Genomic DNA, 72,089 nt, shown 5'->3' with positions numbered 1-72,089 from the left:
CCCGACGCAGGCGCCGACGACGACGAGGACGCCTAGGGCAGCCAGTCGTCTAGTTTTTAGTTTTTTATGTTAATTAATGTAATGTGGACTTTCGCCGGCCTTCGTGGCCGGCTTTTATATTTAATTAAATGCATGTATTTATTTTTAAAATGCTTTTAAACTTCTTTTTTTTGGCGCGCCAACAAAATGGGTCGGACCAGTGTTGGGCGCTCGCGCCGACCCAAACACAGTTCCGGACGTTTGTGTCCGCTAGGCCGACCCAAACGGACAAAAAGCGGACAAAAGCACCGTCCATTTGGATCGGCCCGTTGGAGTTGCTCTAAGTGACTCAACTTTATACTAACTTTACGATGCTGTTGAGTACTTTCTGCGTGTGAGTAAAAACGAGCCTCTCCTCTTGGCAATGCCGTCGTGCCGTTGTGCGGAAGGATGTGTGTTTTTGTTGTAGATTGCTTGGATTATGGACCGAGGAAGCACATCCACCGGCAAAGAAGCTTGGTGTCCGAAAGGAGGCAGCCTTCTCGGAGTCAGTTTTGCTTGCTTGCAGGTCACTCAAGGCCCATGCACCTTATCTTACTCACACGCAGAGAGGACGTGGGAGCACGCACCTAGTACGTTCTCTGCTGAAAACGTATGATGCGCCCAACTGGCAGCAGTAGCAAGCACCAATTAGCCGAACCAAGTGGCAGGTGTGGCTGTCGTTTCTATGTAAGTATGTATGCATGTGCATGGCTGCCTGCCTGCTGAGGTGCTCTAGACAAGGAGAGCTGCTGACCAGAGGAAGAAGATGGATGGTGTGTCTAGGTGGAATCGAGGAGGAAGGCGGTGCGGTGCTATTGGCCGGCCGCAAGAATTACTGTACTGGTGGCAGCAAGAAAGGTGCAACACTGCGCACTTTAAACGCAGGAGGGAGGAACCGACGCAAAGCTATTGGACGGGGTGGCAGGCTCTTGAATCAGAAAGTCGATTTTTGGACGATTTGGAGACGACGATCAAATCCAGCGTAGGAATCTGGTCCACAAAGGAGCAGCGGCCGTTTGATTCTTTTGTCGTGCACAGATCGGCCAGAGCAATTTCGTATGTAGCGGTTCATCCGCTACCACACATTTGGTTTTATGATTCGTTCTTTTTTTAGCAAGAAAGCTAGGTCTTTATTGATTAATACCAACGTTTACATGTGCTAGCTATGGCGCACACACACATGTATATTCTTTGTATTGGATTTTTCAGTTTTTGGTATTCTTATTTAGTCAAATCAACTGTCAGTCCGATGGGCCCCACAATACGACAATCCAAAGACTTTATTTTATCTTAGACAATTTAAATAAGTCATATCTTTTGCTTCCTCCATTCCTAAATATAAGTCTTTTTAGATATTTCAATATGAACTACATTTGAAGTAAAATATAAGTTCATTTGTAAAATAATTAATATATTTGAACTCTTGGCGCCAAGACCTTTAGAACTAGACCAATCTTGGATACATTTCAAGCATGTTTAACATTTGGCGTTTCACATTCCATATGTATTCCATATGTATTCCGTCCTGATTTATTGGTCCCCTTAGTATTTTGTGCCAAATTTTGACCATCGATTGAATTAACAAAATGTTAATGCATGTCACCAAAAATAGTATCATTGAAAACTATGTTTAAATATGAATCTAACGATATAATTTTTTATGACATGCATTAACATTTTGTTAATTCAATCGATGGTCAAAATTTGGCACAAAATACAAAGAGCACCAATAAACCAGGATGAAGGCAGTAATTGTGTAACGATTAAAAAATGTGCAGTTGAAATAGATGTTATTTTTTGAAACAAGCTAGTGAAATGTGAAATGTGGGTTTTGAAATTTGTTATTTATGATTTTTTTATAGAATATGCTATTACGAAACCTTTTTTGAAATGAGTGAAATTTGTTATATAAAATGACTGAAATATTTTTAAAAGTGTGTGAAATATGGTTAAAATTGTGTGAAATATGTTATTTATGAAATCCTTTCTGAAATGAGTGTAATATGTAATATAATTGTTTTTGGAAATGATTGAAATAAGGAAATATGTTAAGTGAAATGAGTGAAATCTGTTCTAAAATATGTGAAATTTGATTTAAATTGAGTGAAATTTTTATTAGAAAATATTTTTAAAAACTGAGTGGAACATGTTATCATAAAATATGTGAAACCATTATTTTTAAACTTGTTCAAAATATATTCAAGACCGGTCTTGTTTTAAAGTTATATTCGACATGAATTCAAATATGTAAAAAGTTTCAAAAACTAATTTTTGTTTAGCCATTCAAAATGATATAAGAAAAATAAATGCAAGTATGTAGTTGGAGAGGGAATCTCATGCATGCATGCAGCATTTCTCTCTTTCTCACTTTGTTACATGACACAAAAACCTGCCGGTGTGGACCCCTCTCTACCTGTGTTGATATGTACTCTCTCTGTCCGAAATTACTTATCGAAGAAATGGATGTATCTAGACGTATTTTAGTCCTAGATACATCCATTTCTGCGACAAGTAATTCCGGACGAAGGGAGTGTTCATTTGAGAGAAAAAATGTCATCTTATACAAAGAAAAGTACTGCGCCTCCGTCCTGGTTTATTGGTCTCCTTTATAATTTGTGCCAAATTTGACCAAATATTTAACTTACAAAATGTTAATGCATGTCAAGAAAAAATATATCATTGGATTCGTATTTGAACATAGTTTCTAATGATATAATTTTTTGTGACGTGCATGAACATTTTGTTAGTTAAATCTATGGTCAAAATTTGGCAAAAAAAAAATACAATGGGGACCTATAAACCAGGACGGAGGTAGTACCGCGCAATTTTTCACTTCACTCTTGAATTGAATGCTGCATTTTCTCCTCCCTCCCTCCCTTTCGGTGGGCACTGTTGCTCGCGGGAACGGGCGACCCTCGCCGTAGCCACCGGCACTCCTGTCCTGCACAACACTCCTGTCCTCAGCTCTGCCTGTGAAGCATGTTCAGCACATTTCCATGGATTTATTTATTTGCCATTTGGCACGCGCGCGCGTGTTGTCACTTACTCCATCTACCTAAGCAAAAATAAGAGAAAACAGTGAAGTGGGGAATTTATTCAGGGGGGTAACAAATTAATACACGTACTAATAAAGTATTACTCCAGTTGTTGGAACATGGCAGGAGTATGCGTGCAGCATATGTGTGCGTCCATCCCATTCCCATCCCTCCTTAATTTGTGAGCTACTAGTCCATACAAAAATACTGCTACTCTATCTACTGCTGACTGCTGTACGTGTGACGTACGAGACCGCACCGCTGTGTGCTTCCGCTCCACGACTGACCGCACCGTCTGACTGACGTACATGTCAAGCCAACTCCAGCTCCAAATCCACCTTTGGATTATTCACCAGAACATCACTCAGCGTGTACTACTGCTCGTCACCAAAGCCGGAGCTGCCTCGTTCTCAACTTTGCACTTCGGTTTAGTCCATTTTTTTTCCATCGTTCTTTTTTTTTACCAACAGAACGATGACTTTGAATTCAGTTGAATAAATGGTAAAATGATTATTAAAACTGTTGCTGTTGTTGTCGCTGCCGCCTTCGGTTCACTCTCTTTTCTTTTGCGGCGTTGCATGATCGCATCCTTATCAACGCTGGATGCCCGTACCTAGTTTGCCCCAAACTAGGTGAGTTTTTCAGTTGCTTCTCTCCCCCGTTACTTCATGCTCCCTCCGATCATGAATAAATGTACATATACAGAAATTTTTGGATAGATTATTGAGTGGAGTAAAATTTCATTTGGAAGGTGCAAGTCATCACCCCATCTCCTCTTTAATTACCCCACGATCAATGAGCTAAGTAGAAAGTGAGAAGACCATGTGTCTGAATGTTATTGGTCTTGATTACTGTGTGATGAGAGACAAGTATTTTTTCAATTTTAAAGTACATTGGTAAGATAGAAGTACACCTTTTGTGACAAATTTTGAATGCCGACAAATGAACACTTATTCGTGGACAGAGGGACTACACTTCTTCCTTCTCCCGCTCTACCACGAACTATCCCTTTGGGACCGTAGTAACATAGCCCCACTGAAATCGCGCCGCCCCCGCGTTGTCTCCCTTGGAGGCGACTCGGGCGGACCTCTGCCCCCGCCGCCGAAGCACCCCCTCCTCCCCCTTCCCCCTCGCCACCGCCGGCACACGTCGTTGGGCGAAGCCCGCTGGCGGCTGGCGGCGGCGAGACTTGCTCTCTTTCTGCACGGGGAGCTTCCTGTTGCGCGTGGATCCCGTGTTGGTGCTCACACGGCGGTCCCGCTCGGTGGGCTCTCAAGCTGCTGCCGTCGGAAGATACAAAGTTAAAAAGAGGTGCACTTTTTAATCTTTTCTTTGTGTTAATTAACATGAGAGGGTGGCCAATGTTGAAACACATAGTTGATAATAATTGGTGAGCATTTACAAGTTGTGGATTTTGTTCAGTTTGCCTATGAACAAATCAGACAAAAACATAATTATCAGCCTGGTTTCAGGAGGCAGTTTGACAATAATTCAGTTTCCGCAGGTCAGAATCTATGCATGTTGTCTGATATGCTTGGAACTAGGGATGAAAACGGAGCGAAAACAGACGAAACTGAGTGCTATCATATTTGTTTTCACATTTTTTTGCAGAAGCGGAAACGAATACAGAAAACCCCGGAAATGAATACGAAAACAGGTACTACCGGAAACAGACACGGAGCGAATACAAAGCGAATACGAAAACATAAATAGGCATTGATCGGAACTTAAAAACCCCTTGAATCATAGAGACATACACACAAAAACAAACAAATTTAATGAGTTTTTAACATGGCTACAAAATAATATCATTATGTTAACAACTTAGCGTAGTATTGTAGTAGTACCGGACAATTGTGTATAGAGTCAAGCTGAGTAAATGTGCGGTAGTAGAAGTTGGGCCTTAGATCCATTCTACTAATTGTGTCATTGTGTTCTCTTTGGTGGTGGGGCTACAAAGCAGCTATAGGTCTATAGTAAAAACAGAAATTCCATATCCACGGAAACAGAAAGTTCCATTTTCATGCATGTTCCACCGGAAAACACCGTTCCATTTTTGTTTCCGTTTCCGCATAAAAAATTCCATTTCCACTTCCGTTTTGCAAATTTCCGTTTCCGTTTTCATATTTCCTCTCCGTTTCCATTTTTCCTCCGGAAAAACGGAAAGTTTTCACTCCATTTTCATCCCTACTTGAGTAGGAACCTTAACTGGTGCGTGCATGCATTATCGTGTGACAAAGCATCATGAGAAGAGCCTTCTTTTGTTTATTTATTATAATCATCACCTCACCTTCCTCTCCCATTAACTAGCTACCACCAGCTCCTACTTTACAAAAGCATCGCGTCATCAAAAAGGCCACCGGCATAGCATCTACTTGCTTCCTGGATCATTGCTAAGTACCATGCTTTTGTCCTCTAAACCACTTTCTGCTTGTGCAATCTAATCAAGTAATCATGCTTAGCAGAGGCTAACAGGTGTTGGGATCATGGTTGCCTCAGCCTATGCAGTTAGTTAATGCTGAAACTATTAGTACATTATTTTGAGGAGAAGAAGGATAAGATGTTGCTCATGGCTGCTGTTGACACGGATGGGCCCACCTGCTGATGGTGATTTTGCCCAAGAGAATTAAAAGGTGGTGAGGGCATCTCCAACGGTAACCCGTAAAATCCTCGTCCGTCCACGGATAGGGGGATCAGTCCACAGACACGGATGCGAGAGGACGTCATCCAACGCTAGCCGCATACATTTCAACCCACATTTGAAGATATCAGACGAAATTCATGCAAACCGGTCGATATTCATCAAAATTCGGATAGAAAATAGCACAAATCATCCGCATAGCATGCAAATTAAGTCTAGTACAACAAGGTCTCAAATTCGACTAGATCCTAAATGTCCAACAAGTTTTTCATGAACGCATCATGTCGTCCCACACATACTTCCCCTTCAGCTTCATCCAACAGCGTGTGCACGTAAATGGCCGTCCCTCTGACCTGTGATACACCACGGCGGCGCGTGCGGGCTACATATAGTGTGTAGACCAACATTGAGTAAATGAATCAATCAACAAGTTGAGCAAGAGGAAGTAAAACTTACCATCTCCTCTATGTCCGCGTGCAATGGCCACCTTACCGAGTTGACTAACCAAGTTGCAAAACTTGATGACGCTGACCTGGATAGCGTGCCAGCGATACGACAACGACCTCATGTTGCGTGGTTGAATGATGTACACATCGTAGGGCGCAATGTGCTTTCCCATGTGAAACTTATCATGCACTTGCTCCCATAAGGGCGGCCTCTCCTGCCTTTGAAATCCGCGGATACGGCCAGCCACGCATCGCACAACAACTCATCCTCCATGGTCGAATAGCTCACCATCCTTCATACTAAAAAACGACATATCATTTGAAAATAAACTCAATTGCATTTGACCGAACACCTGCCGGGCGTGGTGTCCGCCATTGAGGTTGTCGACAGGAGGCGGAGTGTACCTGGGTACAAACGGCTCCAGGGTGAAAACTTCCGTTGGAATAGCGAGCGGGCGCGTCGGTGTTGGTTGTGGACGTCCGACAATGCCACTGTGGCAGCCGGAGACGAACAGCAGCGGAGGTGGAGGGTGTGGATGCAAAGCCAGGGGACAAGGGGAGGAGTGGAAGGAAATGAGACCGAGAGGGGGGGCGGGGGTGTCGGAAAGCGACGTTTCGGGTGTCCGGATTCCCGCAAACCTCCCACATTTTTGTCTCCAATTTGCGGGAGAAATCGCGTCCGGACCGTCTCACGGACCGATACAGGTCGACGTTGGATGGTTTCCGCGGTCCGGACAGCGGGGTCCGAGCGGTCACGGAAGGTTTGCGGGTCCGCCTTGAACATCAAGGAGAGAAAGATGGAGGAGACCAGAAAGGCCTGGCCCCAAGTGGGCACATGCACTGCCTTGAATCCTTGAAGACCTGCTTGCTTGTGGCATGAGTGCTACCATTGATCACAACTCGTTCTTTTTTCTTGTTTCTTTTTGTGTGCTGATGATTAGTATTGGTACCACTGAGATAGATGTTTAGTTGGTGTGGTGTACCATCATCCTCTGCTCCGCCAGAAGAGAAGAGAAGAATGTACTACAACATATTTTCTTTGGATAAAATGGTAGTCTCATCAGTTGAAGAAAAAGTAAGTAGGATCTGTGACATGACTTGGTAAGTAGTACTTGCTGCCCTGTTTTCAGCTAGCTGGGGGCACGTACGTGACGTACTATGGCCACTCAGATCGATCTTTAGTTGGTGTGCCATCAACATCTTCTAACAGGCACAAGGACCATCTTACTCCTTCCAAGAAACTAGACATTTCTTCCTACTGCTGAAAGAAAGAAAGGGAAGATGAAGATGAAGATGAGGCTCTGGTTTGTTTTGCCATCCAAAGGAAACAAGCACATACTCGATCTCTTGGCAGAAAGGAAAGGAAGGATGCATGTGTTTTGGGGAGGTTGCTTGGACCTTGGATTGTGGATGCAGGAAGGAAGAGAGATGGTAGCTTGGCACTCACTGCAGTGGATGGCAAATGTCACCTACACTACATTTCCATACATGGCCAATGATCACAAGGATATGCGTTTTTCCTGCGTCCTAAACTATGAAAGCACATTCACCGGCAAAAGTGTGGTGTGGTGTGGTGTGCTGTGCTGTGCCCCCACAAAACTGAACAAGCACTAGTACTCCTACCCCTCTGCCCAAGAACAAATTTATTTGAAATTTCTGCAGCAGGGAAGCAAAATTAAAATGAGCCTATCCTCTCCTCTGTCGATGCAAGAAAACTCGCCGCCCTTGCGTAGAACTGATGTGTGTTCATCTGCTTGGGGTTGCTTGGGTTGTGGATTCAGGATGCCTGTGTTTTCCTGTCCTGTGTCGTAGGCACATTCGCCGGCAAAGAAGCTTGTTGTGAGAAAGGAGTCAGTTTTTTTTGCTTGCTTGCATATAACTCAAGGCCCATGCACCGTCCCGTCACAATAGAGGGCTGCACGGCACGTACGTTCCGATCGGGGCGAATGATCATGGGCATCTCCCTGCTGCAGATGTATGACGCACCCAAGTAGTATTAGCACCCACCAAGGCCTCCTTTGATTTGTAGGAACTTTATAGGTTTAGATTTTCAAAGGAAAAAGTTTTCTTTGAAGCCATTTGGTTTAGAGGAATGAATTTCTATTTCTATGTAGGATAGGAACCAATTCTTCACATTTCAAAAGAAAAAAGAAACATTAGCCTAGAGCAGACGAAAATATTTCTGTCCCGTGAACCAAGTGATAGCTCCCTTTTTTCTATAGAAATTGAGATACCTGCCGCCTCACTCCTTGTAATTTTCACATTTCTATCATATATGAACCCAAGGAGTCCTGAGTGAATTCTGGAGAGGAATAAGTGCTGACGAGAGGTGGAATCGAGGAAGGCGCTGCGGTGCGGACGCGGAGTTTCTGCACCCGAGCTCAAATGAGCTCGGGTGAACAGTAAAATCAAAACTAAATCGAAAAAAATTCAAAAAAATGCAAATTTTTTTTTGAGAGAAACATTGACAAAAGTTTTAAGTGCTTGCAAAAATTCGTCATGAAATCATATTTCTAGAAGACGTGGCAAAAAAAAAACAAAATCAGTACTCTGAAAAAGCTACTTTCAAAAGCATTTTGGAGCACTAATTTTTTTTTATTGCCACGCCTTACAGAAATGTGATTTCATGATGAATTTGTGCAAGCACTTAAAACTTTTGTCAATGTTTCTCCAAAAAAAAATTAGAATTTTTTGAATTTTTTTCGATTTTTAGAGAAATGTTCACCGAGCTCAAATGAGCTCGGGAGTAGAAAGGCACTTTCGCTGCCGGCAAAAAATGGTGCGGCGCAGCAGTTTAAATGCAGGTGCCCGGAATCGAAACAAATGCACGAGCGGCAGCTATTTCAATTTGCACGGCGCGGGCATTGGATAGAATGCTGCATTTTCTCGTCCCCTTTCGGTGGGTACTGTTGCGCGCGGCGGGTGCCAACGGCACTCATGCCGAGCTTTGACCTCGTGAGCAGAATCGGGAGCTTCGACCTTGTCCTCAGCTCTGCTTCTGCTACCCTACCCCCTGTGATGAACACATTTTCATATGTTAATTTGCCATTTGCTAATTGGTACGCTACTCGTATTGCTACTACATCTTCTGTCTACGCGTAAAAGAAACCTAAATGATAATTGCCATGCGTATGGCATGAAGCACTTCGCTCGTGACGTTTTTTACAACTAAAAGTTGCCATTCGAAAAGAAAAAGAAAAAAACTCTGGAAAAACTGAAACTTGTTATCCGAAAAAAAAGGTTGACACACTTACAACTGAAGTTGCCATATTCGCGTCACTAAACTTGCTATAAAAAACGTTCGAAGCTGCCATGTGTTCGTGCCACATGTGTGACACTTACCAGGGTCCAAAAGAAAAAGAAAAAGAAAAACAGCCATATCCATATCCATTTCGAGGACAAGTATTTTCGGACTCCCCATTTTGAGGACAAGTATTTTCGGTCGAGGATAAGTATTTCCGGACGGAGGGAGACAAGGAGTATTATGCAAAGTAGAAAACATTGAGCAAGGTCTTGGAACATGGCAGGAGTATGGGTGCAGCATGTGTGTGCGCGCGCGTGTGTATCCGTCCATCCCATCGTGGGAAGTTTGCGGCCGCATGCAGCAGGTGGATACAACCTGGACCCCCTTAACTTAATTTGCAAGCCACCGTACAAAATACTGCCGCTGTACTGCTGTACTGTACGTACGTGTGACGTGCGAGACCGCACCGCTGACTGGCGTAGTACATGTCAAGCCAACTCCAGCTCCCAAGTCCAAAAATGAAGTTTATCTAGCTATATGATACCATCCGAATTTGAATTATCCACCAAAGCCGGAGGTTCCTCCTTCTGAACCGTACGTCTCGTTTTAGTTCATTTTTTCTTCATCTTTTTCCCTTTTACCAATCGAGCGGCGTCTTTGATTTCGATTGGATAAAACATAAAATGATTACTAAAACAATTGTTGTTGTTTCTTCATCGTCGTCTTGGGTCCACTCTCTTCTCTTTTGCGGTGTTGCATGATCCCGTCCTTATTGTTGCCCGTACCTAGTTTGCCACACACCATGTGAGTTTCAGATACTTCTTTTGAAAATGTAATGGCTGTGCTTCGGTTTATATGAAAATCATTCGATTTGCACGAAATTTATGTGCCTATGGTTGGATGGTCGGCTCCCGCGTCAGTGTTCACAAAGTGGTCCCCACCAGTCTGCAGATGGATGCGGTGTCTGGTTTAGTCAGCATTGGAGATGCTCAGATGCCCTTAGAGCATCTCTAGTCGATCGCCTAAAACCGGTTAGAGGAGTAACAATCCGGTTTTACTTCTTTAACTGGGACCTAGCCGATCCCGTAAAAGCTAAAGCGGTGCATACATTTTACTCCTCGCCGCTTCATGCGAGTAAACTTACTTGACCGCTCGGGCTCAGAGTAAAGGCAAAAGCACGCCTCTCCGCCTCCCCCACCCCCACCCCCCAAATCCCCCATCGTCCTCCATCTGGCTAGCGACCCTCCCTCCCGCACCCTCACCCGTGCTGCCTTGGCCAGATCCGGCGGCCGCTGCTCCCTGCCGCCCATCCGCAGCGCGGATCCGTGTCACCACGAGCGCAACGTTGGCGCATCTTCCTCACACCTCTGCTGCGGCGCATCCTCGAGCGCATTCCCATCTTCCTCTTGCGGCAGCCTCCCGGCTTCCCTGAGCTCCCCACGCCGCCCTCGCCACAGAGGTCGTACATCGGCGTGCGACAACGGGCATGGAGGCGTGGGTAGCATAGATCATAGATCGACATACCCACAAGAAATTGTGGCTCAGATCCTTCCACTCCGCTGAGCAGGCTGCTAAAGAGTACGACATTTGATTGGTCCGGCTGCACGACGCCGAGGGCTGCTTGAACTTTGAGAGGGGGGGGGGGGGGAGGGAGGCCTTCGTTGAGGCGTACATGGTGGAGCTCCACCGCCTCCATCCAGAGCGAGTGGAGGCGGAGTGTCGCCTGTAATAGCAGTTGGCGGCCGGGGGGAGGTCATCGTTCTGTCAAGCAACGACGAGGATAACGGCGGCAACAGAGGCAGCGAAAGTGCAAGCGGCAGAGGAGGCAACGTAAGTGGAGAACTTCGGTTAAGTATAAGTTTATTTCAATCGAATTTGTGTTCATCATATCCAAAAACGTTTTTTTTACTCCACTAAGTTTTGGAGATCGGCTAGGTTCGGCCAAAAAATAGTGGAGTAAAAGTAGTCGACTAAGCTTTACTCGACGGTATACTCCGCTATTTTTAGGGGATCGGCTAGAGATGCTCCTACATCTCATCCATATAAACGCGGGCACACGCACCTAATTACTAATTACCATGAGCACCTTCAAAAGCCTGACCCACCATGGTTCCCTAGTGTTTGATCCCTCTCAAACCGCAACATGCAAAAAGAAAGATGAAACTTAAGGACCACACCACATGGACCAGAGGGAACAGTCAAAATGTAACCACACCTCCCCCCCCCCCCTCTCTCTCTCTCTCTCTCTCTGAAGAAGAAGATTCAAGGAGACAGGAGTCTGCACACACATTTAAACTAGTGCTCAACAAATTTAAACTAGTGAGTGCCAACAAGACCAGTGGGCAGTAGCACACAGGGCAAGCAGTCTTAACAAATTACTAAGATACTCTTCCTCCCTAATCCACTTGTCACTAGTTTTTCTTTTGACTAATTAGTACAAAAATTAACAGCAGAGTTAGTGGGCGCAATAACTAATCCGCCACCCTCCGCTCCCCCTGCCATCGCCATTTATTTCCTCCTCCTCCTTCACTAGATCACCACAACATTCTCTCCCCCTCTGGATCCTCCCCCCTCCCTCCTCGTCCCCCACACTACACCGCTCTTTACTCAACTGCTCCACTCCCCACCGCCGCGGCCAACCACCCCCCACCGCCCCCGGCCCCACGCCCACGCCGCGCTGCTCACCGGGAAGCAGCAGCAACAACAGCGGCCGGAGCATGGCGCGCTGATCCCTTCCCTGCTGCTCGCGCGGAGTGGCTTAGCTTGGAACATGGGGCGGCATTGGGCCGGCGTCCTGCTCCTCGCCCTGCACTGCGGGGTGGCGGCGCTGCTCCCCCCCTGCTCCGCGGCCTCGGCTCCGCCCCTGCCCCCTCCCATCGGCGGCGACGGTGAGCGCCGGCGCGTCCTTTGTTTTTACCTCGCCTTGCTTAAATGCTGTTCTTTTCTGACAAATTCGCGCCGCCTGTCGCTTCCCTTGCCCGGGATCACGCCTCCGCTCCGCTCCTTTCCTTTTCCTCCCCACCCCGTTTCAAACCGCCGTCCTAAATTTGGCCCTCGTATCCTCTGTCCTAATTCTTTTTCTTTCCGCGAAATTAGTGCTCAAGATTCGATTGTTTTTCCCCAGCCGCATTTTTCCAGCCGACGAGCTTCGAATTTGTGCGAATTTGCAGTTTTTTTTTTTGCTCTGACATGACATGGTTGGCTCGATTGATTTGCGGCAGCGTCGGCGCTGCTGGCCTTCAAGCGGGCGGTGATCGAGGACCCGCACGCGGCGCTGGCCGACTGGACGGACGCCGACGGGGACGCCTGCGACTGGCGCGGCGTCGTCTGCTCCTCGCCCCACGGCTCCGTCGTCTCCCTGTAAGCAACTCTTCCAGATCTCACTCAAGCTCTGCTCTGCTCATCACTGCCACCACCTACCTGTCACACCAGCTCAACGCGCTTAAGTTGGGGTTCGGTGACTACGATTTGTACTTTAATCTCCTCTCCAGCAAGAGAACAAAGCGGATTCGGTCAGCTGTGATGTGGATAGATGCTTGGTGTGCAGATGGCTTGTGAGAGTGGACCGATGTTGCCAGTTAGATCAGCAGTCAGTCAGTCATTCAGTAGTCGGTTTGGGGCTACAGGGAAAGGCCAACCGAAATTTGTACTTGCATAATCTAATCGGTCGAAATCACGCCGAGATGAGACCGCTGATTACGACGACTGGATGATGAATTTGGCTTTGCGTCTTGCAGGAGGCTGTCGAACGCGTCGCTCAAGGGGTTCATCGCGCCGGAGCTCGGGCAGCTCATCTTCTTGCAAGAGCTGTATGTGCTCTCTCATTGTGTTATCTACCTGTTGTTTGAGGCACTTTAGCAGCTACTTGGTTTCACTGAATGTCTGTGTTTTGGGCAGGTATTTGGATCACAACCTGCTTTTCGGCACGATCCCGAAGCAGCTGGGATCGCTGAGGAACCTCAGGGTCTTGGATTTGGGCGCTAACCGGCTCGCTGGCCCTATACCTCCTGAGCTGAGTGGGCTGAACAGCGTGAGCGTAATGTAAGATACCGGTTGCTTTGTCTGTACATTTCGAATTCTAAAATTTGGCTGCTTATTTGCTCCTCAAACTAAAAGCCTGCTTCACTCGTCTCTTGTAGAAACCTGCATTCCAACGGGCTAACCGGGAACATACCACCGCAGCTGGGCAAGCTACCAAATCTTGTTCAGCTTAGGTTGGACAGGAACAGGCTGAAAGGGTCAATTCCTGGTGGCAATGCTACTGGTTTTTCTCCTATGGCAGATACCGGGTCGGTGACTTGTCCTAACTCCTTTTCTTTTCTGTATATGGTGCTACTGATGGAAAATTGGATATGATGTAAGAAGGTCATGAAAATTTAATTTGCGACATCAAAAGGTTCATGATTCATAAAAAAGAATAGACTGAACTGAACTTCAGAGTAGGACAAAAAGGACAAGTATCAGCGGTAATACTTGCTAAATTTGTCCAGAGTAATGCTTTTGTTACCATTTTCTGTTGATAACATGTTCATTAAATACACTTAACAAAACCAATATGTGAGTGTGTGACCATGTTCCAGTAAATTATTACTATATCTGAATACTTTATGTTTGCTTCGTCAGGTCCACACCTCACAGTGGACTATGCCCGTCTCCTCGATTAAGCGTTGCAGATTTCTCCTTCAACTTCCTTGTTGGAAAAATCCCAATTTGTTTGAAGTATCTTCCAAGGTACTAGTATTACACAAGGCACTTCCCACTGTTAATATCAGTTAGAAGTCCATCCATTCACGTGGCTAGTTTGCAGGTCAAGTTTTCAGGGGAACTGCTTCCAGGATGAGTACTCTATACGACAACGTGCTCATCAAATTTGTGCAAGTATGTGACTTAGCCTCTACAAGTTATCACAATTATTTCAGTGTTAACTACAAAGCTTATCTATTTCTCTAATTAATACTAAAAAATCATGCTATAAAATTATATAGGAGTGCCTGTTGTTCTTATAAAATTTCTCTGTAGAGTTTACCATCACTGCTCATGACAGACAACACATTTTTCCTTTTATTTGCAAACGAATTTTTTTGTGGGTATGTGCAAAACGAAGTTGTCCGTTAAATTACACTACTTATGCGACATGGCATTCATTTCTTCAAGGGGTGTGCTTCAGTACCCCATCTTAAGAGTTTGTTTTTGTCATCTGGCCACAATCGCCATCTCTGTTAAACTAAGCCCTGCATAGCCCATTCAATCTGTTTGGGGTGGATTGGGTAGAAGCAAAATCCTACTAAGGAGGTTTTTTATCGCAAAAATATTAGGCGTTGGATCAGTGGGCTCGGATTTGAAAACAGTTCGGGCCTATTGGCATGTTACCAAAGATACAGGATTTACCTGATAGATCTTAAATATCGACGAAGTTACCCATATAAGCTACAGAGGGTAGTATTGATACTTATGCAAAACCTTATGTTGAAGCTCGTGCACCACCATTATGGGTTATAGCTATTTACGCAATTTGCAGTGACCTAATGTCATCTTCAACTTCCATCGACTGAATCTACTCATTTGTTTTAGGTGCGTCTACAGCTGCTAATTTAAAGGGATTCAAACGCCCTGCTTCTGAGCATAAGCATGATAAAGTGCAGCAACCGACTTGGCTTATTGTTTTGGAAATCGCAACCGGTGCTCTCCTGCTTGTTTTCCTGATCACTGGTGCAATTACTGCCTCCAGAAGCTGCAATCTAAAGCCTTCTATAAGAATATCATCATGGAGTAGATCAAAAAGTTGGAGCGACGAGATAACAGTACTGATTGGTTGGTATTAACATTATCTTACAAATTGATTATTTTGTCTTAAGATATATTGTTGCTAATGTGTTCATGCTTTTCTCAGATTCTGATATGCTGAAAAGTTTGCCAAAGTTGAGTCGTCAGGAACTTGAAGTAGCATGTGAGGATTTTAGCAACATTATTGGCTCAACTCCGGAGACAGTAGTCTACAAAGGAACAATGAAGGATGGACCTGAGGTTTCTGTCATATCATTGTGCGCCTTTGAAGGTCATTGGACTAGCCAGCATGAACTCTTTTACCAAAACAAGGTAGTTCATTTGTCTAAAATTGCGACTCGGAAACACCTTTTTTTAAACTCAAATAAATAAATAAATAAAATGGGATGAACATTGTAGGTTATTGATCTGGCAAGGCTGAATCATGAGAACATAGCCAAGTTTCTGGGCTACTGCAGAGAGAGTGACCCGTTCTCGAGGATGTTAGTCTTTGAGTACGCGTCAAATGGGACCCTGTACGAGCACCTACACTGTAAGTCTATCTCTTCAATTTCGTTACGACAGGCTAAATATTTGCATTTTCTGTGTGTCGTAGATTTGATCTCATTTGTTTTTCTTCCTTTAGATGGGGAAGCAGCCCAATTTTCTTGGCTCAGACGGATGAAAATAGCCATCGGCATCGCCCAAGGTTTAAGGTATCTGCACACCGAGTCGCAGCCTCCTTTCGCTATATCAGAGCTGAACTCCAATTCAGTTTACGTCACAGAAGATTTTACCCCCAAGGTACTGCATGCTTTGCTTTTACCTGTAGACTAGTACTCTATCTCTTTGGAGCTTACCTTTCAGATGAATACAGTGTCTAACATTGTGGAATGAACAACAGCTGGTCGACTTTGAGTGCTGGAAAATGCTGTTTTCGAGACACGAGAAGGCGCTCGGCCACTTCAACAGCAAAGCCTCTTTCCCTAGCCGGGACTCTTCGGAGGACAAGTACATGGACATCCAAGGCAACACGTTTGCCTTTGGAGTGATCTTGCTCGAGATCATCAGCGGGCGGCTTCCCTACTGCAAGGACAAAGGCTACTTGGTGGACTGGGTGAGCAGAATTGTTTCTCAACCTCATTGTAACAACAGTGCATGTCTTACTCAAAGATCGCGTAAAAGTAAAATGAAATGCTGGAAAATTCTATCATTTCACCAACTGAAGAAGTCATTTGCAGCGAAAGTTCAAATAACTGCTCATTCTGAATTTCTGATCCTCTACATTTCTGCAGGCCATCAAGTACCTCCAGCAGCCGGAGGAGATCGGGAAGCTGGTCGACCCGGAGCTGACCAACGTGCGGACGGAGGACCTGGCGGTGATCTGCAGCGTGGTGAGCCGGTGCGTCGACCCCGACCCGTCCAAGCGGCCGTCGATGCAGATCATCGCGGGGGCCCTGGAGACCGGCATCGACCTCTCGGCGGCCGGCATCCTCAAGGAGTCCTCCCTGGCGTGGGCGGAGCTCGCCCTGTCGTTGTAGCAGCACACGCCTCACCTCACCTCGTCACACTGTAGATTTTCGTCAATGCTAACACTGATTTGTTGCGTGCCATCATCTTCTCCGCCTTGTTGGCTCCACGTATGTATACAACGCTTGCTAAAGCGGGTGAGTGGGCGGGCTGGGTGCTCGCCCAGCAGTTGGGCCGCCATGTAATTCCGTGTGCCTTAGTTGTAGTTTCAGTGTGGGGGTTCAGAAATGCAATGCTGCTCCTTATCTGAAATGATGTTGCACCTTGTGTGAACCTTTGTTTTTCAGCTAAGAGAGTTGAGGATAGATGGATGCTTTTTCTCTAGATCTTCTCCGAGGGTCTGCATCGACGGTCTCTTGGAACGGTCCGGTTCGACGCAACCGCTCACCACCCTGCAGGTCAACTTCAGGTTCTGGCTCCGGACATTGGTCAGCTTCCGGTCGAGTAGCTTACCGATCTCCTCAGGCAGCAGCTCAGGATAGCTAAAGTAGTGATCTGAACGCTCTTATTTTTGTTTGCCGAGGGAGTACATTTTCATCATCAGGTAAATGGTCGTCATCATCATTCGCACCGATTGATTGGCACGCACTTACCATGATAAGTGCCCCCATCCCATGTCCTCTGCGTGAAAAACGCATGGGCCTTGAGTCATCTGCAAGCAAGCAAAACTGTCTCCAAGATGCAAGCTGCCCCCTTTCTTTCTTTTCTCTTTTCTTTTTTTCTTTCTGCCAAGAGAGTGTGCTTGTTTTATTGGGCTGGCAGGGGAGAACCCATGCATCTTCCTGTTTCGGCAGTAGAAAATGTGTAGGTAGTTTCTTGGAGGGGGCAAGTAAAGTGGTGGTCCTTGTCCCTGTTAATTACAAGTTGATGGCACACCAACTAGAGATCTCAGTGCAAGTGTTTCCAGCTGAATCAGGCCAGCACTTGCTAGTCATATCACAAATCCTACTTACTTCTTTTTTCTACCACTGGCAGAGGAGATTATTGCCAAAGCCTATTTTATTCTTAGCTTGAAGATGATGGCACACCGACTAGAGATCTCAATGGCCGTGGTACGTGTCTCCAGCTGAGAACAGGGCAGTGCTACTTACCAGTCATGTCACAGATCCTACTTACTATTTTTCCTTCAACTTCCAGAGTAGATTATTGGTATCATTTTATCCAAAAAAATATAGATTGTAGTACATCCTTCTTCTTGGCAAAACCTGTTTTATTCTTGCCAAAGCCTATATTTTTATCCTTGGCTAGAAGATGATGACAGGCACCCCACACCAACTAAACATCTCAGTGATAGTACTAGTCAGGAAAAAAAAGAAGTTGTGATCAATGGTAGCACTCATGCCACAAGCAAGCAGGTCTTGGATATTCAAGGCATGCATGTGCTCACTCTGGGGCCAGGGCTTTCTGGTCTGCCTGTTGCCTCCTCCGCCCACCTTTCCATCTCTGATGTTGCCACCTTTTAATTCTCTTCAGCAGAATCATCATCCGCAGGTGGGCCCATGGCTACAGCAGCCATGGCCAACCTCTTATCCTTCTTCTCCTCCAAATAACGTGCAGTACTAACAAATTTCAGCGTTAAAAAGATGTGATTGTTTCAGGCTGAGGCAGCCATGATCCCAACACCTGTTGCTTCTGCTAAGCATGATTACTTGATTAGATTGCACTATCATTAGCAGAAAGTGTTCCTATTAGAGGACAAAAGCACGGTACTTAGCAATGATCTATCCAGGAAGCAAGAAGATGCTATACATGCTGGTGGCCTTTTTGTAAAGTAGGAGGAGCTGGTAGGTAGTTAATGGGAAAGGAAGGTGAGATGATATGATGCATGCACGCACCAGGTAAGGTTCCAAGCATAACAGACAACATGCATAGATTCTAGGGGGGAACTGTATTATTGTCAGTTAACAGTCTCCTGGAAACGGGCAAATATATAATTCAGTTTTTGTCTGGTTTGTTCATAGGCAAACCGAACAAAATCCACAACTTAGAAATGCTATTATTTTTGGCCCTTAACATTGGCAACTCTCTCGTGTTAATTAATATAAAGAGCAGATTAAAGAAAGTGTACCTTTTAAACTTTGTATCTTCTGACAATGTGTGTGAGCTGTGAAGCAGCAGCAGCAGCAGTAGTGTAGAGTACTGGTGTGAGGTTGAAGCAGGTACAGCTTCTTTCCTTTGAGGAGATCCTAAGCAACACCACCAGTGTCTTCTACTCAGTACTCAGTACTCACTTGCACCATACCACAAAACCCACAATGGGGAGCTCTAACAACTGGCACTGAGCACTGGTTGCTCTGGCTTGCGAGTGAAGCCTATCAAATCCAGACAAACATACAGCGCAAAAAACAGCAGAAAATCTCAAGGATCTCCTGCAACTTTTCCCTCCTTGCAGTTTTTGTCCAGCTCTTAGTAGCTAGGAAGGGAAAAGAAATGCTGGAAGAACAGTGGATGGAATACCGGGGTCAGAATCAATCAGACGCCTTGGCCTGATGTGTTGTACTAGTTGCTAGACCTAGATGTCCTGATGTAATGACAAGAGTACTGTGCTCTAGACTACACTTTTGGCCTGATGTGTTGTCGACTAGTACCACTGGTCACTTGCTGGGGTGGTGAGGTGAGTTTGGTGTGGAGTATTATGTGAGAGGCAGGGCCATCAGCCACTCCCAACTTAATGATAGTAGCTACTTACAGCATTGCTCATGGACATCACATATAAGTGTCTATTAATGTCTGCACATTTTTGTGTCATTTCTGTTCAGTCCGTCCCTGCACAGGCAATTCTGCACGTTGCTGTTCTTCAGCAATCAGAAGATGTGGAGGAAGCAAAATACTAGTAGTATGCTAAAACTAAAACAAGATTTCTTTTTGGCAGCACTACAAGCTAATGCAAGATGGTTTTAACAAACCGCGCCAGTTTTCGCGGCGAGGTTTGGCAGCAAGTCCTCTGAACCATTGCGTGTTCTTGGATGTATAGTGCTAACTGTTAGAATAAATCCGAGGCATACCGTTGATCATCCGAGGACCAAGCAATCTTGTTTCTGGTCCAAGGGGAGGTCCTATTGGACGCATTCTGCGTCAAGTAGTCGGGCGTTCGCACAGGGGGTTTCGTTTCTGGGCTTACTGGGCCGGGATGCGCTGGTTTCTCTCTTTCGTTGTTTCCCGCGCGTTTCTCTGGTTTACTCGTTCTTTGAAAACTGTTTCTGCTGTTTCACGCGATGTACTGCTTCTGTTGTTTCTCTCTGTTTTTACTGTTTGTTAAAGGAAGAACAGTTCCAATAAAAGAGAAAACTCATGACAATCTTGTTTCTATTTGTGAAACTTGACAAACAGTAGTAAAAGAAGAGTTCCAAAAGTCCAAGAAAGTATCAGTATAGGAGCAGAAAAAAAATACAAAAAACTATATGGAAATAAGAATATAAATATTTGAGCTTCTTTACAAACTTATTCTGCAGATTTAAACCTTCTTTACAATTGAACGTAATGCAAGAATGTTAAACAAACAACAGATTAGTTTCCTCATGGTACTGTTCCTTTGAGTTAAAAAAAATTCGAGCACGACACTGAGATTTGTTAACGAGGTTCACCGATATGGCTACATCCCGGGGCCTGACTACGGGCGCTCCTCCCCGTGACACCGTCACAATACCGCACACCGGCCACCCAGGCGCCGGCACACGCCGCCGGCTCCCCCTTGCGTGCCTGTGCTATTATGTTGGCATAGGTTACATCGTGTGTCTAGCCCCGCTATATATGAGAAGCCTAGGATACAAGTGTCCTACTTGGACACGACTCCATATCCTATCTAAACACAATACAACTACAAGTCCAACTATAACCTACCTTGTACATAATATTCGACACAACTCTAACACTAACAATAGTGTGCTTGCAATAGGTCCACAAAGAAGCTACTGTAAGCTTGATAAATTCTGATGTGATATGCAAACAGACATATTGAGATAATTCAAAGTGGTGAGACATAGGATTCAATAGGTTCTCCCATTTGGACTTGGACAGTTAGGAATCCCCCAATTCAGTTGTAAATCTAGGGACAAAGCAGGGGAGTTTGAATTGTCGCCCGACATCCCGCACCCAGGGTAGCGCTGCGCGCCTGCGCCGAGAAGCGTAAGCAGTGTCAGGCAATATGGTCGCTTGTCGAAGATGACTGGACACGCAGGTTTACTTCAGCGAGACAATCGTGTCCCATATATATTCATTAAAAACAGTAAAGAAAATCACTCCCAGCAACCATCTACTGCAAATCATCCAACATATCTCTCGGGAGTTGAGACAGACAGAACATGCAGCCATTACATCGTGCCCAAACGACCAGCAGAATCTTACCAAATTCAGGCATGCTCACATCATCTATTTTTACCTTTTTGTGAATCAGGCTTGCTCACAGCATAACTGGAAATTACCACAAACTTCAGGAAATGTATAAATTCAGCGTTCATCATTCCACACTATTACAAACCAAAGGGAACTAGTCAATTCAGGGTTCATCACTCCAAGATATTACAATACAGCAAACTATTGTTCATCGTCCCATAATTTTAAAATCCATGGGGAATACATTAATGCAGCAGTTAACATTCAACGATTTCGCAAACAATACGAAACGGGTAGTTTCGGTGTTCATCGACTCCGGACATGGCATTCTGCACCGTTCTTGCTGTATGACAGGATTGGTTGATAGCACCATTCAGTCCCAGATAAGGCGGTATAAAAAAACCAAGCACATGCGCCTAGACGACCCATGGTGTGTTCAGATGCTGGAAACATTGTGATCAAACTGTACACCTGGTTTTTTGGCAGGTTAAGCCAAGGAATTTAAGATACATAAGCAGAACTAGTAATGGCTCGTACTTATGGAACCCACATAGCGAAATTTTACAGAATACACACTAGGAAAAGTAAGCATCATGGGGATCTATATGGTGTACCTCTCAATCACTCATGCAGTTACTAGGTCTAATTTTTTTCTTCTGAATGTGATGAATCTTTTGCCAGTTTGGATCTCCATTGTTTCACATAATCTCGTGAGCACCTCATTGCAGTGCTTGAGTTCAAAATTCAAACTCCTCAAGGGACCGGAGCAGTTCTGGAGGCGACTGGATATTCTGGCAATCAACAGTGGACAGTTTCGTGAGGGCCTGGGGCAGCACTGGAAGAGACTGAATATTCGGGCAATAATCGATGGACAACTCCTCAAGGGACTGGGGCAGTACTGGAAGAGACCGAATATTCTTACAATATTTGATGGACAGTTTCTTGAGTGACTGGGGCAGGACTGGAAGAGACCGGATATTCTGACATAATTCAATGGACAGTTCCTTGAGAGATAGGACACGAAGCAGAGTGAAGACCTAAAAAACGGGAGCAGGCCCTAAGCTGCATTTCCAGAGCTTAAGTACTTGCAGGCACTTTAAGCCCCACCGTTCTGCCTACCAACCATCCAATTAGGGTATCTCGCTCCATTGTACCCGCCGAGTTCCAGTTTTTCAAGATCCTTCGGAGGGCATAGACCCTCAAGTACCTCTACTTCAACTTCTGGATTGCAGCTCTCCTGAGTCCTGATCACAATCCCAGCATAGTTCTAGCTCTGTAAGTCGCTCCTTATCAGCTAGAGCTTCCTCATTGCTTTTAACATTTTCAACACCTCTAATGCGCAGACGGCCACGAAGCTTGTATAGATCCGTCAGATGTCTTGTGTTGTAACCTCCTTCCTTACTTACTGTGAAGTATGGTCCTAACTCTTGGAGTGATGTCGACCTGGCAATGTTCACCAACTTCAGAATGCTGGCATTCCCTACATGCCGCAAGCTAACCAAATTAATCCCGACTTCACCTTTGGAGAGCGAAAGACGTTTGCAATTACCAAAATCAAGTGTCTGAATGTGGTGAAGTTTTTTTAAAGGTCCTTGGTAAAATTAGACCGTGCGATTTGCCGATCCTGTAAGTAAGGTGACGTATATGCTTGACACCAATAGGTTCTAAGAAATTGACATGCCAAGTCAAACCAAAAGTCACGTCCAGTACCCGCAATTTTTGCAGCCTCATGATTATATTCTTGAAAACTTCTTCATCACGTGGTGTCCATAATTTGATAACTTTAATGATGAGAGTGCGTAAATTTTCCAGTTGAAAAGTCTTCATGGCAAGCTTCTCTCCGTTATAAGTATCAATGAAAAGATGGCGAACACCTGGAGGAATTTCTCCTGTCCATCCATCCTCAATTCTAAAGCAATCGTGTCCAGCGATCCTCTCTGCTAAATCATACATCAGATCATGCATTAAATAGTAGTCCTCACCGCAGGACTCCTTTCCCCCAAATTGCAGAAATGAGATCGACACAAGTTCATCAAAGTAATCCTGACCAACATCTTCCATTTCCTTCCCAGCATTAATACTTCTTATAAACCCTTCTGCCACCCACAACTTAAGTAACAAATTACGACTGAAATGATGTCTTCTGGGGAACATACTACAGTAAGCAAAGCATTGTCTAATCTGCTCATTAAGATGCTGGTAGCTCCATGATAGAGCTCCCATCGTCTCGTTCAATAAGTCCTGATCTCTAGCTCTTCTCCAAAACTCAACATTTTTTCTTTTACGTAGTTGTCCTCCCACTGTACTGGCTGCTAGAGGTTGTTGGATAAACAACAACTGAACTTTGGGCCAAAGGCCATTACATATACATGTGTGTCAAAGTGCAGGAAACCCCTTACACAATGGGGATATTCCGTAAAGAGACTATACACATCTAACACCCCCCCCCCCCACAAACTCATGGTGGATCAACAACACTGAGTTTGGAGAGGAAAAAGGTATGCTGCGCTCGAGTCTGTGCCTTCGTGAAGAAGTCAGCCAACTATAACTCAGAGGGCACATAGTGAAGAGCGAGAGTCTGATCCTGCATAGCAGCACGCACAAAGTGGGCATCCACACCGATGTGCTTGGTGAGCTCATGCTTCACCGGGTCACGCGCAATACTGATAACACCAGTACTGTCTGACAATAAGGGAGTCGAGGTAGTAGCAGACACACCAAAATCCTCAAGTAACCACCGTAACCAGATCACCTCAGCCGTCAACATAGCCATGGCCAGCAATTCAGCCTCTGTACTCGAGCGAGAAACTGGAGTCTATTTCTTTGTCTTCCAGGCAATAAGAGAGCCGCCAAGAAAGACACAGTAAGCAGACAGTGAGCGTCGATCAGAGGGATCACTAGCCCAGGTAGCATCAGAGTAGGCCTGGAGCTCAAGAGAGCTGGAGCGGGGAAAGAAAAGGCGCTGAGAGATCGTGCCACGAAGGTATCGTAGAACACGGAGGAGATGACTATAGTGGACAGAGGTGGGGGCTGAAACAAACTGACCCAGGATGTGAACCGGATAGGAGATGTCAGGACGCGTAACAACAAGATAGACAAGACTACCAACGAGGTGATGATAGCGAGTGGGATTAGAAAGAGGGTCACCATCAGAGGCACGAAGCTGAACGTTGAGCTCCATAGGAGTCACAACTGCGCGGTCATCACCGAGAGCAGCTCGAGCAAGAAGATCCTGAATATATTTCTCTTGAGAGATGTAGAAGCCATCAGGGGTCGAGGAGATCTCAATCCCAAGAAAGTAGCGAAGAGGACCAAGATCAGTCATGAGGAACTGGTCGTGAAGGCGGGCCTTAACAAAGGCATGTAGTCAGAGTCGTCACCAGTGATGATCATGTCATCAACATAGAGAAGGAGAAGAGTCCGACCATGAGGAGACGTGTGGACAAATAACACGGGATCATGATCACTGGGCAAGAAACCAGCGGCAGTCACCACAGAGGCGAAGCGCTCAAACCAGGCGCGAGGGGCCTGTTTAATACCATAGAGAGAGCGGCGAAGACGACAGACCATACCATCAGGGGCATAGTACCCCGGTGGTGGCTGCATGTAAACCTCCTCACGCAACTCGCCATTGGGAAAGGCGTTCTGGACATCAAGTTGAGAGATAGACCATTGACGAACAGAAGCCACAGCAAGGAGAGTGCGGACAGTGGTCATGTGAGCCACATGAGCGAATGTCTCATCATAATCGCATCCCTGCTCTTGCTGGAAACCACGGGCCACAAGAAGAGCTTTGTAGCGCTCAAGAGAACCATCGAGTGAGTCTTAATCTTGTAGACCCACTTGCAGGTGATGGGACGAATACCGGAAGGGAGGGAAACCAGCTCCCATGTGCCAGAGCGCTCAAGGGCAACAAGCTCTTCGGCCATTGCAAGCTGCCATTCAGGTTGAGTCATGGCAGTCCGATAGGAAGTGGGCTCATCAATAACAGAGAGACCATACCGATCGGGAGAGTAGCGATCAGGCGGAGGACGAGGCCGAGCACGTAGGTTGTGAACCGGGGGAGGCGTGAGGGGAGGTGCACCAGAGGTGGAAGGTGCGTCAGGGGAGACATCCTCAGGATGAGGGCGACGAGTATAGTGGAGAGGGAACGGTGAGAGAGGGCGACGGACTGGAGATGATGGTGGAGAGGTGGAGGAGGAGGATGGAGAAGATGGGATCAGTGGTGAATGAGAAGGAATGAGAGGTGCCGGAGGAAGGGGTGACACAGGAGGCACATAGCAGGGTGTATCGGGAAGGAGAAGGAAAGAAAGATCGTCCACAGAGAAACTCAAGGAAGAAGGAAGTGAGTAATAGGAACGAGACTCGTCAAAAGTCACATCACGCGAGATGCGTAAGCGACGACCTACATGATCCCAACATCGATAACTGATGTCTACTACGCAACCTTCTTCTTGTAGACGTTGTTGGGCCTCCAAGTGCAGAGGTTTGTAGGACAGTAGCAAATTTCCCTCAAGTGGATGACCTAAGGTTTATCAATCCGTGGGAGGTGTAGCATGAAAATGGTCTCTCTCAAGCAACCCTGCAACCAAATAACAAAGATTCTCTTGTGTCCCCAACACACCCAATACAATGGTAAATTGTATAGGTGCACTAGTTCGGCGAAGAGATGGTGATACAAGTGCAATATGGATGATAGATATGAGTATTTGTAATCTGAAAATATAAAAACAGCAAGGTAACTAGTGATAAAAGTGAGCGTAAACGGTATTGTAATGCTAGGAAATAAGGCCTAAGGTTCATACTTTCACTAGTGCAAGTTCTCTCAACAATAATAACATAATTGGATCATATAACTATCCCTCAACATGCAACAAAGAGTCACTCCAAAGTCACTAATAGCGGAGAACAAACGAAGAGATTATTGTAGGGTACGAAACCACCTCAAAGTTATTCTTTCTGATCGATCTATTCAAGAGTCCGTAGTAAAATAACACGAAGCTATTCTTTCCGTTCGATCTATCATAGAGTTCGTACTAGAATAACACCTTAAGACACAAATCAACCAAAACCCTAATGTCACCTAGATACTCCAATGTCACCTCAAGTATCCATGGGTATGATTATACGATATGCATCACACAATCTCAGATTCATCTATTCAACCAACACATAGAACTTCAAAGAGTGCCCCAAAGTTTCTACCGGAGAGCCAAGACGAAAAGGTGTGCCAACCCCTATGCATAAGTTCACAAACGGAACCCGCAAGTTGATCACCAAAACATACATCAAGTGAATCAATAGAATACCCCATTGTCACCACGGGCATCCCACGCAAGACATACATCAAGTGTTCTCAGATCCTTAAAGACTCAATCCGATAAAATAACTTCAAAGGGAAAACTCAATCCATTACAAGAGAGTAGGGGGGGGGGGGGGAACATCATAAGATCCAACTATAATAGCAAAGCTCGCGATACATCAAGATCGTACCACCTCAAGAACACGAGAGAGAGAGAGAGAGAGAGAGATCAAACACATAGCTACTGGTACATACCCTCAGCCCCGAGGGTGAACTACTCCCTCCTCGTCATGGAGAGCGCTGGGATGATGAAGATGGCCACCGGTGAGGGATCCCCCCTCCGGCAGGGTGCCGGAACAAGGTCCCGATTGGTTTTTGGTGGCTACAGAGGCTTGCGGCAGCGGAACTCCCGATCTATTGTGCTCCTCGATGTTTTTAGGGTATATGTATATATATAGGCGAAAGAAGTCGGTCAGGGGAGCCACGAGGGGCCCACGAGGGTGGGGGCGAGCCCAGGGGGTAGGGCGCGCCTCCCTGCCTCATGGCTTTCTCGAAGCTTCCCTGACGTCTACTCCAAGTCTCCTGGATTGCTTCTGTTCGAAAAATAACTCTCCCGAAGGTTTCATTCCGTTTGGACTCCGTTTGATATTCCTTTTCTTCGAAACACTGAAATAGGCAAGAAAACAACAATTTGGGCTGGGCCTCCGGTTAATAGGTTAGTCCCAAAAATAATATAAAAGTGTTTAATAAAGCCCATAAACATCCAAAACAGATAATATAATAGCATGAATACTTCATAAATTATAGATACGTTGGAGACGTATCAGCATCCCCAAGCTTAATTCCTGCTCATCCTCGAGTAGGTAAATGATAAAAGAAATAATTTATGAAGTGCGAATGCTAGCAGGTGCACAAGTTTGATCAATGATAATTTCAATCACCTTTTCTAGCATCATTATATGTCATAACAGTAGCTCATATCATAAAGCTTCTCATGATCAAGTAACAAGCTATTCACATGTTAAAGTATAGATCATAAACTTTCTTGAAAACTAACAAACATTTCACAGTCATCAAACGATTGCAATTCATCTTATTTTCAGGAAGTGTCTATGTAAGAGCTTTGATTTAGCAAATCCCACATACTCAACTATCATATAGTCTTCCATGATTGCTACCACTCAAAGCATATTTTTAGAACAAATAGCATCAACATACACAATAGGGGCTTAATGTTTCGCCTCCCAACTTATTTATCATATAGATAATTGTCAACAATAATAATTCATGATCAAATATATTTGAATGGCCATATATGCTTAGATCTTTCTCCACCACATGATGCTTGCCAACTAAAAGTAGGTTGGGATGAGAAGGAATACTACTGACTCTTGCATAAAAGTAAAAGATAGACCCTTCGCAGAGGGAAGCAGGGATTTGCAGAGGTGCCAGAGCTCGAAGCTTTTAAAACGAAGATGAAAATAATTTTGAGAGGTATGCTTTCATTGTCAACATAACGACCAAGAGTTCCCAATATCTTCCATACTAGATACATTATAGGCAGTTCCCAAACAGAAAGGTAAAGATTTTACTCCCCCTCCACCAACAATCACACTCCACGGCTTGTCCGCAACAACGGGTGCCGTCCAACTATCAACAATCCTGGGGGAGATTGTTTAAATTATTTGAGATTTTGTTTTTGATCTTTGATCATAGGACTGGGCATCCCAGTTACCAGCCATTTTCTCGTGAATGATGAGCAGAGTCCACTCATCGTGAGAATAACCCACCTAGCATGGAAGATACTGACAGCCCCTAGTCGCTACATGAGTGATTCGGGCATACAAAACAGATTATTATTTGAAGGTTTAGAGTTTGGCACATGCAAATTTACTTGGAACGGCAGGTAAATACCGCATATAGGTAGATATGGTGGACACTCATGGAAGAAACTTGGTTCAAGGAATTTGGATGCACAAGAAGTATTCCCGCTTAGTACAGATATTTTGGCTAGCAAAGGATTCTAAATAGCAAGCACCACATGTTGGAGGATCTATAACAATATAACTTCTATACAAATATACCCAACCATAACTCATTATGTTGTCTTCCTTGTCCAACTTCAACTAATTTGCTCAGGTTTGAAAATAATTAATGGGGCTCACAATCATAGAAGATGTCCAAGATAGCATATTTATATGTGAAATCTCTCTTCCTTCAATATTCTTTCATGAATTGTTTAAGTGACCAATACAATGTTTGCTAACTTTCAAAAAATTTACCACCTCTACTTCTTCTATGTGAAGGCATTACCCCCCATGGGAAAGGCATACAAAACACATATAATTTCAGATTTATGACATTCAAATCATTCAACCATTTACTCATAGGATATAAGTGAAGCACACGAGTAAATGACAAACTACTCCAAAAAGATATAAGTGAAGATCAATGAGTAGTTAAATAATTATGTAGCTATGTGAAGACTCTCTCTCATTTAAGAATTTCAGATCTTGGGATATTATTCAAACAGCAAGAAAAATAAAATAAAATGACATTTCAAGGATAGCACTCATCATGTGAAGAAGCAAAAACTTAGGGTCAACCGATACTAATCGATAATTGTTGAAGAAGAAAGGTGGGATGCGTACCGGGGCATCCCCAAGCTTAGATGCTTGAGACTTCTTGAAATATTATCTTGGGGTGCCTTGGGCATCCCCAAGCTTGAGCTTTTGTGTCTCCTTAATTCCTCTCATATCACGGTTTTCTAAATCTCGAAAGCTTCATCCACACCAAACTCAACAAGAACTCGTGAGATAAGTTAGTATAAACCAATGCAAAAACCTTATCATTTTCTACTGTAACAAATCACTAAAATTATTATTCAATATTGCATACTAAATGCCTCTGCATATTTAATACTCCTATCCTCAGATAGAATCATTAAACAAGCAAACATATGCAAACAATGCAAACATAACAGCAATCTGCCAAAACAGTACAGTCTGTAAAGAATGCAAGATTCATCATACTTCCCTAACTCCAAACATTATGGAATTCTACCACACAATAGAAAATTTATCAGAGATCAATATGCAAAAAGTTTCAACATTTTATCATATTCTGACTTTTCTAGGGAATTTTTGCAACAGCGGTAAACTTTCTGTTTTGAAACAACAACATGTATACTTGCAAAATAAGCATGGTAAAGGCTATCCTTGACATTTTTATTGAAAATAGAGATGCAAAACATTATTCCAATTAACAGCAAGCAAATTCTAACAAAATAACATGACGCTCCAAGCAAAACACATATCATGTGGTGAATAAAAATATAGCTCCAAGTAAAGTTACCGATGAACGAAGACGCAAGAGGGGATGCCATCCGGGGCATCCCCAAGCTTAGGCTTTTGGTTGTCCTTTAATATTACATTGGGGTCCCTTGGGCATACCCAAGCTTAGGCTCTTTCCACTACCTATTCCATAGTCCATCGAATCTTTACCCAAAACGTGAAAACTTCACAACACAAAACTTAACAGAAAACTCGTAAGCTCCGTTAGTATAAGAAAATAGCTCACCACTTAGGTACTGTTGTGAACTCATTATAAATTAATATTGGTGTAATATCTACTGTATTCCAACTTATCTATGGTTCATACCCGCCGATACTACTCATAGATTCATCAAAATAAGCAAACAACACATAGAAAACAGAATCTGTCAAAAACAGAACAGTCTGTAGTAATCTGTACCAAATGCAAACTTCTCGAACTCAGAAAAGTCTGCCAAAATAGGAAGACCTAGATAATTTCATTATTGATCTGCTGCAATTGGAATCAGTATTTTATCGCTTTCTGGTGATTTTGAACAATTGCTTTCATGAGCAGAAAGTTTCTGTCTTTTTCAGCAAGATCAAATAATTATCATCCAAGAAGAGCCTATAGGTCTTACTTGGCACAAACACTAATTAAAACATAAAACCACATCTAACCAGAGGCTGGATGATTTATTTATTACTAAACAAGAGCAAAAAGCAAAAAACAAAAATAAAAATTGGGTTGCCTCCCAACAAGCGCTAACGTTTAACGCCCCTAGCTAGGCATGATGATTTCAATGATGCTCACATAAAAGATAAGATTTGAAACATAAAGAGAGCATCATGAAGAATATGACTAGCACATTTAAGTCTAAGCCACTTCCTATGCATAGGGATTTTGTGAGCAAACAACTTATGGGAACAATAATCAACTAGCATAGGAAGGCAAAGCAAGCATAACTTTATAACTTTAAGCACATAGAGAGGAAACTTGATATTATTGCAATTCCTACAAGCATATGTTCCTCCCTCATAATAATTTTCAGTAGCATCATGAATGAATTCAACCATATAACCAGCACATAAAACATTCTTTTCATGATCTACTTGCATAGAAATTTTACTACTCTCCACATAAGCAAAATTCTCATTCGGAATAGTGGGAGCAAATTCAAGAAAATAACTATCATGGGATTGAAAATTGAAATCAAGATGACAAGTTTCATGGTTATCATTATTCTTTAGAGCATACGTGTCATCACAATAATCATGATAGATAGGAAGCATGCTTTCATCATAATATATTTGCTCATCAAAACTTGGGGGACTAAACATGTCATCTTCATCAAACATAGCATTCCCAAGCTTGTGGCTTTGCATATCATTAGCATCATGAGTATTCAAAGAATTCATACTAACAACATTGCAATCATGCTCATCATTCACATATTTTATGCCAAGCATTCTATGTAATTCTTCTTCTAGTACTTGAGCACAATTTTCCTTTCCATCATTTTCACGAAAGATATTAAAAAGATGAAGCATATGAGGCACCCTCAATTCCATTTTTTTGTAGTTTTCTTTTATAACCTAAACTAGTGATAAAACACGAAACTAAAAGATTCGATTGAAAGATCTAAAGATATACCTTCAAGCACTAACCTCCCCGGCAACGGCGCCAGAAAAGAGCTTGATGTCTACTACGCAACCTTCTTCTTGTAGACGTTGTTGGGCCTCCAAGTGCAGAGGTTTGTAGGACAGTAGCAAATTTCCCTCAAGTGGATGACCTAAGGTTTATCAATCCGTGGGAGGCGTAGGATGAAGATGGTCTCTCTCAAGCAACCCTGCAACCAAATAACAAAGAGTCTCTTGTGTCCCCAACACACCCAATTCAATGGAAAATTGTATAGGTGCACTAGTTCGGCGAAGAGATGGTGATACAAGTGCAATATGGATGATAGATATGAGTATTTGTAATCTGAAAATATAAAAATAGCAAGGTAACTAATGATAAAAGTGAGCGTAAACGGTATTGCAATGCTAGGAACTAAGGCTTAAGGTTCATACTTTCACTAGTGCAAGTTCTCTCAACAATAATAACATAATTGGATCATATAACTATCCCTCAACATGCAACAAAGAGTCACTCCAAAGTCACTAATAGCGGAGAACAAACGAAGAGATTATTGTAGGGTACGAAACCACCTCAAAGTTATTCTTTCTGATCGATCTATTCAAGAGTCCGTAGTAAAATAACACGAAGCTATTCTTTCCGTTCGATCTATCATAGAGTTCGTACTAGAATAACACCTTAAGACACAAATCAACCAAAACCCTAATGTCACCTAGATACTCCAATGTCACCTCAAGTATCCATGGGTATGATTATACGATATGCATCACACAATCTCAGATTCATCTATTCAACCAACACATAGAACTTCAAAGAGTGCCCCAAAGTTTCTACCGGAGAGCCAAGACGAAAACGTGTGCCAAGCCCTATGCATAAGTTCACAAACGGAACCCGCAAGTTGATCACCAAAACACACATCAAGTGAATCAATAGAATACCCCATTGTCACCACGGGCATCCCACGCAAGACATACATAGTTCTCAAATCCTTAAAGACTCAATCCGATAAGATAACTTCAAAGGGAAAACTCAATCCATTACAAGAGAGTAGAGGGGGGGGGGGACATCATAAGATCCAACTATAATAGCAAAGCTCGCGATACATCAAGATCGTACCACCTCAAGAACACGAGAGAGAGAGAGATCAAACACATAGCTACTGGTACATAGCCTCAGCCCCGAGGGTGAACTACTCCCTCCTCGTCATGGAGATCGCCGGGAGGATGAAGATGGCCACCAGTGAGGGATCCCCCCTCCGACAGGGTGCCGGAACAGGGTCCCGATTGGTTTTTGGTGGATACAGAGGCTTGCGGCGGCGGAACTCCCGATCTATTGTGCTCCTTGATGTTTTGAGGGTATATGGATATATATAGGCGAAAGAAGTCGGTCAGGGGAGCCACGAGGGGCCCACGAGGGTGGGGGGCGCGCCTCCCTGCCTCGTGGCTTCCTCGAAGCTTCCCTAACGTCTACTCCAAGTCTCCTGGATTGCTTCCGTTCCAAAAATAAGTCTCCCCAAGGTTTCATTCCGTTTGGACTCCGTTTGATATTCCTTTTCTTTGAAACACTGAAATAGGAAAGAAAACAACAATTTGGGCTGGGCCTCCGGTTAGTAGGTTAGTCCCAAAAATAATATAAAAGTGTTTAGTAAAGCCCATAAACATCCAAAACAGATAATATATAATAGCTTGAATACTTCATAAATTATAGATACGTTGGAGACGTATCAGCATCCCCAAGGTTAATTCCTGCTCGTCCTCGAGTAGGTAAATGATAAAAGAAATAATTTATGAAGTGTGAATGCTAGCAGGTGCACAAGTTTGATCAATGATAATTTCAATCACCTTTTAGCATCATTATATGTCATAATAGTAGCTCATATCATAAAGCTTCTCATGATCAAGTAACAAGCTATTCACATGTTAAAGTATAGATCATAAACTTTCTTGAAAACTAACAAACATTTCTTAGTCATCAAACAATTGCAATTCATCTTATTTTCAGGAAGGGTCTATGTAAGAGCTTTGATTTAGAAAATCCCACATACTCAACTATCATATAGTCTTCCATGATTGCTACCACTCAAAGCATATTTTTAGAACAAATAGCATCCATCAAACACAGAGAAAGATAGGGGCTTAATGTTTCGCCTCCCAACTTATTTATCATATAGATAATTGTGAACAATAATAATTCATGATCAAATATATTTGAATGGCCATATATGCTTAGATCTTTCTCCACCACATGATGCTTGCCAACTAAAGAGTAGGTTGGGATGAGAAGGAATACTACTGACTCTTGCATAAAAGTAAAAGATAGACCCTTCGCAGAGGGAAGCAGGGATTTGCAGAGGTGCCAGAGCTCGAAGCTTTAAAACGGAGATGAAAATAATTTTGAGAGGTATGCTTTCATTGCCAACATAACGACCAAGAGTTCCCAATATCTTCCATACTAGATACATTATAGGCAGTTCCCAAACAGAAAGGTAAAGATTTTACTCCCCCTCCACCAACAATCACACTCCACGGCTTGTCCGAAACAACGGGTGCTGTCCAACTATCAACAATCCTGGGGGAGTTTGTTTAAATTATTTGCGATTTTGTTTTTGATCTTTTGATCATAGGACTGGGCATCCCAGTTACCAGCCATTTTATCGTGAATGATGAGCGGAGTCCACTCATCGTGAGAATAACCCACCTAGCATGGAAGATACTGACAGCCCCTAGTCGCTACATGAGCAATTCGGGCATACAAAACAGATTATTATTTGAAGGTTTAGAGTTTGGCACATGCAAATTTACTTGGAACGGCAGGTAAATACCGCATATAGGTAGATATGGTGGACACTCATGAAAGAAACTTGGTTCAAGGAATTTGGATGCACAAGCAGTATTCCCGCTTAGTACAGATATTTTGGCTAGCAAAGGATTCTAAATAGCAAGCACCACATGTTGGAGGATCTATAACAATATAACTTCTATACAAATATACCCAAGCATAACTCATTATGTTGTCTTCCTTGTCCAACTTCAACTAATTTGCTCAGGTTTGAAAATAATTAATGGGGCTCACAATCATAGAAGATGTCCAAGATAGCATATTTATATGTGAAATCTCTCTTCCTTCAATATTCTTTCATGAATTGTTCAAGTGACCAATACAATGTTTGCTAACTTTCAAAAAATTTACCACCTCTACTTCTTCTATGTGAAGGCATTACTCCCCATGGGAAAGTCATATGAAACATATATAATTTCAGATTTATGACGTTCAAATCATTCAACCATTTACTCATAGGATATAAGTGAAGCACACGAGTAAATGACAAACTACTCCAAAAAGATATAAGTATAGATCAATGAGTAGTTAAATAATTATGTAGCTATGTGAAGACTCTCTCTCATTTAAGAATTTCAGATCTTGGGATATTATTCAAACAGCAAGAAAAACAAAATAAAACGACATTTCAAGGATAGCACTCATCATGTGAAGAAGCAAAAACTTAGGCTCAACCGATACTAACCGATAATTGTTGAAGAAGAAAGGTGGGATGCGTACCGGGGCATCCCCAAGCTTAGATTCTTGAGACTTCTTGAAATATTATCTTGGGGTGCCTTGGGCACCCCCAAGCTTGAGCTTTTGTGTCTCCTTAATTCCTCTCATATCACGGTTTTCTAAATCTCGAAAGCTTCATCCACACCAAACTCAACAAGAACTCGTGAGATAAGTTAGTATAAACCAATGCAAAAACCTTATCATTTTCTACTGTAACAAATCACTAAAATTATTATTCAAAATTGCATACTAAATGCCTCTGCATATTTAATACTCCTATCCTCAAATATAATCATTAAACAAGCAAACATATGCAAACATAACAGCAATCTGCCAAAACAGTACAGTCTGTAAAGAATGCAAGATTCATCATACTTCCCTAACTACAAACATTATGAAATTCTACCACACTGTAGAAAATTTATCAGAGCTCAATATGCAATAAGTTTCAACATTTTATCATATTCTGACTTTTCTAGGGAATTTTTGCAACAGCGGTAAACTTTCTGTTTTGAAACAGCAACATGTATACTTGCAAAATAAGCATGGTAAAGGCTATCCTTGACATTTTTATTGAAAATAGAGATGCAAAACATTATTCTAATTCACAGCAAGCAAATGATAACAAAAGAAAATGAGACTCCAAGCAAAACAAATATCATGTGGTGAATAAAAATATAGCTCCAAGTAAAGTTACCGATGAACGAAGACGCAAGAGGGGATGCCATCCGGGGCATCCCCAAGCTTAGGCTTTTGGTTGTCCTTGAATATTACCTTGGGGTTCCTTGAGCATCCCCAAGCTTAGGATCTTTCCACTCCCTATTCCATAGTCCATCGAATCTTTAGCCAAAACTTGAAAATTTCACAACACAAAACTTAACAGAAAACTCGTACGCTCCATTAGTATAAGAAAATAACTCACCACTTAGGTACTGTTGTGAACTCATTATAAATTAATATTGGTGTAATATCTACTGTATTCCAACTTATCTATGGTTCATACCCTCCGATACTACTCATAGATTCATCAAAATAACCAAACAACACATAGAAAACAGAATCTGTCAAAAACAGAAGAGTCTGTAGTAATCTGTACCAAATGCAAACTTCTCGAACTCAGAAAAGTCTGCCAAAATAGGAAGACCTAGATAATTTCATTATTGATCTGCTGCAATTGGAATCAGTATTTTATCGCTTTCTGGTGATTTTGAACAATTGCTTTCATGAGCAGAAAGTTTCTGTCTTTTTCAGCAAGATCAAATAATTATCATCCAAGAAGAGCCTATAGGTCTTACTTGGCACAAACACTAATTAAAATATAAAACCACATCTAACCAGAGGCTAGATGATTTATTTATTACTAAACAGGAGCAAAAAGCAAAAAACAAAAATAAAAATTGGGTTGCCTCCCAACAAGCGCTAACGTTTAACGCCCCTAGCTAGGCATGATGATTTCAATGATACTCACATAAAAGATAAGATTTGAAACATAAAGAGAGCATCATGAAGAATATGACTAGCACATTTAAGTCTAAGGCACTTCCCATGCATAGGTTTTTTGTGAGCAAACAACTTATGGGAACAATAATCAACTAGCATAGGAAGGCAAAACAAGCATAACTTTATAACTTTAAGCACATAGAGAGGAAACTTGATATTATTGCAATTCCTACAAGCATATGTTCCTCCCTCATAATAATTTTCAGTAGCATCATGAATGAATTCAACCATATAACCAGCACATAAAGCATTCTTTTCATGATCTATTTGCATAGAAATTTTATTACTCTCCACATAAGCAAAATTCTCATTCGGAATAGTGGGAGCAAATTCAAGAAAATAACTGTCATGGGATTGAAAATTGAAATCAAGATGACAAGTTTCATGGTTATCATTATTCTTTAGAGCATACGTGTCATCACAATAATCATCATAGATGGAAAGCATGCTTTCATCATAATAAATTTGCTCATCAAAACTTGGGGGACTAAACATGTCATCTTCATCAAACATAGCATCCCCAAGCTTGTGGCTTTGCATATCATTAGCATCATGAGTATTCAAAGAATTCATACTAACAACATTGCAATCATGCTCATCATTCACATATTTTATGCCAAGCATTCTATGTAATTCTTCTTCTAGTACTTGAGCACAATTTTCCTTTCCATCATTTTCACGAAAGATATTAAAAAGATGAAGCATATGAGGCACCCTCAATTCCATTTTTTGTAGTTTTCTTTTATAACCAAAACTAGTGATAAAACAAGAAACTAAAAGATTTGATTGCAATATCTAAAGATATACCTTCAAGCACTAACCTCCCCGGCAACGGCGCCAGAAAAGAGCTTGATGTCTACTACGCAACCTTCTTCTTGTAGACGTTGTTGGGCCTCCAAGTGCAGAGGTTTGTAGGACAGTAGCAAATTTCCCTCAAGTGTATGACCTAATGTTTATCAATCCATGGGAGGTGCAGGATGAAGATGGTCTCTCTCAAGCAACCCTGCAACCAAATAACAAAGAGTCTCTTGTGTCCCCAACACACCCAATACAATGGTAAATTGTATAGGTGCACTAGTTCGGCGAAGAGATGGTGATACAAGTGCATATGGATGATAGATATGAGTATTTGTAATCTGAAAATATAAAAATAGCAAGGTAACTAATGATAAAAATGAGCGTAAACGGTATTGCAATGCTAGGAAATAAGGCCTAAGGTTCATACTTTCACTAGTGCAAGTTCTCTCAACAATAATAACATAATTGGATCATATAACTATCCCTCAACATGCAACAAAGAGTCACTCCAAAGTCACTAATAGCGAAGAACAAACGAAGAGATTATTGTAGGGTATGAAACCACCTCAAAGTTATTCTTTCTGATCGATCTATTCAAGAGTCCGTAGTAAAATAACACGAAGCTATTCTTTCCGTTCGATCTATCATAGAGTTCGTACTAGAATAACACCTTAAGACACAAATCAACCAAAACCCTAATGTCACTTCAAGTATCCATGGGTATGATTATACGATATGCATCACACAATCTCAGATTCATCTATTCAACCAACACATAGAACTTCAAAGACTGCCCCAAAGTTTCTACCGGAGAGCCAAGACGAAAACGTGTGCCAACCCCGATGCATAAGTTCACAAACGGAACCCGCAAATTGATCACCAAAACATACATCAAGTGAATCAATAGAATACCCCATTGTCACCATGGGCATCCCATGCAAGACATACATAGTGTTCGCAAATCCTTAAAGACTCAATCCGATAAGATAACTTCAAAGGGAAAACTCAATCAATTAGAAGAGAGTAGAGGGGGGGGGGAAACATCATAAGATCCAACTATTATTGCAAAGCTCGCGATACATCAAGATCGTACCACCTCAAGAACACGAGAGAGAGAGATCAAACACATAGCTACTGGCACATACCCTCAGCCCCGAGGGTGAACTACTCCCTCCTCGTCATGGAGAGCGCCGGGATGATGAAGATGGCCATCGGTGAGGGATCCCCCCTCCGGCAGGGTGTCGGAACAGGGTCCCGATTTGTTTTTGGTGGCTACAAAGGCTTGCGGCAGCGGAACTCCCGATCTATTGTGCTCCTCGATGTTTTTAGGGTATATATATATATAGGCGAAAGAAGTCGGTCAGGGGAGTCATGAGGGGCCCACAAGGGTGGGGGGCGCGCCTCCCTGCCTCGTGGCTTCCTCGAAGCTTCCCTGACGTCTACACCAAGTCTCCTGGATTGCTTCCGTTCCAAAAATAACTCTCCCGAAGGTTTCTTTCCATTCGGACTCCGTTTGATATTCCTTTTCTTCGAAACACTAAAATAGGCAAGAAAATAACAATTTGGGCTGGGCCTCCGGTTAATAGGTTAGTCCCAAAAATAATATAAAAGTGTTTAGTAAAGCCCATAAACATCCAAAACAGATAATATAATAGCATGAATACTTCATTAATTATAGATACGTTGAAGACGTATCAATAGCCCTTGTGCTCATCACTATAACCAAGGAAAACACACTCAACCGACTGAGCAGTCAGTTTGGTGCGTTCTCGGGGGGCAAGAAGAACATAGCACACACATCCAAACATACGGAGAGCGGAGTAGTCAGGAGAGCGACCAGTGAGACACTCCAGATAATACCACCCTGCAGAGCAGTCGATGGCTAATTGTTGATGAGATAGGTGGATGCAGAAACAGCCTCAGCCCAAAAATGGGGTGGAAGGGAAGCTGCAATCATCAGCGCATGAGCCGTCTCAAGTAAATGACGATGCTTACGTTCGGCAACGCCATTCTGAGCATGAGCACCAGGACATGAGAACTGGGCAAGAGTACCATGTTCCGCGAGAAAACCACGCAAGAGCTGAGAGATATACTCTCCAGCAGAGTCAGCACGAAAGGTGCGAATGGGCGTGGAAAACTGGGTGTGAACCATGGCAGCAAAACGTTTGTATATAGAGAGAACCTCGCTACGAGATTTCATGAAGTAGAGCCAAGTGTAGCGAGAGAAATCATCAATAAACAAAACATAGTAGCGATGGCCACCTTTCGAATCAAAGGGAGCAGGACCCCAGACATCAGAATGAACTAAGTCAAAAGGACGCTGAGATACAAAATCACTAGTAGGATAAGGTAACTGAGTCTGCTTGCCAAGTCTGCAACCATTACAATGTAAGGAGACATCTCCAGATACAGACCCTAAGAAGCCCTGACGAACTAACAAAGACAAGCGAGAGCCACAGATGTTACCAAGACGATGATGCCACTGCTGGAATGACGCAGACGAAGAGGCAGCAAGAGCATGGGAGTTGGCAGAAGTGGTGGCAGCGGAAGGAACACAAAGCCAGTCAACCTCCCAAAGGCCCTCTGACTCACGGCGCCGGGGGCCAGCACCAACCAAAGCCTTGGTGCAACGATCCTGAATGGAGCAAGAGTCGATATCAAGAATGACACGACAACCAGAATCAGTGAGTTGGGCAGCAGAAAAAAGATTCATGGTAAGGCGAGGAACATGGGAAACACTAGGAACAGAAAAGGATGGAGTGGAAAGAAGACCACGACTAGCAACAGGAAGAGGTGTGCCATCAGCGGTAAGAACATTAACAGGTGAATCAAGAGGTCGGAGAGAAGACAACACAGAAGAATCAGAAGACATATGAAAGGAGGCTCCAGAATCCAGAACCCACGAGGATATACCTGACTGTGTAGAGGCCTGCGGTGGTGTGGAAGAGGATGCTGTCATAGCAGCAACTGAACCAGTCGACGAGGAGCCGGAGGAGGCAAGCAGACGCTTGAGGCGTACAATGTCCTGGTCAGTGAGTGACGGAGTCGAGGAAGACGCAGGAGGACCACTGGAAGAGGAGCGTCTCTGGTCTCGCTTCTTCTGGCGACAATCAGACTCTGGGTGACCTGACCGGGAGCAGTAACCATAGAAAGTGTCACGGCGCGACGTACTCTTCTCAGCATAAAGAGGACGGCTCACCCCCCCTGAAGGAGTGGGCAGGAGTGGTGGAGCAGTGAGGCGAGCAGCTAACTTAGGAGCCCGGGTGGCCATCACTGAAGGAACCACAAGTAACCCAGCAGAGCGAAGGCGGGTCTCCTCAGCACGAAGCTCAGCAAGTACCTCTGAGATAGGAACACGACCACGAGCAAGCAGGTGAGCACGTCGAGGCTTGATCAGAGCGGAGACGAGTTAAGAACTCATGAACCCGCTGAAACTCCAAGTCAGAACGCGTAGTCTGACAGCAACGACAAGTGCCACAAACAACTGTCCGTAGTGAGTCAAGCTGACGCCAGATGGCAGAACACTGAGAAAAGAACTCATCAACAGACGAGTCACCCTGCTGAAGATCATGCTCCTGATGCACCACAGAAAGATATAGAGCATCACCAGAGGGCTGATAGCGCTGACAAAGGTAGGACCACATCGCTGCAACAGTGCCGAGGCCCATGAACTCCGAAGCAAACTGAGGGAGAACACTCGCAGTGAGAATAGCAGCAGCACGAGCATCATGATTACACCACTGCGTGTAAGCAGACAGATCATCTCGGTAGACAGAAAGAGCATCAGAGTAGGCAGATACCTGCTGATCATAAGCATAAACTGCAGCATCATCAATAGCCTTGGCTGCATCCCGATCAGTCTGAGAAGCATCAGCAGCAAGCACCGGCGGAACAGGCGGAACAGGAGCCACTGGAGCAACAGGGCATGGCGGACAGGGTTGAGGGAGTCCTGGATTAGGGGGTCCTCGGACAGCCGGACTATATACCTTGGCCGGACTGTTGGACTATGAAGATGCAAGATTGAAGACTTCGTCCCGTGTCCGGGTGGGACTCTCCTTTGCATGGAAGGTAAGCTTGGCAATTCGGATATGTAGATCTCCTCCCTTGTAACCGAATCTGTGTAACCCTAGCCCCCTCCGGTGTCTATATAAACCGGAGGGTTTAGTCCGTAGGACAACAACAATCATAATCATAGGCTAGCTTCTAGGGTTTAGCCTCTACGATCTCGTGGTAGATCAACTCTTGTAATACTCATATCATCAAGATCAATCAAGCAGGAAGTAGGGTATTACCTCCATCGAGAGGGCCCGAACCTGGGTAAACATTGTGTCCCCCGCCTCCTGTTACCATCCGCCTTAGACGCACAGTTCGGGACCCCCTACCCGAGATCCGCCGGTTTTGACATCGACATTGGTGCTTTCATTGAAAGTTCCACTGTGCCGTCACGATAAAGGCTTGATGGCTCCTTCGATCATCGGCAACGATGCGATCCAGGGTGAGGTTTTTCTCCCTGAACAGATCTTCGTATTCGGCGGCTTCGTACTGCGGGCCAACTCGCTTCGCCATCTGGAGCAGATCGAGAGCTACGCCCCTGGCCGTCAGGTCAGGTTTGGAAACTTAAACTATACTGCCGACATCCGTGGAGACTTGATCTTCGACGGATTCGAGCCCATGTCAGGTGCGCCGCACAGTCACGACGAGCATGACTTAGCTCTGCCGTCGGACGGTGTTCGGGAGATCACACCTGTGGCCACTCCGGCCCTCAATCCGGAGCAGATCGCGCCGTCCGAGGACGGGTGGATGGACCCCGCCATGGAGGCCGCACACTCAGCGGCGATAGAGCTGAATACTGACTTCACCTCCTATGAGACCTGTGTTGCCGGACCCTTGGATTCGTCCCCAGCCACGGGCTCCGAACCGCCTGCGTCCATGCCTATCGAATCTATTTGGGCACCGATCATGGAGTTTTCCTCCGCGGATATCTTTCAGCACTCGCCCCTGGGCGACATGCTAAATTCATTAAGGTCTCTCTCCTTGTCAGGAGGCCCTTGGCCGAACTATGTCCGGCTTGAGTGGGAAGCGGACGACGAAGAAATTCGTTCCCCACCCACCACCCACTTAATAGCCACTGTCGACGACTTAACCGACATGCTCGATTTCGGCTCCGAAGACATCGACGGTATGGACGACGATGCAGGAGAAGAACAGGAACCACCGCCCATAGGGCGCTGGACTGCCACCTCATCATATGATATATACATGGTGGACACCCCCAAAGAAAGCGATGGCAATAAGGCAACGGAGGATAATCCCCCCGAGAAGCAATCTAAGCACCGGCATCATCGACGCCACTCTAAGCCCCGCCATAGCAAAAGCAGCGATACCGGCACAAGAGACAATAACGCTGCGGATAGTGCCGAAGACGAAGACAATCCCCTCCAGCCAGGTTTCGAGTGGGAGGATGGGCAAGCTTGCCCTAAGGAACAGGCAGCAGACGGAGAATCAGAGGATGACAATTACATGCCCCTCTCCGAAGACGAGGTGAGCCTCGACGACGAAGAATTTATCGTGCCCGAGGATCCCGTCGAGCAGGAGCGCTTCAAGCGCCGGCTTATAGCCACAGCAAAAATCCTGAAGAAAAAGCAACAACAGCTTCAAGCTGACCAAGATCTGCTAGCGGATAGATGGACCGAGGTCCTAGTGGCCGAGGAATACGAACTCGAGCGCCCAACCAAAAGTTACCCAAAGCGCAGGTTGCTACCCCAACTCGAGGAGGAGGCATTAAAGCCTACACTTCCAGCGTATGATGCGGCTGACCAGCCACCTCGTGGCCGAGACAAAGCGGCATATCAGCCCGAAGTCCAGCCCGCACCCCGCCGCCAGTCAAGCAAAAACACCAAGGCCCGGGGCAACACGCAGGACCTGCGAGACATATTGGAAAACAAAGCAGGACATACAAGATCGATCTACGGATCACGGGGGAGCGCCCCAACGCGTGACGATGACCGTCACGCCGGATATACTAAAGGCAAATCCGGCCGGGCCGAATACAGCAGACAAGACTCGTATGAACTGCGTCGTGACATAGCCCGGCACAGAGGCGCCGCACACCCCCTATGCTTCACTGACGAAGTAATGGATCACGAATTCCCAGAAGGTTTTAAACCCGTGAACATTGAATCATATGATGGTACAACAGACCCCGCGGTATGGATTGAAGATCTCCTCCTCCACATCCACATGGCCTGCGGTGACGATCTACATGCCATCAAGTACCTCCCACTAAAACTCAAAGGGCCGGCTCGGCATTGGCTGAATAGCCTGCCGGCAAACTCCATTGGTAGTTGGGAGAATTTGGAAGACACATTCCTTGACAACTTCCAGGGCACTTATGTGCGACCACCGGATGCCGATGACTTGAGTCACATAACCCAACAGCCAGGAGAATCAGCCAGGAAATTCTGGACTCGGTTCCTAACTAAAAACAACCAAATTGTCGACTGTCTGGATGCCGAGGCCTTAGCGGCATTTAAGCATAACATCTGCGACGAGTGGTCACCCGACAGCTCGGCCAAGAAAAGCCGAAGTCCATGGCATCCCTCATGACACTCATGACCTGCTTTTGTGCAGGCGAGGACAGCTGGCTGGCTCGCAGCAACAAGACATCAAGAAATCCTGGCAATTCAGATGCCAAAGATAGCAACGGCAGGCCACGTCGCAACAGACACAAGCGCCGCAACAACGGCGACAACACCGAAGACACGGCAGTCAATGCCGAATTCAGTGGCTCTAAATCCGGTCAGCGGAAAAAGGCGTTCAAAAGAAGCAATCCGGGCCCGTCCAGTTTGGACCGCATACTCGATTGCTCGTGTCAAATTCATGGCACCCCCGATAAACCAGCCAACCACACCAACAGAGAATGCTGGGTGTTCAAACAGGCCGGCAAGTTGAATGCCGAAAACAAGGAAAAGGGGCTGCATAGCAACGACGAGGAGGAGCCCCGGCTGCCGAACACAGGAGGACAGAAGAAATTTCCTCCCCAAGTGAAAATGGTGAACATGATATACGCAACCCATATTCCCAAGCGGGAACGGAAGCGTGCACTAAGGGACGTCTATGCGATGGAGCCAGTCGCCCCAATGTTCAATCCATGGTCTTCTTGTCTGATCACTTTCGATCATAGGGACCACCCCACCAGTATCCGTCATGGCGGTTCTGCCGCATTGGTCCTTGACCCCATCATTGACAGATTTCACCTCACTCGAATCCTTATGGATGGTGGCAGCAGCCTGAACCTGCTCTATCAGGATACAGTGCGCAAAATGGGTATAGACCCCTCAAGGATCAAACCCACAAAAACCACCTTTAAAGGTGTCATACCAGGTGTAGAGGCCTATTGCACGGGCTCAATCACACTAGAAGTGGTCTTCGGATCTCCGGACAACTTCCGAAGCGAGGAGTTAATCTTCGATATAGTCCCCTTCCGCAGTGGCTATCATGCACTGCTCGGACGAACCGCATTCGCCAGATTCAATGCGGTACCACATTATGCATACCTCAAGCTCAAAATGCCAGGACCTCGCGGGGTTATAACAGTTAATGGAAACACAGAACGCTCGCTCCGTACGGAGGAGCACACTGCGGCCCTCGCAGCAGAAGTGAAAAGCAGCCTTCTGAGACAAACCGCCAATTCGGCGAAAAAGCCCCCGGACACCTTCAAGCGAGTCCTGAGTACCCTGCAACAGGATCACCCGGCACGTTCAGAGCTCGCCTAGCAATTCGGCCTCCGTCCTATTCCCAGTCAAGCGGCGAAATTTGCGCCGCGCGTACATAATTACGCACTCAAGATACCATGGACATAGGCGGAGGCACGGCTATGGCACGTCCCACAATGCGGCTCAACCACCTCAGGACCCGTATATCTTTAAAATTTTCTTCCTTTCAGGCCCCTATTCTCTGAAGGCCCTCTCCGATCGCTTGATTATCGGACCCGTCACGGGAAGGAAACACCAAGGAAGCAAGAAGCTTTGACGTACAAGGGAATCCCCAGGTGGTTTCTGATAACGATCGATATACCTATTTTACATACCCACACGCAGCTTGCCCTTGGATAGGACATGTCAAATAGTCCTATTTTTACTTATTGCACTACTTATATACATACGCTTTGACGTATCAATGTACAACATTAGCTCATTATTGCATTCCTTCATATTTTCTCCTTGTTTGCTTATTTACGACAAATTGCACCCGTACATTCTGATACGTCCAGTGCGCCAGGGGCTTCAGTGTACCCCATAACACGACATGAAAAGTCCGAACACTTTCGACAGTGCGGCACCCCGAACTTATAGCATTATATGCATCAGCTCCGAATCATGTCTTGGGTCAATAGTTGGGTTTGCCCGGCTACCATGTTTTGGTACCTTACGTTCCGCTATATCGGCTAAGGTAGCACTGGGAGAACTACTGCGATTGTGTCCCGGTTGTTCCGGACGAGCACCTCAGTAGAGAAAGCCGAAAACTGACTATCATGATGCGCCGAGAGCTGGTCGTTGTTCAAGAGGTCTCAAATCCTTAAAGATTTTTTCTGCTTCGGGCGAGGAGTCGGCCTTGTCCGATTTAGGCGTACATACCGCCCCAAGTCCGGCCTTACGAATACTAGGGGCTTCACCAAAATTTAAAATTGTAGACTTCTATGGCTAAGTGAGAGTGATAAAGCTTTATAGTTCGATTGCCTGGTTCGTTGTGCTGAACACCTCCTTCGAAGGACCCAAAACTGGGATAAAGAGTGATCAGGTTTATCCCGAACACCTCAGTACTAGTTACATGGGGGCAGAAGCCGATGACTAGCCACTCTCAGATTTTATAAACGGCCGCACAGAAGGTAATATTTTAACTCGACAAGCGTTATATAGCGCACATGAAATCGTTTTCACATTACAGGATCACATGAGTACATTCATTCAAATATTACATCCTTAGCACATTCCTCCATCACAAGGCGAGCACCCTTCAGGACACTGTCATAATACTTCTCGGGGTGGCGATGCTCCTTGCCCTCCGGCGACCCCTCCTTCACTAGCTTTTCGGCGTCCATCTTCGCCCAGTGCACTTTCGCACGGGCAAAGGCCCTGCGCACCTTCAATGCAGACGAACCGCTTTATGACTTCAAACCGTGGGCAGGCATTCACAAGCCGCTTTACCAGGCTGAAGTAGCTGCCAGGCAGGGGCTCGCCAGGCCACATCCGGACTATGAGACCCTTCATGGCCAGTTCGGCCGCCTTGTGAAGCTCGACCAGTTGCTTCAACTGGTCGCTCAAGGGCATCAGATGTTCGGTCCCAGTATACTGAGACCAGAACAACTTCTCCGTCGAGCTCCCTTCCTCGGCCCGGTAGAACTGCGCGGCATCCGATACGCTGCTGGGTAGATCTGCGAACGCTCCTCGAGAGCTCTGAATTCGGGTAAGTAAGAGGAAAGTTTCCTTCATATGCTTGCTTTGCATAATGAATGCCTTACCCGCCGCTATCTTCTTGACCGCCTGAATTTCCTGGAGGGCCTTTTGGGCTTCGGCCTTGGCATTTTGTGCGTTCTCGAGGGCCTTCGCAAGCTCCGACCCTTGCATCTTAGAGTCACGCTCCAAGGACTCGTATTTCTTGACAAAATCCTGGAGCTCTTGCTGAACCTCGCCGACTCGGGCCTCTTGCTTCTCGCCCTCGGTGCGCTCCTTGGCCGCTTTGTCTTCGGCCTCGGACAGCGCCTTCTTCAAGGCCGCCACTTTGGTCGTGGCCCCTAGCAAAATTCATGACGATCCTATGATCTAACAACCACCTTCTTTTTTCTTTATCAATATACAGACGGGGTATCACTTACCTTTGTTCTCTTCGAGCTGCCTCTTGGTAAGGCCGAGCTCTTCCTCGGAACGCTCAAGGTCCCGCTTCAGTGCGGAGACCTCCGCCGTACGAGCGGCAGTGGCCAGCAGCGAAGCCTGCTTATTCGCATAGACATATTCTGATTAGACTCCTGTGATTATTATTTGATCCTCTGTTCGGCCTTTCTTTGCGAACACCAAACAGAGCATCAGGGGCTACTGTCTATGCTATAACATTTTCTCATAATTTGATTACTTACCTCAAAGCCTGTTAGGAGGCTGGCACAGGCTTTAGTCAGTCCGCTTTTGGCGGACCGAACCTTCTCAACCACCGCACTCATGATAGTGCGGTGCTCTTCGTCAATGGAAGCGCCGCGAAGCGCTTCCAGCAAATTGTCCGATGCCTCTGGATGGACAAAGGCCATCGGCACAGACGGCTCGCCCCCCTTAGCGAGGGGTCGCCTGACAGAATCCAGAACCACTGGAGGTTCCGGCGCAGTATTTGGCTGGGGGCCAAACTTGTTGCCCCCGTCATTAGAGCCCATGGGAGTCTTGCCCCCCATGCGCCCAGCGTCTGGGATGTCGCCTTGGGGCGCCTCCAGAACTATCTCCCCTTGGTTCAGTGCCCTTTGAGACAACACCTCAACGTCGTCTGTAGGGCGGGGGGAGGTGGCGGTCGGGAGTGAATCGCTGTTCATCGCCGACTGGCCCAAAGACTCATCCGAAGAGGATACGTCGTTATGGGCTTTGGATGGACTGCATGATCATGTTTGGCATGATAAGAAGCAATAAAACAAAACATACCAGAACTATTATGGTATCCGGATACTTACGACTTCGCCAGGGGCTTGTCCCTGGGCAACCACTCCTCGTCGCTGTAAGCGGCTGTTATGGAGTAGTCCGGAAGGAGGGTCCTTCCCTTCTTGGACCCTTCGGCCTCCCCAGATGGGGCGGCCTTCCTTTTCTTGTCTCCCTCGGCTGGGGGGTGGGGGAGAACGTTCCTCTTCCTCCTCCTCGTTTTCGTGGGAGGAGGGCGCCTTGGTGTTATCGGACGATGAGTCTGATACAACCTTGCGCCGGAGACCTTTCCTGGTCCCCGCGACCTTCTTCTTCACCTTCTTCTCCGGCGCCTCATAGGGCGCCGGAACCAGCATCTCCCCTTAAGAGAGCCCTTGCTGGATCTTTGGGCAGTGGGGCCAGACAATCGATCCACTCCGCTGTCGCTACCCAGTCCTGTTAAAATGGCGTGGAGGCTCAGATCCCTCACATGATTATACTGGGGAAAGGAACATCTTATGAGATATAAAGAGCTTACCGGATTGGCAGGGTGCTTTGCGTTGAGTCCGCGATCCTCGGTAAGCGGAGGAGGTACCTCGGCAACCTTGAACAGCAGCTTCCAGACGTCTTGGTGCGTCGTGTCGAAAAGCTCTCACAGCGTCTGGTGCTTGGCCGGGTCGAACTCCCACATATTGAATGCCCGTCTTTGGCACGGGAGGATCCGGCCGAAGAGCATGACCTGGACCACGTTGACAAGCTTGATTTTCTTGCTTATCATGTTTTTAACACAGTTCTGGAGTCCGGTCAGCTCCGCCGATGAACCCCAGGATAGGCCCTTCTCTTTCCAGGAGGTGAGCCGCATGGGGATGCCGGATTGAAATTCGGGGGCCGCCACCCAGTTGGTGTCGCGCGGCTCGGTGATGTAGAACCACCCCGATTGCCACCCCTTCACGGTCTCCACATAGGAGCCTTCGAGCCATGTGACGTTGGGCATTTTTCCCACCATGGCGCCTCTGCACTCCACTTGCTGGCCGACCACCACCTTCGGTTTCACGTTGAAGGTCTTCAGCCACAGGCCGAAGTGGGGCTTGATGCGGAGGAAGGCCTCGCACACGATGATAAATGCCGAGATGTTGAGGATGAAATTAGGGGCCAGATCATGGAAGTCCAGCCCGTAGTAGAACATGAGCTCGCGGACAAATGGGTGGAGGGGAAATCCCAGCCCGCAGATGAAGTGGGTAACGAGTACAACCCTCTCGTGGGGTTCTGGAGTAGGGACGATCTGTCCCGCCGTCGGGAGACGGTGGCTGATTTTCTTGGCCAGATACCCGGCCTCCCGAAGCATTTTGATATCCTTCTCCCGGACGGTAGAGGCCATCCACTTGCCTCCTACTCCGGATCCGGACATTTTCGGAAGACCTTTGTGGGCAGAGAAGACGAATGCTCGGGCGCTGGAGCTCGAGCGAAGGGGAATGGATGAGGAAGAAGAAAGCGTGGGTGCAAAAGGGAGTTCTTATCCCCTTATAAAGGCAGCATGGATTCTGTGCCTCCCCACTTGCCTAGTAAACTCGCTTATTCCCCAAGCGCCGTGATTGATGGCGTGGTTGGGTTACCCACACCCGTATTGATGAGAATCCCGTGATAAGGGGACACGATCTCTGCTTCGACAAGACATGCCAAGAAAACCGCCTCGCAATATGTGCAGTAGCTGGTTGAGGAAAACGGTTTGAATAATGACCGGGCCATGGCATGATGTCACGCTATGAAATTTGTCAGCAGATTAGATTTGTGGGATATTGTACTCTCTACGGTGGTATGTGGAATTTGTTTTGCAGAGCCGGACACGATCCTTGTGTTCAAAATCTTCTATGGAGTATTCGGAGGAAGAACCCGCGTTGCAATGCCGAAGATAATCTGCGCGCCGGACTCATCGTCATTGAAGCCTGGTTCAGGGGCTACTGAGGGAGTCCTGGATTAGGGGGTCCTCAGACAGCCGGACTATATACCTTGGCCGGACTGTTGGACTATGAAGATACAAGATTGAAGACTTCGTCCCGTGTCCGGGTGGGACTCTCCTTTGCGTGGAAGCCAAGCTTGGCAATTCGGATATGTAGATCTCCTCCCTTGTAATCGACTCTGTGTAACCCTAGCCCCCTCCGGTGTCTATATACACCGGAGGGTTTAGTCCGTAGGACAACAACAATCATAATCATAGGCTAGCTTCTAGGGTTTAGCCTCTATGATCTCGTGGTAGATCAACTCTTGTAATACTCATATCATCAAGATCAATCAAGCAGGAAGTAGGGTATTACCTCCATCGAGAGGGCCTGAACCTGGGTAAACATTGTGTCCGCCGCCTCCTGTTACCATCGGCCTTAGACGCACAGTTCGGGACCCCCTACCCGAGATCCGCCGGTTTTGACACCGACAAGGGTAACTCGCCAGAGAGAACGCCCCACAGCAGAAGGCCGCGCATATGAATACGCATGAAGCCCACAAACTCAGCATAGTTGCTGCCATCAAAGATCACTGAGCAGCGAGGAACAACCACATAGCCTGAAGATGACATACTGAGATATCCCGATTTTGTTTGGACCCGAACTGAATGCGGATCAAGAAGCCCGAACTGAGTCCGGAGCGAGAGGCCCGGACTGAGTCCGGAGTGAGAGGGCCAAATTGAAAACAGATCGAGCAGAGCTCTCGTCTCCTGGAGTCAACGGGCCGGCCGGACTGAGACCGGACCGAGCCGAGGCGCTCGCTCATGCCCGCGCGCGTGCACACGAGGTGGGCAGAGCCAGCGGCTCGAGCAACAGGCCAGCGGCCGAACGAGCGCTCGCGCACGCCCTGCGCGTAGGGAAGCAGCAGCTTCCACAGCGGAAGCAGCAGACGGCGGCCGAGCGGAGAGAGCTAGCGGTCAAGCGAGGGCCGGCCCCCGGCGAATCCGCCAAGCGAAGCAGGGGAGGGCGATGGTGGCCCGCCGGCAGGAGGCGGCGGCAGCTGGTCCGAGCCGGGCAGCGGAGCAGGCCGGGGTGGCCGGAGCCGTAGTGAGGAGGACCTGGGCGTCCGGATCCGCGGCGAGGAGAGCTGATACGGCCGGATCCGCTGCGAGAAGATCCGGACCTGGCAGTGGGCGGATTGGGGGAGGAACTAGCACAGAGTTGCAGCGTGCGGGAGAGAGGGAAACCTAACATCTGATACCATGTTGGATAAACTGCAGCTGAACTTTACTAAGGGCCAAAGGCGATTACATATACATGTGTGTCAAAGTGCAGGAAACCCCTTATACAATGGGGACATTCCGTAAAGAGACTATACACATCTAACAGAGGTGACCTCTTCAGCTTTTCTGCAATGTGGGCCCCAATATTCCAGAGTGTGCTCCCAGCTCCATTGTTTGCATTCCCATCTCCAAGTGCATAATACATGAATAGCTCAAGGAACATATTATCATCCAAGTCACTAATTGGAAAATTAGCACATCTCACATCAGGACCAAGATCCGAGAAGGCATCTACATTTCAACTTGTCACTAGGATCTTGCTTCCTCTCTTTCCAATCTTGAATGGACAAAGTAATTGTGGCAGATTCTGCTCACCAACATGCTTGTTGCACCAGACATCATCTAGTACCAAGAAAAACCTTTTGCCACTCAGGATATCCTTCAGTTCTCTTTGTAGCCTACCAAGACTATTAAGTTCACAATCATATCCTTGAATTGCCTGAAACATTCGCCTATAAATGGCCTCGATGCTAGATTTTTGAGAGACATGAACCCATAATAGAATGTCAAAATGGCCATCTTTTTCAGCTAGCTTGTCCTTTTCTTCCTGGGCATAAACAAACTATCCAAGGGTTGATTTCCCAGACCCACCTATGCCATGAATTCCAACAACAGAATAACATAGACTGCTATTCATGTTTGTCTGACCATGACTGGCATTCTCATGAAGCATTTCTATGATCTTGTCACGATCCTCATCTCGACCAATTACCTTTACTGGGGAAGTTGCAGTGGTACAGGCATTGGCTGCAATAGGTTGTCTCTCGTCGCCCTTATTTACGGTGGGGAAGTTCAGCCATTCCAAAATATGGTGTGCTTCATTTATAACCTTTTCTATTTTCTCTAGGCTATGCTTTAATTGACTTTTGGACATACCAGTCTCCTGCAAAACAAAATCACATGCAAGGATCCACGTTTAATAAAGGAAATAGGTAGCATATTATAGGGGAAATTTTTGACATCCCGCCAAAATATCTGCAAGCTAAAAGCTCAGTGCCACTTGCCTCAGTCAGCTGTGCCAATGCTTATTTTATCCATTTTGTCCTTCCTTGTATTCCTTAAGCCCTCGACTCAACATAGTCTGACCAAGGTTTATGAGTAGACGAGTCGTTCCGAGGTTGAGACTCATAGACTTGTGCGACTTGCGGTAAACGTCTTGCCTATCCTGGCCGACGTGCTACGTGTTAAATAGATGGGTTGCGAGCCCTAATACGCGTACAGGTTGTTGGAGAGGTTACATCTTGGGAGAGAAGAATACAAGAGATAAAACAAGATAAAGAGTACCTGAATATCCTGTATAACTACTCCTCCTTCGGTGTTGGTAATCCTCCTTGCCGTACACGCCACCATCATGTCACTCACATTATTATGTTTAACACCCTCCCTTAATCACAACTTCATCAAGTTGAGATTATACTTGAAGTCTTCAAAACTTTGTGTGGGAAGAGCTTTAGTGAAACCATCCGCAACTTGGTCTTGGGAGTGAATAAACCGAATGTCTAAGAGTTTATTTGCAACTCTTTCACGGACAAAGTGAAAATCTATCTCAATATGTTTATTTCTAGCATGAAAGACTGGATTTGCTGATAGATAGGTGGCACCTAGATTATCACACCATAGACATGGAGCTTTAGTGCTTTTCATACCTAGTTCCTTCAAAACTTGACTGCACCCATATGATCTCTGCAGTTGCATTTGGCAATGCTTTGTATTCTGCTTCTGTGTTAGACCTAGAAACAGGGGCTTCCTTCCTTGCATTCCAAGATATCAAATTAGGTCCAAAGAACACTGCAAAACCACCAGTTGAGCGTCTATCATCTAAACATCCTGCCCAGTCTGAGCCAGAGAAAGCATTGATAAGAGTGGAAGATGACTTGCTAAAGTTCAGGCCAATGCTCAATGTATTTTTCACATATCTCACTATGCGTTTTGCAGCAGTCAAGTGAACTGTAGTAGGTGCATGAAGAAATTGACATACTTTGTTAACAGCAAATGAGATATTTGGTCGTGTCAATGTCAAGTATTGAAGGGCACCTACTAAGCTTCTATACTTTGTACTATTTTCTAAGTCCAGGAGTTCCCCTTCAGCAAGAGATAATTTTTTTGTGCTAGATAAAGGAGTGGGTGCAGGCTTACAACTTTGCAAACCAGCCTTTTTCACTAAGTCTGTTGCATACTTTTCTTGAGAGAGATGAAGACCATCCTTGTGCTGCTTAACCTCAATACCAAGAAAATAGTGTAGATCTCCTAGATCCTTGAGAGCAAATTCTGCACTTAAATCCTTCAACAGTGCTATTATTGCTTCATCAGATGAGCTTGTCACAATTATATCATCAACATAAATGAGAACAAATATGGATATTCTTGACTTGTTATAGATAAATAACGAAGTGTCAGACTTTGAAGGAACAAAGCCAAGTGTTTGCATCTTTTTACTGAGGCGAGAATATCATGCTCTTGGGCCTGTTTCAGTCCATACAAGGCCTTGTCAAGTTTGCACACATGAAGTGGTGCCTGTGCATTTACAAACCCAGGAGGTTGTTTCATGTAAATCTCTTCTTCCATAACACCATGGAGGAACTTGTTCTGAGCGTCTAGCTGTCGTAGACTCCATTCCCTAGACACAGCAATGGACAAGACAAGATGTATGGTAGCAAAGTTAACAACCGGACTAAATGTGTCCTCATAGTCAATACCATACCTTTGTTTAAAACCCTTTGCAACGAGTCTAGCTTTGTAACGGTCAATAGTTCCATCAGCTTTTCTTTTTATCCTAAAGACCCACTTACAGTCAATAAGATTTTTACCTTATCTTGGAGGAACCAAGTGCAATGTTTTATTTTTCCTTAGTGCCACAATTTCATCATGCATTGCCTGTCTCCAATTAGCATCACCAAGATCCTCTTCAAGAGTGTTGGGTTCTCTTGGTTCACCTGTTGAACATACCATCCCATATTTTGTAATATGCTTATAATCAATAGGTTTAATTACCCCTTGCTGTAGCCGTGTGCGACATGGAGTAGTAGCAGGAGCCACTTTAGAGAACCCCGGTGCAGAGGATCCCACGCCTAGATCAAGCTGATCCTCCCCCGATCCCAAGGAGGATCAGGACGCAGCTCCAGAACCGGTGTTGTCGGCGGTAGCAGCCGGGTCTGGATCTTCTACGGTCGCCAGCTGTGATGCACGCGACGAGTCAGCTATAGAAGATCTGGGCCGAGGAGCGTCATCATTTCCCCGTGATTGCCTGGGCCCCGCATCGACATGATCTGTCTCCGCTCCTGTCAGGTGAGTCACTGTCCGCCACTTGTAGACAAGCGGTTGGGCCTCAAGCCGCGCGTGGCCCAGGCCAGCGCCGGCCTGCCATTTGTTGGGCGGCGATTGGCGTGCGCGAGGGGAGGCACCATGACCCTCCAGGATCTGCCGCGTGGCTGGCGCGGGTGGCTCGGCGCGCCTGCCTGCAGCTGTCACGGCTGCATGCGCGCCTGCGCCTGTCGCAACAGATTCACTACAGGGCACCGATCCTGAAGCGGATTCGCTGCGCGGCGGCAACTCCTGACCAGATCCCAAGGGTGATTTGCTCCCCAGGCCAGGACACATGAAATATGAATTTGCTGCACTGTTTTCTTCACCATTTGCTATGATTTTTTCACTGCTGTTTTCTGCATCATCACAAGACTCATGAAGGCTATTTGTAGGGTTAGTCAACATATGATCATCACAATTAGTAATGCCCCCTTGATCATAGCCAAAGAGATGAGATGGTAAAAGCAAGATTTCCTTGCGTAGGAGAGCACCGACGTTAGGATGTAGATCTGCAAAGGGAAACTTGGTCTCATCAAACACGACATCACGTGAGATGTAGACCTGTCCGGTGGAGATGTCAAGGCACTTGACACCTTTGTGCTGGGCACTATAGCCAAGAAAAGCACATTGCTTTGATCTAAACATGAGTTTGCGATTATTGTATGGACGGAGATTTGGCCAACAAGCACAACCAAAGACACGGAGAGATGTGTAGTCTGGTTTGACATGGAGAAGACGTTCCATAGGTGTTTCATTATTGATGACACGGCTAGGTAGCATGTTGATGATATGGACAGCTGTAAGAAACGCCTCGTCTCAAAACTTGAGAGGCATAGAAGCCCCTGCTAGAAGGGCCAAACCGACCTCAACTATGTGCCTATGCTTGCGTTCGGCCGACCCGTTTTGTTGGTGAGCGTGTGGGCATGATACGTGGTGAGATATGCCTATGTTTTGGAAGAAGGAATTGAGTTTCTCGTATTCCCCCCAATGGATTGGACAGCTATAATTTTGCTATCAAACTTCCTTTCAACGAGTGCTTGGAAGTTTTTAAAAACTTGAAACACATCGGACCTTTTCTTAAGAAGATAGATCCATGAAAACTTGCTATAATCATCGATAAAACTCACATAGTAGGTGTGTCTGCCAACAGAGGAGGGAGCAGGGCCCCACACATCAGAAAAGATCAATTGCAAAGGTTTAGTGGAGACACTAGTAGATATGGGATATGGTAATTGATGACTTTTAGCACACTGGCATGAATCACAAATAGTTTCAATATTTCACTCACCAACAAACGGGAGCTTATTTTTCCTAAGTAACTTTTCAACTAAAGAAAAAGAGGCATGTCCTAGACAATCCTGCCATCGTGTGGACGAAAGCTTGATAGGACCACAAGCTTGTTTATTGAATCTTCTGAACTCCGGAATCAATGGGTAGAGCCCTCGAACACATCTACCTCGATAGAGAACTTTCCTCATTACCTGATCCTTGATAAAAGAGAAATAGGGATGAAACTCGAGGAAAACGTGATTGTCAGTGGCAATTCTATGAACAGACAGAAGATTTTTGTGGGCACTAGGAACATGCAAACTTCTTTTGAGATGTATTTTTCGACTAGGGGTATTAAAAATTGAATGACCAATGTGACGTATACCCATACCTTCACCACTGGCCGTGTGGATTTGATCCTTGCCATGATATTTCTCCTTCATGGTGACCTTCTCAAGCTCGTTGGTGATGTGATTGGTGGCACCGCTGTCGACGTACCAGTTTGTGTCGATCCCATAGGAGCCATCGGCGGCCGCAGCAACCTTTTCTTCATCTTGCGAGGAGTCACCATCATCTTCCTCGTAGCGGTACCAACAGTCCTTTGCCGTGTGACCAGGCTTGCCACAAATTTGGCAGCGAGGCAAGTCCGGGCGAGATCTGTTGGAGCCGCCGCCATGACGCCCTTTTGAGCTGCCGGAGCGTCCGCCGCCACGAGCGTTGTTAGAGTAGCCGCCACCGCCAGATCCGAACCTCCCCTTGCCACGGGAGGCACGAGAGCGAGAGCCGCCACCGCGGCCTCTGGAGACGGAGGTTGCCGACGACTTGAAACCACCGCCGGAGCCATGGTACTGCACCATGCGCTGATCAAAGTTGCTAAGCATGGCAAAAAGCTCATCAAGAGTTACCGGAGTGACGCGGGCGTCCAAGGCAGAGACAAGGGGCTGGTAGTCTTGGTCCAGCCCGTGGATGATGTAGGACATGAGCTCGTCGTCCTGGATGGGTTTGCTCGCCGTGGCTCTCATCGGCGAGGCCCCTCATGGCGGCGAAGTAGGTGGCCACCGATTGATTGCCCTTCTGTGCATTGATCAGCGCCGTGCGGATGTTGTTGACGCGGCTGAGTGACTGCGACAAGAACATGCTCGCCAGGGCCACCCAGAGTTCCCTCGCCATGGTGATCGCGGTCACCGTGACGAGCACTTCCTTGGAGAGGATTTGGAGCAGGTATCCAAGGACCTGCTGATCCTCCTTCACCCAAAGCGGATGGAGAGGATTCGGCCGCTCTGTTTCCTTCCCAGCAGCATCTTTGGTGGTGTGGGTTTTGGCCGGCTCGGTGGCCGTGCCGTTGACGTAGTGGAAGACGCCAGCGCCCCGCAGTTGCGGCGTGATCTGTGTCCGCCATAGGATATAGTTGGTGCGGGAGAGTTTCTCCGTGACTCCACCACTAAGCGTTGACTGGAAGGAGGAGGAGGTGGAGGAAGACATGGCTGCGCACGGAGATGGAATAGCTAGGGTTTAGTGGAAGAAGATTGCTCTGATACCATGTGCGACTTGCGGTAAACGTCTTGCCTATCCTGGCCGACGTGCTACGTGTTAAATAGATGGGTTGCGAGCCCTAATACGCTTACATGTTGTTGGAGAGATTACATCTTGGGAGAGAAGAATACAAGAGATAAAACAATATAAAGAGTACATAAATATCCTGTATAACTACTCCTCCTTCGGTGTTGGTAATCCTCCTTGCCGTACACGCCACCATCATGTCACACACATTATTATGTTTAACAAGACTAAGCGTGACTAATTGGCACTAGTCGACATTGAAGTTCCGACTCATAGACTAGTCGACACTGAAGTGTAGTCAGCCCTGAAGTTGAGACTCATAGACTAGTCTTGACTAGTCCTCGGACTCATAATCCATGCTAACAACTCAACTCATAGTTATATTTCAGTGGGAGCAGTGGTGCAGACATTTAAAAGTAGTAGTAAAAGGACAAGTTTGGAACATTTTATATACACCAAGTTTCGAGTGCGAGAGAGAAATCTGAAACAGAAAAGCTTGAGGATGGAAACGACCTTATTTGTTAGTGGGGAGACGGCCAGGGACTGGACCTTCTGCTTTAGCAAATCCTTGGTACTTGGAGACGGCCAGGGACTTCTTCCTCTTGCGCCCTCGCCTCCCCTCCCCCTCGCGTCGCCTCCCCTCGGGCGGCGCCAGGGGGCCCCGATCCCGCGCCGCCAGTCCCTCCCTGCTCCTCCATCCCCAGCCGCCGCTGCCGCCGGCAAGGGCCGCGGTGGAGGCGGGTCCTGCATCGCAGATCCAGGGCGGGTGGACGCTGCGGTAGATCCTGTGAGGCGGAGGCGGCGTCTCTCGTGGGGAGGCCCGGGGCGGCAGTCAGGGCGGCGCCCCTGCTGCGCGGTGGCGATGGGAACCTACATGGCCGGCAGTGTGGCGGCCGCGGGCGCATGGGTGGCTCCGATGGCTGCGGATCTGGCGTCCTGTCCAGATCTGTCTCGGTGCGGCCTTGGCCGGCCGGTGGCGCGAGGAGGACCGGTGAGGGGCGGCTGGAGGCTCCCTGCCGGCATGCCGACGGTGGCCCTCGTCTCCACGGCGAGGCTCCGTTTGGTTACAGCCAGCTGCGAGGTTGGGGGGACGCGACTTCCAGTGAAAATCACGCCGACTTCGGCCGTGGCGGACGATGGCAGTGTCTATGACGTCGTTCCCTTCTCTAGGCATCATTGTTGCAGGTCATGGCACCCCACTCGTGATGCTCCAGGGGAAACCCTAGATCTCGATCTACCGGATCGAACGATGATGGTACCTTTGATGCCATTGTCCCTCCCGAGGGCATCGTTTTGAAGCAAGTGCTAGTTGGATGGGACAAGCAGAAGAGCGGTGTCTCATCCACCGCAAGGCCGATGGCGGATCCCGGTGGCATGGTGCTGCGGAGGTTCGGCGATGGGCGCGTGTGGACGGATACGTGCAGGATGGTGGAGTTGTCTGGCGTCATGGTGGTGTCGACGACAGGCCAGACAAGGTCGATGGGTCAATTTCTGCTCTGGAGATGGACCGGTGGTAGATGGCGGCGGCAACCTCTAGGAGTGCGTCGGTCCGGTACGGGACCCAGTCCCGGTGTGTGGCTGGGCTGGGGCATCTGGTTTTAGATGTTAGGGTTTGGTGCGATATCCGTTTGGTATTAGGCCCGGATATTCGGCACACCTTCATCAATGGGATAGGAGTAGCAACAGGTGTTTGCCTAGATGGTGGCTTCAGGCTAACTGATGTATTACTTTGTATGGCCTCTGTGAATAATTAATAAGATGGCCGCATGCATCGTCCAGATGCAGAGGCCGGGGTCTATCATCCTTTAAAAAAATGGTACTTGGAGACCCGTCTGAGCTGAGCTCGTAATCTTTGACCTGCTTCTCGAGGTGATGATACTCAACATCATCCAAGATGTCTTCAGCTTCGTAGAAAGAAGTCTTGAGGTCCTCCAACAGCTGCTGGAGACGAACCCTGTGAGGGCTCTCTGCCACCATCTCCATCACCCGCTCCAGAAGTAAAATCTTGGACTCGAGTTTTCTCAGCCTCTCCGATGTGTCAAAGCTAACGAAGGAGGAGCATTTCTTGAAAAGGTCGGAGATGACCGGCGAGGCGACCCAGCCTATGGCTTTCAGGCCCCATCCTATGGCTGCAGCAGCAACAGTCACCGGATCCGCCATTAGAAGCTGCTACAAGTTGTTGGACAATCAGCTGAAAAGTGGTCACTAATAAGGAGTAATACCCATGGAAATGAAAGCATACACAGGATTGGATCTAGAGTCAAATCCGATGGTAGATTACCAAGGTCGGAAGCGGTGAGGGTCAAATCCGACGGCTGAAGCGGTCGGGGGAGGCACTCATCTGATGGGGGCTCGACTCCGTCGGATGATGAGGTAGGGAATGGCGCTCAAGCACTGGAGGAGGCTGCTGGAGTCGGCGTGCCTCGATTTCTGACGGCGGCGGCGGCAGTGGCGCGGGAGAAGACGGGATGCATTGCATTGCACCTTGATCTGAAGAAGATTTCACTCCTCGTCCTTGGTAGAGAATGAAATCAACTTTATTTCTTTCCGTTTTGGTGCTTGCAGTTCCTCAAACCCTTCGGCATCCATTTCAGTTACCGAGATTTTCACAGGAAACGGCTAACATGTGCCCGCAATCTCTTCATCGTGATCTCATCCATTGAATGCGGAAGGTCTCGAGTTTTTCGTCCGTAGATTTCGGAGTGGGCGGTTTTCTCCCTCAGGCTATTTATACCCCCTCTCTAGGTCTCTTCTTCCTCAGTTTCCTCTCTATTCGACCTCTCCTCTCGCATTCCATCCGAGCCCGAGGTGGAAGCAGCATCGACGTGAAACTCCGGCGGAGCTCCGTTACCGTTGGTCGCGCCAGTGCGATAACTCTTCTTTGCCGCACTTCCATAGTCGATCTGTCTCGCCAAGTTAGGGCATTCATATCTGGAGCTTGCTCTACTCCCTTCCTGTTCTAGAGAAATTCATTCTGATGCCATTTATCTTGTGTTATTTCCTTGCGGTAGATCTTCTAGGTTCAATAAGTTGTGACATGTACGGTTTGCAGTTATTCGTCGTACTAGTCTCCTGGATCTAGGGTTCACTGTGTATACTCGAAAGATTAGGGGAATGGCTATGCTGTCTAATGGCATATCTCAATTCTTTCGACGAGATCTTGCAAGTATATATCATGGATCCCATTCTTCTTCCGAAAAACTTATCTGTTTTAAGTAAAAACTACTTATGTGCATGATTGTGAGTTCTTCCTATGTTTTTTCTTTTGTTTTTGCGTCTGTTTTTTCAGGAGTGGTCATGGCAAATAGTTCAGATGTGCATTCTGGTTCAGAGGAAGAAATTCCTCATCATCCAAGGGTGGCTGACAAAGCAAAAGTGGTCGAAAGAAGATCAGCAAAGCCACCAAGAGCACCGAAGAAAAAGGCCAAATCAGAATCTGCTGAAGAAGATGATGATGTTCCCTCTGCTCAATGTCAGCCAGAGGATGAGCTAGTCACAGACTCCAAAACTATGTTCTTTGATGGAAATCCCCAAAAGGGTGGCTGCAGAAGAGAAAGGAATACTGCAGCTAAAATGTCAGATCAGGAAACATACAGAACTCCACCAGGAGTGGAAACTGCTCAAGACAGGAACAACAGATTGCAAAAGATTCGCCGTCATTGGGCGATGAAATGGTTTATACGATAACGTCCGAAGGAAATACCAGATCCTGTTTGCTTTCACTCCACCTTGGAATGATTGCATCGCTGAGGGCTGCCTTGCGTAGGACGATGAAAAAGTAAGGCCAGCACCGCCTCCCAACGCTCATGCTGATTCCTTGAAAACCATAGCTGATTTTACCGAAGAAGTTGCAAAAAGGGAAAAGGCCAAGGCCAAGCGTGAGGCAAGACTTGCGAAGAAAAACCAAGTGGAATAGCCAAATGTTAAACTAACACAATAGGATGTGCTAAAGGAGAAGGAAAGGGGTCTGCCCGAAAGGAAAAGAAGAAGAGGAAATGTGTTTCGCCTCGAGCTCCGAAGAAGTAGTCCGTTGCAAGCAAATCTAGAAAAGTTGCACCTACCTCATCTGATGAGGATTTGTCTGACGATAATGCTGGTGAAGAAATTCCCATGTATGACCAGAAAGCGCTGCTTGACAAGCCCTACCAAACCCCATCTCCAGCAACGATTTCGCCACCAGTGAGATCTTCACCAAGACTTGCTCCCATCCCCTCAGGAAAACCTTCAAGTTCTCCTGCCCCAGTGGGGAAGAGAAAGCTGATTACTGATGAAAAAGCTACTGCTCCTACCAAGAAGGCGAAGAAAATCATTCCTGCTTCAACAGAGGAATATGATTTTGATCTTATATTTGACATCATTGAGGGTGCCTCCTATGATGCTGATCTAGCTGATTTGAGTAGCTTGAGTCTGCCTGAAGATGTTACCAAGATGGTAGCAAATCACTTATCTGATCCGAAAGAAATCACCAAAGAACTCAATCAAGCTTTTGAGGATAAGAAGCTTCTGGAGAAGATGAGAAGGGAAGCTAGAAAAGATGTGAACAAAGCAATTCTTGAGATCACCAAAGCTCTGACTACCACGAGGAACAACAAGATTGATTGGCACTCCAGGATGAAGATGGATGTCTCTCAGCTTTGTGATCAAAGGAACGAAGATATTAAGCGTCAAGAAGATCTTGCTCGATGCAGAGAGAAAGAAGAAAAACGCCAGAGACCTCAGGCTAGAGCCAATAAGCCGAAAGATATTAAGGATCATCATATCCAACCTGTGTCTTCTGATGCACTAGTCGATTCAAGCATCCCAATTCAACATGTTCCACCATCCCCTCATCTTGAGGAAGTAGCCAAGCAACTAGCTGAGCCGGCGACAGTTATCATCCCTACTCTAGTCGAACAAGAAACTGATGTTGTGGACATGTATCTTGTCAATCCCGATGAAGTGAACATTGCGCACGAGGAAATGCTGCCGAAGAAAAGATTGATGAAGAGATTGAGATGGAAAAGGAAACTTCATCGCCTTTGAAGGAAACACCAGCTGAACCCTCTAGAACCACCAAGGAGGGTGAGAAGGTTGAGGGGGAGCTAATCGCTTCCCAAGGTAACATCCCCACGGTCTCCTCATCTGGTGCTCCTGCTCCGATGGAGGTTGACCCTGCTCCTGGCTCTTTGGCTTCACAGCCAGAGCAGAAAGAGAAGAAACTTGAAGAGCCCATGGCTCCCGAAGAAAAAGATGAAGAATTTGTACCATCAGTTGTGTCACACCAAGCTGCACCACCAATATTGCCTTAGCAGACTAAAGGAGATCAAGTTGTGTCTCAAGATTCTGAGAGAGTTTCTGTACCACCCACAGTTGAAGTCTCACCGAAATAAAATGCCCTAGTGCCTGAATCTGAGAAAGCCACTGAAGGAGTTCTAGGGAAGAAAAATGACTGTCAGTCCAGTGATTCTATGCCCTCTCTCTCAGAAGATGCTACAAGGCTTCTCGCCCCATTGAAGCCCGTCGATGAAAATGCTTGATACGTCCATTTTGCATCATGCTTTTATATCGATACTTATAGCATTATGGGCTGTTATTACACATTATGTCACCATACTTATGCCTTTTCTCTCTTATTTTACAAGGTTTGCATGAAGAGGGAGAATGCCGGCAGCTGGAATTCTGGGCTGGAAAAGGAGCAAATATTACAGACCTATTCTGCACAACTCCAAAAGTCCTGAAACTTCACGTAGGAACTTTTCGGAATTAATAAAAAATACTGGCGAAAGAATCAACCGTAGGGGGCCCACACCCTGGCCACGAGGGTGGGGGCGCGCCCCCTGCCTCGTGGGCCACCTGGAAGCCCCCCGATGCCCATCTTCTGGTACAAGGTGTCTTTTGCCCTCAAAAAAATCAGAAGGAAGCTTTCGGGACGAAGCGCCACCGTCTCGAGGCGGAACCTTGGCGGAACCAATCTAGGGCTCCGGCGGAGCTGTTCTGCCGGGGAAACATCACTCCGGGAGGGGGAAATCGTCACCATCGTCATCACCATCGATCCTCTCATCGGGAGGGGGTCAATCTCTATCAACATCTTCACCAGCACCATCTCCTCTCAAACCCTAGTTCATCTCTTGTATCCGATCTTTGTCTCAAAACCTCTGATTGGTACCTGTGGGTTGCTAGTAGTGTTAATTACTCCTTGTAGTTGATGCTAGTTGGTTTATTCGGTGGAAGATTATATGTTCAGATCCTTTATGCATATTAATACCCCTCTGATTATGAACATGAATATGATTTGTGAGTAGTTACGTTTGTTCCTGAGGACATGGGAGAAGTCTTGTTATAAGTAGTCATGTGAATTTGGTATTCGTTCGATATTTTGATGAGATATATGTTGTCTTTCCTCTAGTGGTGTTATGTGAACATCGACTACATGACACTTCACCATTGTTTGGGCCTAGGGGAAGGCATTGGGAAGTAATAAGTAGATGATGGGTTGCTAGAGTGATAGAAGCTTAAACCCTAGTTTATGCGTTGCTTCGTAAGGGGCTGATTTGGATCCATATGTTTCATGCTATGGTTAGGTTTACCTTAATTCTTCTTTTGTAGTTGCGGATGCTTGCGAGAGTGGTTAATCGTAAGTGGGATGCTTGTTCAAGGAAGGGCAGTACCCAAGCACCGGTCCACCCACATATCAAATTATCAAAGTAACGAACGGGAATCATATGAGCATGATGAAAACTAGCTTGACCATAATTCCCATGTGTCCTCGGGAGCGTTTTCCTTTATATAAGAGTTTGTACAGGCTTGTCCTTTGCTACAAAAAGGATTGGGCCACCTTGATGCACCTTGTTTACTTTTGTTACTTGTTACCCGTTACGAATTACCTCATCACAAAACTATCTGTTACCGATAATTTCAGTGCTTGCAGAGAATACCTTACTGAAAACCGCTTATCAGTTCCTTCTGATCCTCGTTGGGTTCAACACTCTTACTTATCGAAAGTACTACGATAGATTCCCTATACTTGTGGGTCATCAAGACTCTTTTCTGGCGCCGTTGCCGGGGAGTGAAGCGCCTTTGGTAAGGAAAAATTTATATAGTGTGCTGAAATTTACTGTCACTTGTTACTATGGAAAATAATCCTTTGAGGGGCTTGTTCGGGGTATCTTCACCCGACCAGTAGAGCAAAGAGTTGCTCCTCAACCTACTGAACTTACTGAAAATGTTTACTTTGAAATTCCTTCGGGTATGATAGAGAAACTGCTAGCTAATCCTTTTACAGGAGATGGAACATTACATCCCGATATATGCACCTAATCTATGTGGATTATTTAAGCTTGCAGGTATGCCCGAGGATGTTATCAAGAAGAAGGTCTTCCCTTTATCTTTGAAGGGAAAGGCATTGACATGGTTTAGGCTATGTGATGATATTGGATCTTGGAACTACAACCGATTGAAATTGGAATTTCATCAGAAGTTTTACCCTATGCATCTGGTTCATCGTGATCGTAATTATATATATATAATTTTTGGCCTTGTGAAGGAGAAAGTATCGCTCAAGCTTGGGGGAGGCTTAAGTCAATGTTATATTCATGCCCCAATCATGAGCTCTCAAGAGAAATTATTATTCAAAATTTTTATGTTCGTCTTTCTCTCAACAATCGCTCCATGCTCGATACTTCTTGTACTAGTTCTTTTATGATGAAGACTATTGAATTCAAATGGGATTTATTGGAAAGAATTAAATGCAACTCTGAAGATTGGGATCTCGATGAAGGTAAGGAGTCAGGTATAACACCTAAGTTTGATTGTGTTAAATCTTTTATGGATACCGATGCTTTTCGTGAATTTAGCACTAAATATGGACTTGACTCTGAGATGGTAGCTTCTTTCTGTGAATCATTTGCTACTCATGTTGATCTCCCTAAGGAGAAGTGGTTTAAATATCATCCTCCCATTGAAGTAAAGGTAGTAGAACCTATTAAAGTTGAAGAAAAGACTATCACTTATAATGTTGATCCTATTGTTCCTACCGCTTATATTAAGAAACCACCTTTCCCTGTTAGAATAAAGGATCATGCTAAAGCTTCAACTGTGGTTTGTAAGAGTAAAGCTAGAACACCTACACCCTCTGAGCAAATTAAAGTTGAACCTAGTATTTCTATGGTTAAGGATCTCTTGGTTGATAATAATGATGGGCATGTTATTTACTTCTGTGATGAAGCTGCTAGAATTGCTAGACCCGATACTAAAGGTAAACATAGACCTGTTGTTGGTATGCCTGTTGTTTCTGTTAAAATAGGAGATCATTGTTATCATGGCTTATGTGATATGGGTGCTAGTGTGAGTGCAATACCTCATTCCTTATACAAAGAAATTATGCATGATATTGCACCTGCTGAAATAGAAGGTATTGATGTTACTATTAAGCTTGCCAATAGAGATACTATTTCACCAATTGGGATTGTTAGAGATGTTGAAGTCTTGTGTGGGAAAGTTAAATATCCTACTGATTTTGTTGTTCTTGGTTCCCCACAAGATGACTTTTGTCCCATTATATTTTGTAGACCCTTCTTGAATACTGTTAATGCTAAGATAGACTGCGAAAAGGATATTGTTACTGTTGGTTTAGGGGATATGTCTCATGATTTTAATTTTGCTAAATTTCGTAGACAACCCCATGATAAAGGATTGCCTAGTATAGATGAAATTATTGGTCTTGTTTCCATTGCCGTGCCTCCTAATGATCCTTTAGAACAATATTTTCTTGACCATGAAAATGATATGTTTATGAATGAAAGAAGGGAAATAGATGAAGTATTCTTTAAACACGGACCTTTATTGAAACATAACTTGCCTGTCGAAATCCTAGGGGATCCTCCTCCACCCACGGGTGATCCCGTGTTTGAGCTTAAACCATTACCTGGTACTCTTAAATATGCTTATCTTGATGAAAATAAGATATATCCTGTTATTATTAGTGCTAACCTTTCAGAGCAGGAAGAAGAGAAATTATTAAAAACTCTGAAGAAGCACCGTGCTGCTATTGGATATACTCTTGATGATCTTAAGGGCATTAGTCCCACTCTATGCCAGCACAAAATAAAATTGGAGAAAGACGCTAAACCGGTTGTTGATCACCAACGACGGTTAAATCCTAAGATGAAAGAAGTGGTAAGAAACGAAATACTAAAGCTTCTGGAGGCAGGTATAATTTATCCTGTTGCTGATAGTCAGTGGGTAAGTCCTGTCCATTGTGTCCCTAAGAAGGGAGGTATTACTGTTGTTCCTAATGATAAAGATGAATTGATCCCACAAAGAATTGTTACATGTTATAGAATGGTAATTGATTTCCGCAAATTAAATAAAGCCACTAGAAAGGATCATTACCCTTTACCTTTTATTGATCAAATGCTAGAAAGATTATCCAAACATACACATTTTTGCTTTCTATACAATTATTCTGGTTTCTCTCAAATACCTGTGTCGAAAGAGGATCAGGAAAAGACCACTTTTAATTGCCCTTTCGGCACCTTTGCTTATACACGTATGCCTTTTGGTTTATGTAATGCACATGCTACCTTTCAAAGATGTATGACTGCTATATTCTCTGACTTTTGCGAAAAGATTGTTGAGGTTTTCATGGATGATTTCTCCGTGTATGGAACTTCTTTGATGATTGCTTAAGAAACCTTGATCGAGTTTTGCAGAGTTGTGAAGAAACTAATCTTGTCTTGAATTGGGAGAAGTGCCACTTTATGGTTAATGCAGGTGTTGTCTTGGGGCATAAAATTTCTGAAAGAGGTATTGAAGTTGATAAAGCTAAAGTTGATGCTATTGAAAATATGCCGTGTCCTAAGGACATTAAAGGTATAAGAAGTTTCCTTGGTCATGCTGGTTTTTATAGGAGGTTCATTAAAGACTTCTCAAAAATTTCTAGGCCTCTGACTAATCTCTTACAAAAAGATGTTCCTTTTGTCTTTGATGATGATTGTGTAGAAGCATTTGAAATACTTAAGAAAGCCTTGATTTCTGCACCTATTGTTCAGCCACCTGATTGGAATTTACCCTTTGAAATTATGTGTGATGCTAGTGATTATGCTGTAGGTGCTGTTCTAGGACAAAGAGTTGATAAGAAACTAAATGTTATCCAATATGCTAGTAAAACTCTAGACAGTGCCCAGAGAAATTGTGCTACTACTGAAAAGGAATTTTTAGCAGTTGTATTTGCTTGTGATAAGTTCAGACCTTATATTGTTGATTCTAAAGTAACTGTTCACACTGATCATGCTGCTAATAAATACCTTATGGAAAAGAAAGATGCTAAACCTAGACTTATTAGATGGGTTCTCTTGCTACAAGAATTTGATTTGCATATTATTGATAGAAAGGGAGCTGAGAACCTAGTTGCAGAAAACTTGTCTAGGTTAGAGAATGTTCTTGATGACCCACTACCTATTGATGATAGCTTTCCTGATGAACAATTGGCTGTCATAAATGCTTCTCGTACTGCTCCATGGTATGCTGATTATGCTAATTACATTTTTGCTAAATTTATACCACCTAGTTTCACATACCAGCAAAAGAAAAAGTTTTTCTATGTTTTAAGACATTATTTTTGGGATGACCCACACCTTTATAAAGAAGGAGTAGATGGTGTTATGAGACGTTGTGTACCTGAGCATGCACAAGAACAGATCCTACGCAAGTGTCACTCCGAGGCATATGGAGGACACCACGCTGGAGATAGAACTGCACATAAGGTATTGCAATCCGGTTTTTATTGGCCTACTCTCTTCAAAGATGCCCGTAAGTTTGTCTTGCTTGCGATGAATGTCAAAGAATTGGTAATATTAGTAGACGTCAAGAAATGCCTATGAACTATTCACTTGTTATTGAACCATTTGATGTTTGGGGCTTTGATTATATGGGACCGTTTCCTTCCTCTAATGGGTATACACATATTTTAGTTGCTGTTGATTACGTTAGTAAGTGGGTAGAAGCTATTCCAACTAGTAGTGCTGATCATAACACCTCTATTAAGATGCTTAAATAAGTTATTTTTCCGAGGTTTGGAGTCCCTAGATACTTAATGACTGATGGTGGTTCACATTTTATTCATGGTGCTTTTCGTAAAATGCTTGCTAAGTATGATGTTAATCATAGAATTGCATCTCCATACCACCCACAGTCTAGTGGTCAAGTAGAACTGAGTAATAGAGAGATTAAATTAATTTTGCAAAAGACTGTTAATAGATCTAGAAAAAATTGGTCCAAGAAACTTGATGATGCATTATGGGCCTATAGAACTGCATATAAAAATCCTATGGGTATGTCTCCGTATAAAATGGTTTATGGAAAAGCATGTCACTTACCTCTCGAACTAGAACATAAGGCATATTGGGCCATTAAAGAGCTCAATTATGATTTCAAACTTGCCGGTGTGAAGAGACTATTTGACATTAGCTCAGTTGATGAGTGGAGAACCTAGGCCTATGAGAATGCCAAACTGTTTAAAGAAAAAGTTAAATGATGGCATGACAAAAGGATACAAAAGCGTGAGGTTTAATGTAGGTGATTATGTTTTATTATACAACTCTCATTTAAGATTTTTTGCAGGAAAACTCCTCTCTAAATGGGAAGGTCCTTACGTTATCGAGGAGGTCTATCGTTCCGGTGCCATAAAAATCAACAACTTCGAAGGCACAAATCCGAAGGTGGCGAACGGTCAAAGAATCAAACATTATACCTCAGGTAATCCCATAAATGTTGAAACTAATTTTATTGACACCGTAACCCCGGAAGAGTACATAAGGGACACTTTCCAGAATGTTTCAGACTCCGAAAAGGAATAGATATGTGGTACGGTAAGTAAACCGACTCCAAAACAGTTCTAATAGCAGATTTTCTCCGTTTTGGAATATTTAGAAAAAATAGGAAAATAAGAAGTGGTCCGAAAGGGACACGAGGCATCCACGAGGGTGGAGGTCGTGCCCCCTGCCTCGTGGGCACCTCGTGTGCCCTCCGGACTCAGTTTTCTTACACGATACTTCTTTTGGTCGGTAAAAATTCATTATATAATCTCCCAAAGGTTTTGACCACCATACCGCGACGAAATCCTCTGTTTTTGTTTTGAGCTGTTTTCTGCCAGAGTTTCTCAAGGCCAGGCATCATGTCGCCCCCTCCTCCAACAACGTGGGCGACGATGCTTGGCTAATGAAGATAGAAACGAAGCAAGAAGAAATTTAGGAAATCAAGGGACGTGATAAGATCAAGGAAGCCGCAGAGGAGCAAGTCTCGGCAGTAGAAGAAGAAGGCTTCTTTCAACCCTACTACAATCATCTCACCCCTACTCAAATTGAAGCTTTCCGGATGATTGAGCTAGCTCTCATACAAAATAAGTATCTCACACGTGAAAATATTTTGTTGCAAGAGCATATCACCGCACTCAAGGGCATTATCCGCAAGTTGGAGGATCTCCTATGCTCGATGTGCGACACCCCGTCATCAACAACTCCATCATCACCACCTCCGAAGAAAGAGACATAAACACATGGGTATGGGCACTCCCCTTGGCAACTGCCAAGCTTGGGGGAGGTGCCCCGGTATCGTATCACCATCACACTCCTATCTTTACCGTTTTTCTTAGTTCGATCCTTTTTGTTATATCTTGATCTAGTAGAATAAAGTTTAGTATGATCTAGCTTTGAGTTTTTGTGTTGATCCTTTTATGTAATCGAGTCCGTGAGCTATATATAATAAATATTAGTCTTGAGTCGAGGGCTTGGTTATCTTGCTATGATCCTGAGGGAAAAAAACAAAAAAAAGAAAGAATTAAAAGAAACAAAGAGATCATATTGATCTTATGAAGAGTAATGACTTCACATATAAAGAGTATGATGAATAAAAGTTGTTGAGAGTTGACAAACATAGTTTTGGTCATCGTTGCAACTAATAGGAAGTAATAAAGAAAGAGAGGTTTTCACATATAAATATACTATCTTGGACATCTTTTATGATTCTGAGCACTCATTAAAATATGACATGTTAAAAAGTTGATGTTGGACAAGGAAGACAACGTAATGGGTTATGTTTTCTTACATCCGAAATAAATTATGTTGTCATGGATCATCCAACATGTTGAGCTTGCCTTTCCCCCTCATGCTAGCCAAATTCTTTGCACCAAGTAGAGATACTACTTGTGCTTCCAAATATCCTTAAACCCAGTTTTGCCATGAGAGTCCACCATATCTACCTATGGATAGATTAAGATCCTTCAAGTAAGTTGTCATTATTGCAAGGAATAAAAATTGCTCTCTAAATATGTATGATCTATTAGTGTGGAGAAAATAAGCTTTATACGAGCTTGTGATAAGGAAGAAATAAAAGCGACGAACTGCATAATAAGGTCCCTATCACAAGTGGCAATATAAAGAGACGTTCTTTTGCATTAAGATTTGTGCATCCACCCATAAAAGCACATGACAACCTCTGCTTCCCTCTGTGAAGGGCCTATCTTTTATTTTTGTCTTATACCTTATACAAGAGTCATGGTGATCTTCACCTTTCCTTTTTACACTTTATCCTTTGGCAAGCACTATATGTTGGAAAGATCCTGATTTATATATCCAATTGGATGTGGGTTTTCATAAAGCATTATTGTTGACATTACCCTTGAGGTAAAAGGTTGGGAGGCAAACCTATAAGCCCATATCTTTCTCTGTGTCCGATTAAAACTTCATACCCATAAGTATTGCGTGAGTGTTAGCAATTGTGAAAGACTAAATGATAGTTGAGTATGTGGACTTGCTGAAAAGCTCTTATATTGACTCTTTCCGATGTTATGGTAAATTGTAATTGCTTCAATGACTGAGATATAGTTTGCTAGTTTTTCAATGAAGTTTCTGATTCATACTTTACATTGTGAATAGATTGTTACTTCAGCATAAGAAATCATATGACAATATATATATGTTGCTATTCTAAGAATGATCATGATGCTCTCATGTCTGTATTTTATTTTATTGACACCTCTATCTCTAAACATGTGGACATATTTTTCGATATTGGCTTCCGCTTGACGACAAGCGAGGTCTAAGCTTGGGGGAGTTGATACGTCCATTTTGCATCATGCTTTTATATCGATACTTATTGCATTATGGGCTGTTATTACACATTATGTCACAATACTTATGCCTTTTCTCTCTTATTTTACAAGGTTTGCATGAAGAGGGAGAATGCCGGCAGCTGGAGTTCTGGGCTGGAAAAGGAGCAAATATTAGAGTCCTATTCTGCACAACTCCAAAAGTCCTGAAACTCCACGGAGGCACTTTTTGGAATTAATAAAAAATACTGGCGAAAGAATCAACTGAAGGGGGCCCACACCCTGGCCACGAGGGTGGGGGGCGCGCCCCCTGCCTCGTGGGCCACCTGGAAGCCCCCCGATGCCCATCTTCTGGTATAAGGTGTCTTTTGCCCTGGAAAAAAAATCAGAAGGAAGCTTTCGGGACGAAGCACCGCGGTCTCGAGGCGGAACCTTGGCGGAACCAATCTAGGGCTCCGGCGGAGCTGTTCTGCCGGGGAAACACCCCTCCGGGAGGAGGAAATCATCACCATCGATCCTCTCATCGGGAGGGGGTCAATCTCCATCAACATCTTCACCCGCACCATCTCCTCTCAAACCCTAGTTCATCTCTTGTATCCGATCTTTGTCTCAAAACCTCAGATTGGTACCTGTGGGTTGCTAGTAGTGTTGATTACTCCTTGTAGTTGATGCTAGTTGGTTTATTCGGTGGAAGATTATATGTTCAGATCCTTTATGCATATTAATACCTCTCTGATTATGAACATGAATATGATTCGTGAGGAGTTACGTTTGTTCCTGAGGACATGGGAGAAGTCTTGTTATAAGTTGTCATGTGAATTTGGTATT

The 72,089-nt window shown here is 45.2% G+C and overlaps 1 protein-coding gene and 1 pseudogene across 1 annotated transcript; one reads left to right on the top strand and one right to left on the bottom strand.

Moving 5' to 3' along the window:
* Positions 1-11,943: 11,943 nt before the first annotated feature.
* Positions 11,944-16,985, top strand: LOC109757903 (probable LRR receptor-like serine/threonine-protein kinase At1g63430). The gene is made up of 13 exons (XM_020316747.3): positions 11,944-12,275; positions 12,609-12,747; positions 13,125-13,196; positions 13,285-13,428; positions 13,527-13,676; positions 14,011-14,118; positions 14,195-14,265; positions 14,959-15,198; positions 15,278-15,483; positions 15,571-15,703; positions 15,797-15,954; positions 16,055-16,267; positions 16,446-16,985. Exons 1-13 carry the CDS (start codon positions 12,158-12,160, stop codon positions 16,689-16,691), a joined length of 1,998 nt encoding a protein of 665 aa, XP_020172336.1. The 5' UTR covers positions 11,944-12,157; the 3' UTR covers positions 16,692-16,985.
* A 1,154-nt stretch (positions 16,986-18,139) lies between these two features.
* On the bottom strand, positions 18,140-59,338 carry LOC141041414 (putative disease resistance RPP13-like protein 1; annotated as a pseudogene).
* Positions 59,339-72,089: the final 12,751 nt, after the last annotated feature.

This window comes from Aegilops tauschii, chromosome 2 (genome assembly GCF_002575655.3).
Source record: "Aegilops tauschii subsp. strangulata cultivar AL8/78 chromosome 2, Aet v6.0, whole genome shotgun sequence".
NCBI lineage: Eukaryota > Viridiplantae > Streptophyta > Magnoliopsida > Poales > Poaceae > Aegilops > Aegilops tauschii.
This window is presented reverse-complemented; position numbering and strand designations above follow the sequence as displayed.

Bases quoted from the DNA above. Each gene is read 5' to 3' on its own strand.
- LOC109757903 (XM_020316747.3), top strand. From the start codon at position 12,158: ATGGGGCGGCATTGGGCCGGCGTCCTGCTCCTCGCCCTGCACTGCGGG. The intron at 15,484-15,570 runs GTAGTTCATTTG...TGAACATTGTAG, and splicing joins AACTCTTTTACCAAAACAAG to GTTATTGATCTGGCAAGGCT. The intron at 15,955-16,054 runs GTACTGCATGCT...AATGAACAACAG, and splicing joins CAGAAGATTTTACCCCCAAG to CTGGTCGACTTTGAGTGCTG.